Consider the following 72,089-nt stretch of genomic DNA (forward strand, 5'->3'; position numbering starts at 1 on the left):
GAGGATTTTTCTCTTCTTTTCTTCTATTATCTTTTCCTGTTCACTCATCTGTGTCATTTTTTCTCTATAAGTGGTGTTTGTGTAACCCAAGGTGTTTGGGGTTTGTTTTGGCTTATTTGCCATGGTGAGAAAATGTAGTCAAAAACTGAAAAATAAATGAAAAAATTATTTAATAATTTATACAATCTGAATGATGGCAATTGTTCTATCTGTGAACTAAAGAGAATAATGCTATAACTTTTTCTTTTTGGCTTTTTTCTCTATATTTTCCTGTTATCATTAAACTTTCATTGTTCTAAACCTTAAATGATAAAAGGGAAATATATAGAAACAAAGTTACATGACGGATTGTTTTTTGTCCTGAAATGTACTAATGCCGAAATTTACTAATTGAATACTCTTTGGAATTACCAAACGATACTCTAGTACTAGCTTGGAAAATCATTTTATACCCATTTTACGAATAATTGGTCCTCAACTTGTGGACCTAAAATCCTCAATATCATTATCCAGGACCAGATTATAATCCCAGGATTTTTTTCAAATAAAAAAATAAACACAATCAATTGAATCGTATTGACTTATTTAGATTAATATTTAATTCCTGGTGCTCTCAATAAAAAAAAATTAAGCTAACGAAAGTAACAACATTCTAACTGGAGACCTAAAAATGTATAAGCATGATAAGTCGAGTATCAATTTGATATTTGATACTCTGTACTACCAAGAGATACTGGAGTCCTTGTTGTCATCCCTACTATAAAGTCAACTCAGACTGTCTGTAATGAAAACTCAGCCAAAATAAAAAGTTACAGTTTTGAAGAATAAATGATTTAATGAACAAACTAAGTCATTTGTAGGTGCATGATGAGAAGTCTCTATTTAAGTTTTGGCTCAATTTTTAGTAAAGAAATGATGAAAAAGATAACCTGGACCATCAGTGCTCCTTAGATTTATTAATTCTGTGGCATGAAATCTGTATTAATGTTTTTAATGTTTTTAATGTTTTTGGTAGATTTTTTTTTATGATAAATATCATGTATATATTGTATCCATGAATATGTCAAAGTGCTGTACATACGAAGATTTATGTATAATATATAACATGCTACATGAATATCATATAAATAATAAACACTATGCTTATACTTTCATGTATTAAAAACTATAACATGCTTTAATATCAATATACATGGAGCACAACTCACTCTATAAGATATTTGTATTCATTGATCATGTTTTGCAAATTATGCTGAAATGATATTGGTGTGCTACTTAAACAAGATTTTTTATTATCACCTATTTCAGTGATTTTTTATATTCAGTTATCACCTATTTAAGTGATTTTGATGTTTTCTTTGATCTTCAAATGCTAATTTCATTGATTTTCCATATTTTCACAAACTTTTCTTTAATTTTCCTACATAAATCAATTATCCCTTTATCTTTGGATATCAATTTCACCAGTGCGCTTGAACAGTAAGTTAGTGTGCTAAAGCTTTAAAAAGTACCCTTCTGAATTGTTCTGTAATCAAATATTCATTAACTACTCTTACATGTCTTACTATCAGACAAAGGTCAAAAATATAAGGTGACCTGATTGGTTTTCTTTAGAATTAGAATGATTTATTTCAAGGTTATGTCATGATCAACAAATTATTCCAATTTTTGCATAACCAAATAAACTGTAAAAACTGGCAGGCTTCTCAGGCAAATGACAATTTCTGCATGTACATGTACATAGTTGTTTTTTTAATGGAATTCTGGTCTTTTTACCATAAAAAAATCAAGCTTGTGGGGAAAATATCCAAAAAATGTTATAAACACTTATTGAAGTGATTAAATTTTAACTTCTTAAATGACTTGTTTCAGTGATTTTGAAAAGTCTGTGAGAGAATTTAAAATATTTCACAGTCAAAACAACTCAAAGAAGTGATTTTGAAATCACTTGTTTAAGTACCACCCCTGAATGTACATAACTTTTGTTAATTCATCAAGTTCAAATCCTCTGACCTCATATTAAAATGTAATACAGTCTGCACCAAAAACTTTTTATTTGCTAGTCTAAATATCAAAACTTATTCCTAAACATCATGATACATTGCTATATGACTTGTAAATTTTCACAAGTCTGAATCAATATTTATTTGTCTGGGGCGTCAGACTAGTGGCTAACAGTACAGATTGTTATAAGATAGTAGTAGGTCTGAGTCAACATTAGAGATGATCCAAGTTGACTTTAAAGACAGTCATAGCATACTTTTTGATGTTTGAATTGTGTTTATAGACTGAGTCGTCTTCTAAGTCAGTCTGATACACCTTAATTGCCATCTGCGCCAGTTGACCCAAGAATCTGTGCTGCTTGATCTTTTGACTTTATACAACAATCACTTTTCCATTATGGCATCAGATATTTTCTATTGAGGTGTAAAATTTTACAAGAACCTTTGTGATGTCCATTAAGGCCAAAAAAAAAAAAATATGTCTGTTTCCTGCTGCCAATGCAAATAAATCAGGGTCAGTAGGTCAGGATTTTTTTTTATAATTTTTACACTCCCTGTCAGATTTGCAGTCAATTCCATGTCATGTTTGGTTAGGGTCCTGTACCCCAAAATGATTTAATCTCTTTAAAGAAGCTTTTAAAATGGAATAATCCTCCCAGTGCCGACATTTTTTAAAACCTTAATTGTAGCACATTTGTGCTGGGAGAAGGCATTTTGATTGTTTGGGCATAGTATAATATGTATCTGGATTGGACTGGAAATGAATTTTTCCGGTTTGAATAAAAAAAAATCTAGGGTGGGGGGTTTGAGTCAGGGGCGGTCGGGAAACAGGAATATATATTTTTTTGGACTAATGACGGACAAAAAGTGCTAAGATGTATTTGACTTTGTCAGGCTTTTTATCAGGCATAGTTTTCCTGTATTCGTACTAGTCTATGTGCCAGGGATGGGCACGATTACTGACAAATGTAATCAATTAATAATCAATTACATGAAGGATTTTTGTGCAATCGATTAATAATCGATTACTCAAATTTTAGTATGTAATCGATTACAATCGATTACTTTATCAAATGTAATTACATTACTTTTCAATTACTGTCAATTACATACTTCAACATTTAACAAAACATAACATGAGTAAAACACAATTATATTGCTCAACACTTGTATAGTGGAAATTAAGAACTTTAAAAAATGCATCATTTACAGAATTGTTTCTAAATTATAAGTTAATAGCTGTTTTTAGATCAAATCTCTTGATGAAGATAAGAAATATTTTAAAAAATCCTGAAATTTTGACTTTCAATATAAATAAAGATGTCATCGCATTGCAATAATCACTTATTCATAACTAATTGTTTTTCAAAAATTTAGCTTTCTTAATGACTTACGTCAGCTTTTTTGTTTTTACTCTCTAAAAAAAAATTATTTTAGCATAGTTAATTATAATGTTTAAGGAAATATAATAAAAAGGTAGAATAATTAATTAGTTTAGCTAATTTTTAAGATCAACATTTATTTTTATAATGACATGCATGATTTAAACCTTTTGTTTGGATGACCACCCTAATTACAGATTATTTAACTGTCACTGGAGTACAATTTATAACCTGGGGCTAAATATTGTAAATTTCCTTCTTAATCAGACATCAGATAATTGAAATAAAAACAAAGTAATGTTTGTTATTGATTAGAAGACTTTGATCATCTCATTAGTAAAGGCAAGAATGTTGTTAAGATTTGTTAACTTCTTCAATCAAATTTATATACAAAGTATATATTTATAGTGTCAAAGGGATACATGTATCTATTTTAAAAATTGCTATGCATTGCCATTGGTTCATTGTTTTTGTGTTCTTTTTTAATTTAATTTATATACATGTATATCATAACATTTAAGAAATCAACTGTTTATCTACAGAACTTAACGAAAGACAGACACATTTCTTATTAAAGATCTATTTTATTATTTCAAATCTATTTTCTTATTTAAATATTAAAGCTCTTGAATTATTGACATTCATTTGTTTCAAAAGCTAGATATAAAGTAAATTTAGGTAGGGGATTCGGTTACTCATAATGCAGCTTGCAACAATAGATAGAAATAAGGCAGTTGCATAACTCTCAAGTATTGTTGATGCATAATTTTTTATCTGTACTACAAAGTAATAACGTAGGTTATTTTTCATAAAACTATTTTACTAAAGTAATCGAAATGTAATCAAAAAGTAATCGATGTTACATCCAAATTTTTGCTGTAATCGATTAAATTACGATTACATGTAATCGAAAATGTCTTCGATTACAGATTACTGTCGATTACTTGAAAAAATGTAATCAATTACAATCGATTACGATTACAGATTACGAGATGCAAGGATCACTTCTGTGTCAAGTGCCTTAACAAATCAAAAGCAGAATATGACCTCTTAAGCAAATCAGACTCAATGTGGTTCTGCGTCCCATGTAGAAAGATAGTAGAAGAACATATAGTTACTGATCTAAAGATAGAGGCGAGATGCAAGGAGATAATGACAAATTATGAGCAGAGAATACAAGCTATAGAATTAGCTGTTGACACTAAATGTGATGAGACAAGAGTTAGGGAAATAGTAGAAGAATCAATAATTAAAAATAGCTGTGATAAAGATATGATCAGAGAAATAGCTAAAGATGAAGCTACTAAAACAGGGGCTGCTGTACATAAACAAATGGAAGAAGCTGAAAATAAGGGAACAGGGCCACAAAAGAAAGCAACAGTTACAACAGTGATAGAAGAGATGAATGAAAGAAAAGCAAGAGAGAATAACTTAATCATATTTGGCATTACAGAAAATAAATCTGAGGTTAAACAAGAAAGAATAGACCATGATATTCAGAATATAAATGAACTTTTCTATGATGCAAAAATAAACCTGGAGGAAGGAAATATAGTGAAAACCAAAAGGCTAGGGAAGTACGATAGTGAGAAAGATAGGAGACCCTTATTGGTTAATCTTAAAAGTATAGACTCAAAGCTTACCCTATTCAAAAATATGCACTATATCAGAGGTATGCCAAAGTATGAAAAAGTCAACGTTAGTAACGACCTGACACAAAGTGAAAGGGAACAGGAGAAATTACTATGGGCAGAAGCAAAACAGCTACAAGAACAATGCTTATCAGGGGAATACCAATACAAGGTAAGAGGACCACCCTGGGCCCGAAAAGTGATAAAAATAAAGAAGTAGTGAAAAAAAGTTCAAAGGATGTAAATAAAACTGTAAAAAATAGGGAAAAGGTTTTTAACGGCGAAGATGTAAATAGTTTTACAGTTCTACACAAATTGAACTGTTTTTATACAAATGCAGACCAGCTATTCAACAAATTATCCGAATTAATAGTTAGAGCAAGGGATAATAAACCAAATATAATTGGAATAACAGAAGTTAAACCAAAGGTAAATAGGTACAAACCATCCAAGGCAGAATACTCACTACCAGAGGTGGGAAACTATAAAATGTATGAGAAAAATTTAGACACAGATGATGGAAGAGGACTACTATTATATATAGACTCAAATCTTGAATCGACAGAAGTAAATATGGAAGCCCAATTCCAAGAAAACATATTTATTAAGATCAAACTTAACCAAAATGACAAACTATTGATAGGCCTAATATACAGATCACCATCAAACAACAAAAAGGAGTATAATGATAAACTAACGGAATTAATATCAGAAGCAACTCAGAAAGGTTTTTCGCATATACTTATTATGGGAGACTTTAATTACCCAGCAATTGATTGGGAGAGATGGAACACAAAAGGAGAAAATGAAAATAGCATCGAAAACAGATTTTTAGAATCGATACAAGAAAACTTTCTATTCCAACATACAACCAAACCAACAAGATGGAGAGGTACAGATACTCCGCATACCTTAGATTTGATATTGACGAACGAAGAAGAAATGATTAATAATCTAGAATACATGAGCCCACTAGGAAAAAGTGACCACTGTGTACTGTCCTTTGACTTCAACTGTAATATAAACATAAAGAACAAACCAAGAATAGCTAAGCTGTATGACCATGGGAACTACCATGATTTTAAAATAGAATTGGATAAGATAAGTTGGCAGGAAGAATTAAAAGATGACTTATCTGTTGACACAAACTGGAAATACTTTTTAACCACTTTAAACGAATTAGAACAAAGATTCGTACCAACAAAAAAAATGACACAAATAGGAAAGAAGAAAAACGCTTTCCCAGTTGACAAAAAAACAAGAGATTTAATTAAGAGCATGAAGAGGAAAAATATACTGTCAAAGAAAATTGTAACCAATCAAGACCCAGAAATTAGAGCTGAGTATAATAGAGTAAGGAATAAAACAAAATCATCAGTTAATAAACTAAAGAAGAAATTTGAAAAGGGATTATCAGAAAATGCAAAAGCAAACCCAAAAGCAATATGGAGCTACGTAAAATCAAAGTCAAAAACAAGGGAAGGTATAGGCGACCTACACACTGACCCCGACGATACGAAATCTCCAAAAACAGATGACGATAAAGAAAAAGCGGAAATACTTTCAGAATATTTTGCTAGTGTATTTACACAAGAACCAGATGACGAAATCCCTGTACCAAATCCAATAAAAATTGAAAATGAAGTAACTGATCTAATTATCAACAAAGATATGATAATGAAACACTTAAAAAACCTAAAGATTGATAAATCACCAGGTCCTGATAAACTACACCCCAGATTGCTACGAGAAACAATGGAAAGTATAGTTGAACCCTTGAGCTTGATCTTTAACCAATCATTGAAAGAAAAGACAGTACCAAAAGAATGGAAGAATGCACTTGTAAGCGCTATATATATTTAAAAAAGGAAACAAATCGCAAGCAAAAAATTACCGCCCAGTGAGTCTAACATCAGTTGTATGTAAAATATTGGAGAAAATCATAAGAGAGCATATAATAAAGCATATGAAGCTAAACAGGTTATTCTCAAATAAGCAGTATGGGTTTATCTCTGGGAGATCAACCTCATTGCAATTACTAGAGGTAATTGACATATGGACAGAGGCGATAGACGACGGATATGAGGTAGATTGTGTATATACAGACTTCATGAAAGCATTTGATAAAGTTCCACACAAAAGGCTGCTAAAGAAAATCGAAAATTATGGAATAAAAAACCCAATACTAGATTGGATAAGAGATTTTCTTTCAAATAGACAACAAAGAGTCTCAATAAATGGTGAAGCATCGGAATGGAAGGAAGTAACCTCAGGTATACCACAAGGCTCAGTTCTAGGACCACTCTTGTTTGTACTCTACATCAATGACTTACCGGAAGGAGTTAACTCAGATGCTTACTTATTTGCTGATGATACAAAAAATTTTAGAATAATAAAGGAAGACAGAGACCACGAAACATTACAAAAGGATTTAGACAAACTAGAAAAATGGAGTGATACATGGTTACTCAAGTTTCATCCAGAAAAATGTAAACATATAAATATCAGCAAAAAATCAAAACAAGAGATTGAAAAATATAATCTACTAGGAAAAGAAATAAGCAGATGCAAAGAAGAGAAGGATATAGGCACAGTGTACAAGCGGACAGTGACACAAAACGGAAGTTGCTGATCTGTCCGACGGCGATCTTCTTCTTCTGGTATTCTTTTTCCGTCCACGTTGGGACAACCTCAATTGAGTACAGTTTTTTTCTTTAGTAATATCTACAGACAACAGTAATCCCTCATCACAATAATGTCAATAATATCCATCACCGAATTTATATACACTATATATATACAACATATATATACACAATATCAATCACGGTAAAATTAGCACTAAATGTTCCCCGCACACTAACAATATACTTATTTCCTGTTAAAGACGCACAACTATCTCTTCTTAATGTCCAACGTTCTATATCTAGCAACGTGAAGAGCATAAATCAACTGTCTTGATAAATCTTCTATCCTTTGAAGCAATGTATTATCATTTGTATACCGAGAAAGTAACACGGTGCAGTCCAAGATAATTTGAAGTTGGTCATCAGTTGGTATGTCCCTCATTCTAAAGTTCAAGAAATCGGAGATAATTTCATCAATTTGGTTGAGATATCTTTCTCTAATGCATTGGAGTATTTTACACGTAAGCAAGAAATGAGAACGATCTTCGATATCTGTATCACATAATTTACAAGTAGGAGTTTCATTTAGATTATATCTTGATCTATGAGATTGTAAAATGTAGGTATCAGTAATAACCTTTAGTTTCACAGATATTCGGACAGCTTCTCTAGTTGGGTCACTTGTATTTCCAATGGATAATAATGTATGGCATTTTCCCGGTGAAATGTTCAAGGTTCCAAGGTATTTCAGCGATTTATAAGTACAGCTCTTTTGTACTAATACATTTTTCCAGTAATTGTCAATTGCTAAACGAACGGATTTCTTCCAAGAATATTTTGTTGGTGGATCGTTCAGAAGTACGATTGGTGACTGTAGATCGTATTTGAATAGTACTCTCTTGATTGCTATGAACCAGCTATTGCTTTCTTGATTTTTTGCGTTTAATTGCCTCCTTGCTATTTTCTTTTCTAAATGTTCTTCATTTTGGTTACAGATGTTGTTGAATAAATTTAATGATTTTTGATCAATTTGAGCTTCTATAGGTAGAATGCCAGACATGATGTAAATACTTGGATCCGGAGCTGATATAGGTATGGATAAAATTTGTTTTAATATTTTCTTCTGAAATTTTTCCAATTTAAGTAGATTTTTTGAAGTTGGTAGTATGACTTCGAGACCATAAGTTAAGATGGGTTGTACAAAGGTTTTAAAAAGTTGAATAGCAGTACTAGGATCAAGTCCATTTTCTCCATGCATACCGGCTGACATTAAGCTGTACGCAGCTCTTCTTGATTTGGTGATGTTCTGTTCAACAGTAGCATTTTGTGTTTTTTGACTGGTTGTTGATCTTAAAATTCCCAGGTGTGGAGATTTGTCTGAAATTGGCATTGCATTGTTGTTTATAAATATGCTTACTGGATCCTCAGATTTTTTCCGGTTTGAGGGTTGTACTTGTATAACTACGCTTTTTTGTGGTTGTGAGAGATAATGATGGTCTTCACTGTATTGTGCAGCAATATTCACAAGGTATTGTAGTTCATGTGGGTTTTCACTAACAATTGCTACTTCGTCAGCACATGCTACTGCATTAATCAGCGTTTCACCTATCTCACATCCAGATGTTGTATTTTCAAATGTATTTAGAAGATCTTCGATATATATTTTATATAGATCTGCGCTCAATAAACCGCCTTGTTTAACTCCTTGTAAAACTGAAAATTTTTCTGAGATTTCGGTTGACCATTTTATTCGAGATTCAGTGTTCTTGTGGATTTCATCAATCAGTAGCCAGGATGATGGATCAGTGCCTGATATATATACTTTTCTTAACAACATTTTTAGAACAACAACATCAAAAGCTGACTTTGCATCCAATAGCACTATATAGAAAGGTAATTTTTTGTCCATATATTCCCTATACACTTCTTCTAAAATGATAGCAGCATTTAAAGGTGATGTATTTGCTGTGAAACCTTTTTGAAGTATGGACTGTAATTTTAGAGAGCCAGATCTTAGGTCTAAACGTAAAATAAATTCAATGATCTTCAGAAGTATGGGAAGGACTGTTATTCCACGATAATATTTGGCATCGTTTTTGTCTCCCTTGTTCTTAAATACTGGTGATAATAATCCTGTTTTGATGATGTCAGGAAGTACCTTATCTTCGAACATTCGATTAATCAGTTTATGCAAAAATAATTTAAATTGTTGTCCGGCATATAATACATTTTCAATAGATATACCAAATACATCTTCAGCTTTTCCTTTATTGATTGATTTTATAGCTTTCTCAATAGTGTCTAAATCTACATATCTGGTAGCGTAATGTTCACTTATCCTTTTTATAGATATATAATCCATTTCACATAGTGCTAAATGTTGATAGTTAAATTCAGGATGTTCAGAGGGAATTGCCAGTTTACTAAAATGTTGGTTCCAGCCTTTTAATATATCATTTCTCTCAAAAATTTCATTTTCAACGTGTAGATCATTGATGAAAGTGTTCCCATTTTGCCTCTGTTTCCGTATTAATTTAAAAAATTTCTGTTTATTATTGTGTTATACCAAACCAACTACAAAAGGATGGTTATTACATACATAGTGACAATTATAAGGAAACTCTTAATATAGGAAAAACATGTGATCTTTTGGAAACAGCAAGCACTCTTTTTGAAATTGAAAATGATAACTCGCATGAAATTGGAAGCCCAGTTGCAAAAAGACAAAAAATCTCCACATCAACACCCCGCAAATCTGATATTTCTCATATCCTCAAGGAACAGACAGACGAGGAAATGGAAACCGAAGGAGACAAGAATAAATCATTTTTCGATATCGATGCAGATCTGTCGAGAGAACTTTTGGATCTTTCTATATCGGATGACAATTACATTGACTCTGATATTGAAGAAATGCGGCAATTGCTGCCAATACTTTTTGAAAAACTGAAAACAGTAAATCAAAAACATAATTTTTTAAGATTCAGTCGATTAGTTGTAAACGACGACTTTCCTTTGCAAAATATTTGCTTTTTGTTATTTATGGATATAGTTAAAGCAGGAAGTTAAAGTTGGCTATTTTCCAATATCCATATCAGCCCCCGAAAATCCATATCAGCCCCTGAAAATTGATATCAGCCCTTGAAATCGATATCAGCCTTTGAAAATCGATATCAGCCCTTGAGAATCGATATTAGCTTTTGAAAATCCAAATCAGCCCCAGTAAACTTGGAAATATGTGATAAATAGATCATGACATGTCATTTTACATATCGGCCCTGGTTTCAGCCTTCGACCCATATCAAGCCCTCGGGCTAAAGCCAGGGCTGATACCAGGGTCGATATGGAAAATGCCATGTAATAATTTAAAATTATCGTGTCCTTTTCTTCACAGACATTTCAAAAGGAAAATACGCTCTTACTTTGCATCCGTGATCAGACTTTAACATTTCGATCATAATGTATACTATAACATAGATGTAATCGTAGGTACATGGGGACGGGTATTTTTTGCCCCATATTTTCCATATTTGTTAATTTCACTGATATTCGTGTTTTTTAAACTTACAAAAATATAATTCAGGAGCGGATCCAGAAATTGTTAATAGAGAATTCATACCCAGATGAAAGATTAAAAAAAAAGTAACTAGGGTTCCCAACCCCGGACCCCCGACCGCCTGGATCCGCAACTGCCTAAGCGATTACAAATACATGTATTAAGTAACGTGAATGTATTCATATTAATTTATTTGATCGATGATTTGTACATATAAGAATTGAATAATAACTCATACAGAATAAATGCAAGTTAAAATAAAAAATTTAACAAGAAAGGCTTCACCGCATACTTCATGTTAAATGTGTGTATATAAGTATTCTTACCTCTACTAAGGCAATAGGAAAACAAACTCATGGACCATTCAAGTACACCGTAACTTTTCAATTGATTCTTTTTGACTTGAATTCCAAGCCATGAGATTTGTTTGATTATTGGTGAAATAAGACGCAAACTGGGTGTAAAAAACTATTGTTTTGATTTTCTGTGTCAAACGTTTATAAATATAAAAAAGAAGATTTGGTGTAATTGCCAATGAGACAACTCTAAACAAGAGAACAAATTAAATGACACAGAAATGAACAACTATAGGTCACCGTACGGCCTTCAACAATGAGCAAAGCCCATACCGCATAGTCAGCTATAAAAGGCCTAGAAATAACTTTTGTTGCATGGTTGTATTTTTCATGAAAAGTTATTACCCCTATTTATGTTTTTAAGTGATAAAAATAACAATGTTCCACATGAATGTATGAATAAATATACCATAAAAATCACCTACGTGCCCCATTTTCCTAAAACAAACTAGAGAAACGTATATTAAATTTTCATGTGCATGCATTAACAATGCTTTTTATATGTAATAATCAGTAACATTTTATAAATGTTGATATTTCCTAGGAAATCGGTCATGAATGTGGATAAATTGCATGTTTCAATCTTACTTTTGCTTAAGATATCGATCATGAATATGACCAACGAATCGGACAGTATGAAAACATACGGTGGCAACGAGGCGGACAGTACACTTTGAATAGAAAAGATTCAATTGTGACAATATAATAGAAAAAAATGAACCAAACTTTTGTGTGTGTATGCGGAATATGATTATTCAACTATGTATCGATTAAAAATCTTGAAAATGTTTGAATTTTCGGAGTTTTGTTAAGATTTATGACTCGAAAAATCGCAAAATTTTGACCCCTCTTCATGATCAGGAGTTTTTTTAAAAAGACGGTTGATGCTAAAAGCATAAAATAAGCTTTAAATGGTCAAAAATACATCATTGTAGTTATTCACTTACCTTGAGCTGCTGAACAATCCATTATGGGACACTTTGAATTGATATTCTATATTTTTTTGAAAAACAACGAGCCGATCGCCGTCGGACAGATCAGCAACTTCCGTTTTGTGTCACTGTCCGCTTGTACACTGTGATAGGGGTAGTCATTGATGAAGAATTATCCTTTGAAGAGCATATATGTGAGAAAGTAAACAAAGCAAATTCAATCTTTGCGGCATTAAGAAGATCTTTCAAAAATCTAAATGCAGAAATCTTAATTCCATTATATAAAACACTTGTAAGAACACATCTAGATTACGCTAGTTCAGTATGGGCACCTTTTAAGAAAAAATATATCGATAAAATTGAAAGTGTACAAAAGAGAGCTACGAAACAAATACCTGGACTTAAAAACCTAAGCTACGAAGAAAGACTAAAGAAATTAAAATTACCAACACTAGCGTACAGAAAAATAAGAGGGGACATGATTGAGACTTATAAGATTATACACAATAAATATGACCCGGAAACTAGTACTTTCCTTAAATTAATGTCGAGTACAGAGAATAGACACAGTACAAGAACAAACAGTATTAAAATCATGCACCAAAGGTTTAATAGCTTTACGGTGAGAATAGCTAAAACCTGGAACAAACTACCAGAAAAAGTGGTTAAGGCACCGTCTGTTAATGCCTTTAAAAACAGACTAGACAATCATTGGAAAAATGAGGAACTATATTATTCTGATTACCGCGCAGTTATAACCGGAAGCAGCAGTAACAGTAATAATAATGACCTAATATATGAGTCTGGTGAAGAGGAGCCGTGAGGATCCTGTACCGGAAAACATCTTTAAGTATCTTTAAGTAAGTATTACCCCATCCCTGCTATGTGCACCAGTGGCATTGAGTGATTTCTGAGCAAATTAAACTGCTATGACTTAAAAAACTAGAGGCTCTCAAGAGCCTGTATCGCTCACCTGATTCTACTTGGGTTTTTGAAATCATATAAAAAAATATAAAATTTGGCTAAAAGTGACAACACAACCTCATTTATAAGAAAAGGAACATGTTTAATTTCATTCAAAAGTCCCCCACTGGCGGCCATCTTGGATGACGGATCGGCTACAAAGTAACAACACTTGGTCAGCACCTCATAAGGAACATTCATGCCATGTTTGGTTTTATTCCATTCAGTGGTTCTCTAAAAGAAGTCATTTGTATGCATTTCCCATAGGGTCCTATGTTAAACTAAGTTCCCTGCTGGCGGCCATCTTGGATGATGGATCAGCTACAAAGTAACAACACTTGGTCAGCACCTCATAAGGAACATTCATGCAATGTTTGGTTTTATTCCATTCAGTGGTTCTCTAAAAGAAGTCATTTGTATGCATTTCCTTATAGGGTCCTATGTTAAACTAAGTCCCCCGCTGGCGGCAATCTTGGATAATGGATCGGCTACAAAGTAACAACACTTGGTCAGCACCACATTAGGAACATTCATGCCATGTTTGATTTCATTCCATTCAGTGGTTCTCTAAAAGAAGTCATTTGTATGCATTTCCCATAGGGTCCTATGTTAAACTAAGTCCCACGCTGGCGGCCATCTTGGATGATGGATCAGCTACAAAGTAACAACACTTGGTCAGCACCACATAAGGAACATTCATGCCATGTTTGGTTTCATTCCATTCAGTGGTTCACTAGAAGAAGTGATTTGTATGCATTTCCAATAGGGTCCTATGTTAAACTAAGTCCCCCGCTGGCTGCCTTCTTGGATAATGGATCAGCTACAAAGTAACAACACTTGGTCAGCACTCCATAAGGAACATTCATGCTATGTTTGGTTTCATTCCATTTAGTGGTTCTCTAGAAGAAGTCATTTGTATGCATTTCCCATAGGGTCCTATGTTAAACTAAGTCCCCCGCTGGCGGCCATCTTGGATGATGGATCGGCTAAAAAGTAACAACACTTGGTCAGCATCCCATAAGGAACATTCATGCTATGTTTGGTTTTATTCCATTCAGTGGTTCTCTAAAAGAAGTCATTTGTATGCATTTCCCATAGGGTCCTATGTTAAACTAAGTCCCCGGCTGGCGGCTATCTTGGATGATGGATCAGCAACAAAGTAACAACACTTGGTCAGCACCTCATAAGGAACATTCATGCCATGTTTGGTTTCATTCCATTCAGTGGTTCTCTAAAAGAAGTCATTTGTATGCATTTCCCATAGGGTCCTATGTTAAACTAAGTCCCCCGCTGGCGGCCATCTTGGATGATGGATCGGCTACAAAGTAACAACACTTGGTCAGCACCCCATAAGGAACATTCATGCTATGTTTGGTTTTATTCCATTCAGTGGTTCTCTAAAAGAAGTCATTTGTATGCATTTCCCATAGGGTCCTGTGTTAAACTAAGTCCCCTGCTGGCGGCCATCTTTGATGATGGATCGGCTACAAAGTAACAACACTTGGTCAGCACCACATAAGGAACATTCATGCCATGTTTGGTTTCATTCCATTCAGTGGTTCACTAAAAGAAGTCATTTGTATGCATTTCCAATAGGGTGCTATGTTAAACTAAGTCCCCGCTGGTGGCCATCTTGGATAATGGATCGGCTACAAAGTAACAACACTTGGTCAGCACTCCATAAGGAATGAATATTCATGCTATGTTTGGTTTCATTCCATTTAGTGGTTCTCTAGAAGAAGTCATTTGTATGCATTTCCCATAGGGTCCTATGTTAAACTAAGTCCCCCGCTGGCGGCCATCTTGGATGATGGATCGGCTACAAAGTAACAACACTTGGTCAGCACCCCATTAGGATAATTCATGCTATGTTTGGTTTTATTCCATTCAGTGGTTCTCTAAAAGAAGTCATTTGTATGCATTTCCCATAGGGTCCTATGTTAAACTAAGTCCCCGGCTGGCGGCCATCTTGGATGATGGATCGGCAACAAAGTAACAACACTTGGTCAGCACCTCATAAGGAACATTCATGCCATGTTTGGTTTCATTCCATTCAATGGTTCTCTAAAAGAAGTCATTTGTATGCATTTCCCATAGTGTCCTATGTTAAACTAAGTCCCCCGCTGGCGGCCATCTTGGATGATGGATCGGCTACAAAGTAACAACACTTGGTCAGCACCTCATAAGGAACATTCATGCCATGTTTGGTTCCATTCCATTCAGTGGTTCTCTAGAAGAAGTTCAAAATGTAAATTGTTAACGACAACGACGACGGACGACGACGGACGACGACGGACGACGGACGCCAAGTGGTGAGAAAAGCTCACTTGGCCCTTCGGGCCAGGTGAGCTAAAAATACCAAATAAATAAGCACAGGTTCAGCAGTTTAGTCAAATGAAGTATGTATGTAGGTATATACTTGAAATTCAGCCAATTTAGACACACCCTTTGATTGACTGCAAGGGTACAGCGAATCCATGTACACTCCCTAAGGATTAATGGAGATGTCTCCATTACAATATTGTCCCACCACCAGAACAATCCCCAACCAACACCGCCCAAGGGTGTGTGTAGGACACCGGGAAGTCTGTTATTATGGAGGAGGAAGCCGAAGTACTCGGAGAGAACCACCAGGGCACTCGGTGGAAACAGACAAACCAGAGAAATATCAGAAGATTGATCTCCAGGTCAAAGTAGGGGACAACTTTGACCAACCGAGGCCCCCAAAATACCCATTCTAGTTTAGACTTTGGTCTGGGTACCAGAGATGTGTTTGAGAGGGTGAAAATTACCCTTCTGATGTACTGATATTTTTAGCGCCCCGAGTGAGAATCGAACTCGGGACCTTCAGCACTGTAGCCATTGGCCTTAACCACTAGACCACGAACTCACATAAGCATTAGAAAATATATCTGTATCTGTAGTGGGACGTGTAGAATCCGGTTCAGGCTTTTATACACGGTGGAGAAGAACGTCGATGTTATAGGCGGTTTTCCTGTAAAGCGGACTTTAATGCCTCTACAGAACCTGCATGCACATCTGAACTTTATCTGGTAGTTGGTTCCAGTGAATAGTTGTTTCCACAAAAAATGAATGTTTGTACTATGGTTTGTTGCTATTTGGTACTTTAAGTCCTCTGGTGTTATTGATAACTTGACGTTCGATGATATTGTCAGTTTCGCAGTTTGAATAAGTTTTGGCTTTTATTGTTCGTTTCGGTCTTGCTGGTATGACAAAATTGTCATCTGGTAGAGCCGGCACCAGACCCTCAACCACCTTGTAAATCAGGATAAGACGGAGGCTGTGTCTTCTTTCCTCTAGCGTCTACATTTCAAGCTGGCCTCTCATATTATAATTATGGACCATGTTTCTCTACTCCTGTAGTTTTTCTTGATGAATTGTAAGCCTCTGTTTTGGATACATTCTAGTTTGTCAATATCCCCTTTCATATATGGGTTCCAGATTGTTGCGCCATATTCCATTGTTGATCTTACAAGGGATATATATGCTACTTTCCTACATGCTTCTGGTTATTGCTGAGGTTATTTATGTGGAAGCTCCATTTCAGATCGTTTGAGATTTGGAGTCCTAAGTAGGGATTCACTTGTACTTCTTGTAGGATGTGTTTATTAAGCGTGTAGAATTTGTCTGCTTTTTTGTTTATGGATATAGAACATAGCATATAATTATTTACAGTCGTCAGCAATATCGATTTTGGCAAATAATACTACAGTTCATTTACACTGTAGAATCATATTGCAACTTTAACCTGGGAACAATTCTGAACATTGTTACACAGTAGTTTGTAGTATTCATTACTTACAATATATTTTTTTTTTTTTTTTAGATTTTCTGTAACCGGAAATATACACTTTTTCTACTTTCCAACAAAAGAGCAAAACACGTGCTTCGTTTAAATAAAACGTTCTTTCATTGGTCGAGATATTAAGATTCACCAATTAAATTTGTGGTTTTATCTACCGTTTCGGTTTCCTTCCAAACATGGCCTCAGTAGCTGGAACTGTACTCTTTCAACGGGGCCAGGTGATATTTTGATTTAATTAAGGAAATGATAACTCTTCTGAATTCAGAAAACACATTAGCATCTTCATCAAAGCGTACTTTTTTTTTCATAATTAACTAGATGACCCTGATTTAGTGAAAACATAACGGGAGAGACGTTGTTACTGTGAGTACATTTGTACGTTCCTCTGGCATGCTGGGCCTTAGCATAAAAAGTCAACATATGATATGCAATATGGATAGTTCTCAAGATGATTTATCTCTAATGAAATTAACAATTTATACCTTAGCACTTTTTGTGAAAGATTTTTCCCACAAGCACTCGTCTCTGAAAAAAAATTCTGATATATAACTTCAGGCAGTAACAACATTCTGTTTTATTCCGCTTTCTAGTTTATCAAACCCATTAAACATTGTTACATCGTCATTCTTTATTGATTTATCTTTACAATGGTGTATAATATGCCTCCATTTGTTGTCAGAATCATCCAAAGCAATCCTACCAAAGTATTTCAATCTTAATAATTTTGCTAACCACAAAAGAATTGGCAATAAACGTGTCACGTCTCCTTATATATCTCCGTTTCTTATTGGTCAATTTTATGGGAAAGTCTAAATGATAATCGGAGTTATCTGATGGTAACAAGACAAATCGGCACCCAGACAAATCAGCACCCAAGTCCGAAGACATTTCGGCATCCATTTTGGACATTCGGTATCCGCACAAATCGGCACCCAGACAATCCGGCACCTCGTTTTTAAAAATAAATTTATTATCAAAATTTAAAGAGTTGTTGCATAGATATTATAATTTGTATATAAAATATGAATTACAAAAAGAATAATCATCATTTAATTAAGCTCTTAAAGATTATGTACGAATAAACATAATTTAATTAAATCATAATTGATTGTTAGATATGTTGTTGATAGTTATTGTTTGAATAAACATTATTAAATTAAATCATAATTAATTGTAGTTAAGCATCAATCAGTATTTTATGTTTAAATCTAACAATTCCTCAATAGAGATCAAAAGTGTATAGCTTGTGTTGTCAACGTATATTTGTTCCACCTATAACTAAAAGGAATTTACCCCTTAATAAGATACATATTCAAAGATTTGTCTTGGTGCCAAATAAACAACTAAAAGGAATAAACCCCTTAATAAGATACATATTCAAAGAAACAATGTACAATATTGACAATAATGTTATAAATAGTGCAGGAGACAAATAAATGCCCTCATACATAAACAGTGCCAGGAAATTTAATTTTGGTTCACTATATATAGATCAAAGCAAGGATTTGTATATATAATCCTTGATCAAAGATATATAATTTATAAGGTGCCGATTTGTCTATGTTAGGTGCCGATTTGTCTAGGTGCCGATTTGTCTGGATGCCATTTGTCTTTCACGGGTGCCGATTTGTCCGGGTACCGATTTGTCTGGGTGCCGAACTGTCTAGAATTCTTATCTGATCTTGTTTCATTTTCATACTAAAGTCAGGAGAGAGTATGAATGACATTGACGTCATGGGAAAATTTGTATCTAAAAAAGAAAACTCGTAACTTATTAGACATGACACAAATAACACTTGTGAGGTTTTTTTTCAATGTATCTTACACAATTTTACTACCTGGGGGATAGTTCTATTCAGACAAAAACTTACAGTTTTCTCTGCAACAGTTTTATAATTAATCATTTACTGCGAGACTTTTATTGCCAATGTTGTGTAGGTAGACGAAAAAATAACGATTGACATACTTCAGTTTGTACATTGGTAGGACTGTTACAGATGATTCCAACAACAAAAGTCGGCGTGTTATACACCATTGTTAAGATAAATCAATTCAGATTTATGACAAAACAAGTTTTAGTGGGGTTGGCAGTGGAGAAATCGGCATATAACGGAATTTTGTCACTCCCAGACATTTTTCTAAATCATGCGTTAAGGACCTTGTGTTATATAAAGGTATATAGGAAATATTTTTTCTAAGACAAGTGCCTGTGGTTTTTCCTGATGAACAGGGAACAAGCCCAATTAGCACCTGGTCATTTTGGCACCTATATTACACAGATGTACACTGGAGTACCCGGTGTCCGTGCAGCCGGTGATACTGCGCATTAGCTGATTTCTTTAAATTCAAAGTTGACAAAAAAGTGGTCAATACTAGTATATGCCAGTGGTAAATACAGGTAATAACAGAGAAATACTGGCAAATACTGGGAAATACCAGCAAATACTGGTCGATTGAAATTTTGAGTGGTCATTACTATATAAACCATTCTTACCTGGTCCAATTGCCTGGGCCCTTCTCCTAAGCACTAGAAAAATCACCATAGGTTATATGTTTTTATTTTTTTTTCTAGTTTATGCTTTGTACATGTTGTAAAGTAGTTGAATAGAGTTTAGATGAATTGGTAATAAGCTTTGTGTATTTGTACTATACTTGATATTACATTTATAATATCAGTTTGTTTCCTACAAATTATTTCCTTCTTTTGTGTTTCAGGCTGCAGAGAGTGACAGTGATCTGTGGGACGATACAGCATTGATTAAAGCTTATGACAATGCTGTGAACCTAGTTAAAGTAAGCCTCTTTACAATCTCTTTCTTTATTACATTATTTTATTGACAACAATATGTGAACAAAACTATCAGACATAATAGGTAAACATGTCAAAAATAGAGGTTTAGCAGTCTACTTTGTGTTATAATCTTAATCACTCTAAAAGCAAACAAATATGTCAACAACAAACAAAAAAAGGCATATAGACATAGCAGACAAGCAAAAACGCAAGACAAAAATACAAAAATTGACCATAGCACAATAACACAATGACAGAATGAACATAAACCTTGATTAAATGAACTCAGTGGTATTCAATTTTATAAGTGACTGTATGTACCATTGTATTGGAAGGATTGAATTTTCATGGTTGAAGGAACACTTAAATTTCATTACAGAAATTAGGATATAAATTTTGAATGATCTGTTATTTAATGTGTGCCATTTATCATGTTTATTAAAATGTTTCCTTTATAGGCCAAAGTAAATGGTTCTGTTGTGAATGGTAATGATAATGAATCACAGACATCAAACAAACAAGATATAAATAAGAAAAGGAAAAGGAAGAGGAAAAAGAAACATAAAAACAAGAAAAAGGTATTTTGAAAATTGGTTTACTTTATCCTGTGTATGGTTGTAGTTGATGGAAAAAGCAGAAGATTTGACAAGTTTGTTTTTTTGTTCCCTTGAAATTTCTAAATACAATTTTTTTGATCTATCAAATACATTGTTCCATCATTTAGACGTTCAAAAGATAATGTTCTATCAGATACAGTATATGGGTGGGGGTTGGAAGGCCCTTAAATTATTTTTGTATGGATTGGGAGAGTTCACTCAGTAAAAAAATAAAGGGCCCTCCAAACCCACACACAATATTGGTTTTTTTTCTGGAATAGCCCTGAGTATTTATTTTTTTATGGTACGTCAATTCACAAAGATTTGAATCCCTTTATTACCTCAGAAAATACAGTTGTTTTATAGTTTTCAGTTCTATTCAGATATTTGATGGATCTTCCATATTTGGTTAAAATAATTACTACAGGATGTACTTGTCTGTCTGACAAAGTCATCTGAGCTTAATCTGATTTTCATGGCTTGTTTAACATCATCAAGTTTTCATGATACACATAGTAAGACGGTGACCATCACTAAGACCTTTATCCCAAATATGCTTACTGTATATTATTTAATAATTATCAAGTAAGCAGGTTAGATTTTCAGCATATGCACTCTTGATACTGTAAACCAATTTATTTTTCTTTCTATTATGTCTATCTGAGTTTGCTGCAATATGATTTTTTTATTTTCATTCTTAATTGAAGTATATTCTGATGAGGAAAGGTTAAGTTTTACATAATTGTGATGATTTTTATTCACATTATTTATCTTCTCGCTAAAGTTGTGAAAAAATTTGTTTTGTTTACAGAATATATAGATTACTGCAAGTTCAGAGATTATTGCAGGGTTTTTCGTAGCGCAAATAATGAGAATGTTTGAGTTTCACAATAATAAGAACTTGCATTCTGATATTTGATACATAATTATATCTGAATGCAGACTTCCTTGAAATAATGAAACCTCATCTTGCATTTTTGTCTTCTTTCAAGTTTAAATTGAACTTACAGAAATTATTGGTTTCCTAAATATCTTTCAATATTTGTAGTGTCCTTGGAAAGTAGGTGATCAGTGTAGAGCAGTGTTCACAGAAGATGATCTGACATATGATGCCGAGATAATAGACATAGACGAGGAAGCAGAGACATGTATGATACGATACAGAGGATATGGTAATGAGGAAGAGAAAGAATTCACAGAACTACTCCAGCCAACCAGAAAACAGAAGCAAAGACAGAAGTCAGAGGTAAATAAAGATTAAATTCATATACAAAAGCAGTGATCTGGAAGGTTTTTTTTTCACTATGGGACCAGGGCCCTTCAAAAATAAATTCAATGAGCCATTTTTAAAAATAATGGGCCATGTTGTCAAATGAGTGCACAATTTGAATTGACTTCTATAAAAAAAATTAAAAAAAGTATCAGTATATTTTGGCAAAGAGGTGTTGGTACTTACCTTTATGATTTTAAATAATATCATGGATATTGTTCCTGTGATTTTGTAATTTCAATTTCAATGAATATACAATAACTTCTTCCAAACTGAACAATATTTAAGGTAACCTTTATTTACAATGTTTAAACTGGTACTGTTGCCTTGTTTATGTTCATGTTCATGGTTTTTAAGTACATAAAATTTGGGTCTTGGTCGATACCATACTTATTCCAGACGTACCATATCAAAGGACATTTCTGACATTTCCTCTGCACTTTTTGTATTATTATCACTTCATCACGGTGATAAGAATAACAGCAGAGAGTACCATTAATTCATAAAACAAAATAACAATTTGCTGAAGTCACGTTTACAAAATGTCAAAATGAGCCAAAGACAAAAAAATGACAAGGACAGTTAAGCGTCTTTTATGGAGACAAAAAATATATTCATTATAAGGCTTTGGGGTTTTTCAATCAAAATAATAGCAAGCTTAATTAAATGAGATTATTATTAGAGTTTAATCTCGTCTGTACTAGCTAAATTTCACAAATTTAAAGTTGTTTATAAAAAATTATATCATGAATGATGGTTAATTACGGTTTAATTACGTTTTTTGGGTTATCAGTTAGACCACATGGTTCTATTATTATTATTATAGGAAAACACCTGAGACGTCCAAAAAATATATAGGTGTTCCTATTATTGGAGGAACATTACACAGATGTGTACAGACACATGGCAGCACGGAACACAATTAGAAATCCATTTGACGATATCTAAACGTTTCAAAACTAAGTGAAAAATATTGTGCGTCACTTGGGAGATTACATTTGTCACTGTTTGCGAAATTTCTTGTCAATATGCGCTATAGGCACAGGGTGCATATCCTTCCTAATCACTGCAAAAGCCTTATATTGTAATATAATATAACAAGTTTAAAAAGCTATCATTCAGATTAAGGTTAAAAAATGGTCTACTTAAATTTAAATTATTCATAAACTGTAATTACAAATTTAAATATACATATTCTGTTGATAAATCACTATTGATAGGTATTAAAGTATATGTTGAAATTGTCTACTTAACTTTATTTTAAAAATGCATGATTTATATTTATATAGTCAGATAGTATGGATTGGAGTGCAAGACAAAGTCCAGCACCTGATAGAAAGAAGAAACATTCAGCCAGCAGTAGTGCAAATCCTCCTTTTATGCCAGGAATGCCATTTATGCCTCCATTTCCTGGTGTTTCAATGGTAAATATTGTTGAACTTTAATTTAATTCTGACAATTGAAATACACAAATATTTACAAAAATCATGCCATGTGCAATTCAATGGCAAGGACACCAACCTTAAAATAAGCTTTGTATAAGACTGATACACAGCATGTTTATTTTTAACAAATAAACCTAAATGTCAGCACACAAGCACATTATTTTGATTTTTAATTACATCAGTCTTAACACTGGAATATTACCGAAATGCTGTCTTCTTGAAGGTGAAGCATCTATTATCAATTTTATATTTAGGATTGATCAGGTAATTTATCTTTTTAAGCTCATGACCTAATGCACTTGATGAAGTGAATTATTAAAGACTACTTACAAAAAATATGCAATAACAGAATAATAATATACCTTATTTATGTCATTACTATTTATACTAATTACTTACAATAACTGATTGTAAAAATTTTTTAGTCATGTTTTTATTACAGCCACAGTTTCCATCATTTCCATCTTTCCCCCAAGGATTTATGGGACCACCATCAGGGGTAAGTAGATGAGGATTTTTCAGTAGTTATCACAATATTATATTTGATATAGCAGCTTAGTTAAATTAAATTTATTACTATGTGAAATACATGCTATATAATGGGAGATAACCTTGGTCATATTTTACATCATCATTGATTTTGCAGTTATCTCCCTTGTATACTATTAATTGAAAAATAATTTTGAACTTGTTCAAATAAAAAAGTGTACAGAAACTCTTTCATTATAAAACTAACAAATAGTTAAATAAAACAGAAAGTCAGAAACCTGTATTAGATTTACAGCAGATTTCAGTCAATATGTAGCTAATTGTAATATCTTTGGTTAGCTTGCTTGTTCATGTGTTGTTAGCTGAACCCTGAAGTCATTGTAAGGTAAGGTATACTACCCTCCTTTTAAAGTAGCTTAGTCCTACAGAGAGATAGATTAGTTATCTGTTGGGCTAGTCTACTATTAAAGGAGGGTAGTTTACCTAACCTAACAATGACCTATCAAAGAGCAAATAATATATATAGGTCACCGTGCTTGTTTTCGAGATATTAGCCATTAAAATTTTGGCTGGAAAATATTCTCTCTTGACTTTTCATAGCTTTATCATTGACAGGTTGAAGTGTTCAAAAACTTAAAAAGTAATTAAAATTTTATAAGACTTTTACAGATGGCTTATCATTATACATGTAAAAGATTTACAAAAAGAAAAACGGGGGTCACTGGACAAATTTTTTCAAGGGATGCAAATGGGTAAAACCAGAGGATTCCAAAAATCTTACAAAAAATCCAAAACATGACAAGCCAGCTTCCTTAATTGTATGTGGTGTTTAACATGTATATGTCCCTTATCAGGGACAGTGGTGCAGCAGTACGATTAAAAAAAAAAGTGTTTAAATAGCGGAAGCATGTGTCCAGAAACTGTATCATAGTAATTGTAATAGATTAAAACTACATCTGTATATGATTGTTTAATTATTTATTTTTAAGGGCCTCCCATTTGTGCCTCCACCACCACCACCAATCAATGACGAGTTAATGAACGGTGATAATGAAGCCTTATGTAGTATGTTGATGTCATGGTATATGAGTGGCTATCACACAGGATTTTACCAGGTATGATGAAAAGTCTGTAGATGTGAAGGATCAGGCATTTTTGTCGAGTCTGCAACTTTTGTTGCACAAAGCTCGACATAGGGATAGTGATGCGGCGGCGGCGTTAGCTAACTTCTTAAAAGCTTTATATTTTAGAAGGTAGAAGACCTGGATGCTTCATACTTTGTATATAGATGCCTCATGTTATGAACTTTCCGTCAGTCACATGTCCAATGTCCTTGACCTCATGTTCATGGTTAAGTAACTACTTGAAAAGATTTTTTGTAATGTCAAATTCTCTCTTATTATAAGTTATGTCCTTGACCTCATGTTCATGGTTAAGTAACTACTTGAAAAGATTTTTTGTAATGTCAAATTCTCTCTTTTTATAAGTAATTGGATAACTATACTTGGTATGTGCGTACCTTGCAAGGTCCTCATGCCCGTCAGACAGTTTTCACTTGTCCTTGACCTCATTTCATGGATCAGTGAACAAGGTTAAGTTTTGGTGGTCAAGTCCATATCTGAGATACTAGCAATAGGTCTAGTATATTCGGTATATGGAAGGACTGTAAGGTGTACATGTCCAACTGGCAGGTGTCATCTGACCTTGACCTTATTTTCATGGTTCAGTGGTTAAAGTTCAAGTTTTTGTGTTTTGGTCTGTTTTTGTTATACTATATGCAATAGGTCTACTATATTTGGTGTATGGAATGATTGTAAGGTGTACATGTCTAGCTGACAGGTGTCATCTGACCTTGACCTCCTTTTCATGGTTCAGTGGTCAAATTTAAGTTTTTGAGTTTTGGTCTATTTTTCTAATACTTTTTGCATTAGTCAACTATATTTAGTGTGGAAATATTTTATGATCTATATATCTGTTATGCAGGTTTTATTTGACCTTGACCTCATTTTCATGGTCCATTGCTAAGTGTTAAGTGCTTGTGTTTTGGTCTGTTTTTCCTTAATTTATAAGCAATAAGTCAACTATATTTGTTGTATTGAAGAATTGTTAGCTGTACATGTCTGCCTGGCATGGTTCATCTGACCTTGACCTCATTTCATGGTTCATTGATCAATGTTTTGTTTTCTTTGGTTAATGTTGAGTTTATGTGACTGTTGTAATAAAGCTTTATATTTAGGTCTATCAACATAATATCAATGAATAGTAAAGAAGGCGAGACATTTCAGCGTGTGCACTCTTGTTTACATAATTTATGTCATTTTTGAAGTTATTTTTCAAACTGTAAAGTTTATAAAAATTTATTAATAAGATTAAGGTGGTACCCAACACCTTGACTGAAACTAATATGGCTCATTTAATTTTCATAAAATTTTGACAAAATATTTACTTTGACCCTTGGTAAAAAATAAAAAAATTTCAACAAACTTGTTCCCTTATCACTTTCTCTGAAAAAAAAATCATTGAATATATTGCAGTTTGACACACAGATCATTGAAAAGCTTTACATGTCTATAGCAATACAAAGTGATTAAAACGTTAAGCTGATTTTACAGAGTTATCTCCCTGTAGTGTTAGGTACCACCTTAAATTAAGAATAAAATTTAATGTTCCCATGAACTCTTTGTCTTGCCTGCAATAACTGCTGTCAGTGTTAAAGAGAAATGTTGATTGACAATATAGAATTAACAACTACTATTTTTCTGCTGCCCTTCATTGATCTAGGATTAGACAATTGTTTTAGTATGGCACATGTTAAATATCATAAACCATATTTAATATAACTGTTTCCCTATTTATTTCAGGGCCAGAATCAAAGAAAACGTCAGCGGTATACCTCTACAGAACAAGACTCAGCAAGATAACATATGGGGACTTACTTAACAACATCTCATATTGTTCATCATTACTTATTTTGTCGTATCTGTTATTTTGTTTGTACAAACCAGCATGAACTGCACAGACAGGGATGTCAATAATCAAACAAACAATTGTATGTACCAGTGACCTTGAGCTATGTAGGAATGTCATGAATGGAGGAATGATTCAATGTATTTGTATCTGATATCATTGCGAAATCATCAGTCAACAATTCAGTTAATTTTTTTACAACATATTGAACAACAGAATATTTCAGTAGAACAGTATAAAATGAATTTATCTTGATAATTTATTTGTAAAAATCAATTCTTTTTATTTTCTGTAGGAATTTTAAAAATTTGTATTTTATCAAATGAAATATATACATGTAATGTTAATAAATTGAATGTTTGTTTTTTTTTAAGTTTGCCTCTTGTTTAAAGTAATAGTTATTTGTTTATAAAGGTACCATTTTATTTGTCTTTACAGTATTGTAAAGATACGGCTATTCTATTGATTTAGTATATTAAGTTCTCTTTCTATAACTCTTATGTGATAAATGTCGATTGATTTATCTGAAGCTACATGTCATTTTATCAACTGAATGAGAATAAAGTTTCAAAGATGCAATATGGCTGATTTTGTAAGTTGTGTAAGGCTACTTTTGCCCACACATATGTTCCAACTGAACCCATGGAAATAATTTGATGTTTGTTTTGTGCTGCTATGTTTAGGCTGTCAGGTTCATCTGCAATAATAAAGGAATGCAATAATTTCTTAACTTTCAGTAATTTGGTTAAGAAAAAGCAGGCTAAATAATTATCTTTTATGATTTTTCTGCAATTCCAGAATCGAGTTAAACTCATTGTTTGGGTTTTCACTGGTGGTTGCCATTTTTGCATTTTGCTAAAAAAAAAAAAATATTATGAGGATTGATATTCATTATAAGTGAAAGACTTTGAGGAAAGAAATTTAGAACTTTGTCTAGTTCTTGTATTTTGTCCATTTTCAGGTTTATATGTCAAATTTTTCCTTGTTCAGATATAAATACTGGGATTTCACAGTGATCTTGTCTCGCTCTATGGACTTTGATAGAAAATCAATTACAATTTCATTTTATAGCTTTTGGTGAAAATGGACATATGTTTAATGAAATGTGTGGTTAAATTGAGTCGCAGGTCACCTACAGAATTTTGTTTACAACATTGATAGAAATAACTTTGAAGTGACTACATCAATTCTTTTTTAACACTTAAACAGAATTGTCAAATTATAATAGTAGTTCCAAACCATGTTAGCTTCAGTTTGATTGATCTTTCCATGAATAGTATGTTGTCAATTTACCTTTTTTCTAAAGGTCATTTTATTGCATTTTTGGACTGAAATGATTGCAAATTGTCTAACATACAAATTTGTTGGTACAGCAATGAAATAGCAGGTGCCCTACATCGTAGAAAATTTGTAGATTCGGTTTGATTGCTAATGTAATGACTATCCACCAGAGTGCAATTTAATATTCTGCCTGAATTTTAGAGTTCTTGTTCTAACTGCTGTATTTGTGTGCTTGTACTTGGACTTTAAATGTTTCAACTGACAACATATTTATTAATCAGGGGATCCTTGGTAATGTCTTAAGGTGGTACCTAGCACTACAGGGAGATAACTCTGTAAAATCAACAGAATGTTTTAATGACGTTGTGTTCATAAGGGAATATTAAGCTTCTCAATGATCAAAATAAGTGTTTGTCAATTAAGAATTGAATGGCTTCTTTTTGTAAATTTATTGGGGTGAAAAAGCGTTGACCGAAGTAAATTTTGTATTCTAAAATTGTACGCACGGTCAACGCTTTTACAACCCTATAAAGTTACAAAAAGAAGCATTCAATACTTATAATTACATTTTTTAGCTAGGATTATAAAAAAACAATTTTCATGAAGTTAAATTTTTAAATTCACCTGTGCACTTTATTGTGGGACCTCGTGTCATCATGAATGAAATGTTATTGTCTCATGCAACTGCTTACGGAATAACATGTGATGTGCAATTAGCCAATCAGAATAACGTATTATAATGAAACATACATCTAATGTAATTATACTTCTATATAACCAGTGTAATTTTTCTGTTTAAACGGTTGGTTCAAATTTTTTGAAATTTTTATATTTTTGTCAAAGGGTCAAAGTTAATTCTCTGTCAAAATTTTAAGAAAATTAAACGAGCCAAATTAATTTTAGTTTAAGTGTTAGGTACCACCTTAAAGGCAATTGGAGGCTAACATTATTCAGTATATTCATAAATAGGAGAAGCTAGATAAGATGTATAATGAATCAATGAAGATTATTCCTTGCTCCATATATTTTTTCTGTGGATTATTTCTCAGATAACAATGATCTTTAGACTAAAATACAAGATATTATTTCACTAGTTGAAAGCAGGATTCATAAAATATTAAAATTTTTAAAATGGTATTAGAAAATTAACTGGCAGATTGATTCTTTGCCTCATGGTGTTCATGGGTTGCACAGGCTCATTGACAAAAACCCTTTATCTTCTTTTAATAAAATAAAAGAAAGAGAATATATAAAATCGTTCAAACATTATAAACTTATGATGATCAACCAAGTTATTTTGAATAAAAAGCCTTACAAATTTTAAATATAGAATGTGATGGTAAAACACATGTATTTCAATATTTATTTATTTAAAAGAATACATTGTATATCATGTAAATGTATATAACAACCTATTTTAATACACAATTTAATAGCAGTAATTTCAACCACTACATAACAAATATAACAAAATGCATTCAAGAATATATAACAAAGTAATGAACAACTTCTGTGATACTGTCTTATAATATCTTCTGATTTTAATAGTGAAAATCATAAAAATATATGTATATTAAATGCAAGTGTCAAATGAAATTCTCAATGAATTTAGTAACAATTTTATATTTTTGAGGTAAATATTTTATGAGAATTGAAAAAAAAATATCTCAATTAAAGCACCATTATATGTTTGTCCTTCAAATATAACGAGTCTTACATTATTCATTTACATATAACATGTTGAGGATACATAACATTTCCTAGAAAAAATATATTGTTGAAAAAATTTGTTTTAGCACCTGATCATGAATAGCACCTACATTTATAAAATGAACCTTCATTTTATGTTTTCCAATTTGATATCTGTTTAAGGTTAAAACTATAAAATTTATATAGTATAAGTAAAATAAAATGGTAAACCTGTACAATTTGCGACTAGATTATTTATAAATTTGTAAAGATAAATTCTTCAAGCTAAAAAAAACATTATTTCGAGTATCACAGTAAATAATTGTTTTTTTTTTCAAACACCAGTTAGTAAATAAAATGAACATTGGTTTCCTTCAATGAATATAAAATAGTACCTTCATCTTAAATATTGAGGAAAACAAAATCACAAAACTGGATGTCATACATTAAAGACAAAACATGCAATTTTTTACATGGTTTAAGGCAATCTAACATTTTAATGAAATTATGAAACTGAAAAGATCATAAAAATATAGGAGGTATAAGAAGACCTTAAGGCCCCTTAAATTGAATTTCCCTTTAATCTTAAATAATTTAAAAGTACCAAATAAAATCCCTCAGAATTAAAGACATTTCGTTGTCAGTTATAAGTATTTATATTTTAAATTCTCCATTTTACTTATTTTATCAAGTTGTACGAAAATACATTGATATAGTACTTTATAGCCATGCAAGTGCAAAAGGTTCCTTCAATTTATGTATTGGCTATTTCAGAATGGTCACATTTTTTTTTTATTTGACTAACATCTTTCTCATCATATAAAACAAACTTAAAATATATTTCAATAAGTAAATGTTACATTTGATTTCCATTATAGAAGCATTACCCATTATAAATTCTATAACAGTTATAGGAAATAATATTCTTATTGAGTCAAGCTGTTTTCTCTTTCTTTCCACCATATATGACCTTGACAACAGCCTTACCCAAGTTTGTAGCTACTCCAACTATGTTTGGTGCCTGCAATAATAACATGAGGATATAAAATGGTGTATCTCTAATTTATATGTTTATGTATTTCTGGTTGAAAGGGAAGTATTTTTATACGACTGCAAAAATTTTAAAATGTTTGGTCGTATATTGGTATCACGTCGTCATCGTCGTCCGAAGATGGATTGTTCCAGATAATAACTATTGAATGAGAAAAAACTCCAACAAAGAAATCATTAAAAGGAAGCTTGGGATTGATTTTGGGGGTTATGGTCCCAAAGGTTTAGGAATTAGGGACCCAAAGGTGCCAAAAACAGCATTATTATTAGGTATAAAAAAATGTCATGTTTTGGACAAAAAAAGGGGTGTGTAGTAGTTGTTTTCATTTTTAGCTCACCTGGCCCGAAGGGCCAAGTGAGCTTTTCTCATCACTTGTCGTCCGTCGTCCGTCGTCGTTAACTTTTACAAAAATCTTCTCCTCTGAAACTACTGGGCCAAATCAAACCAAACTTGGCCACAATCATCATTGGGGTATCTAGTTTAAAAAATGTGTGGTGTGACCCGGTCATCCAACCAAGATGCTGCCACGTCTAAAAATAGAACATAGGGGTAAAATGCAGTTTTTGGCTTATAACTCAAAAACCAAAGCATTTAGAGGAAATCTGACATGGGGTAAAAATGTTTATCAGGTCAAGATCTATCTGCCCTGAAATTTTCAGATGAATCAGTTAACCTGTTGTTGGGTTGCTGCCCCTGAATTGGTAATTTTGAGGAAATTTTGCAGTTTTTGGTTATTATCTTGAATATTATTATAGATAGAGATAAACTGTAAACAGTAATAAAGTTCAGCAAAGTTAGAATAACAAATAAGTCAACACGACCGAAATGGTCAGTTGACCCCTTTAGGAGTTATTGCCCTTTATAGTCAATTTTTAACCATTTTTCATAAATCTAAGTAATCTTTTACAAAAATCTTCTCCTCTGAAACTACTGAGCCAAATTAATCCAAACTTGGCCACAATCATCTTTGGGGTATCTAGTTTAAAAAATGTGTGGCGTGACCCGGTCAACCAACCAAGATGGCCGCCACGGCTTAAAATAGAACATAGGGGTAAAATGCAGTTTTTGGCTTATAACTCAAAAACCAAAGCATTTTGAGGAACTTTGACATGGGATAAAAATGTTTATCAGGTCAATATCTATCTGCCCTGAAATTTTCAGATGAATTGGACAATTGGTTGTTGGCTTGCTGCCCTCCAATTGGTAATTTTTAAAGAAATTTTGCTGTTTTTGGTTATTATCTTGAATACTATTATAGATAGAGATAAACTGTAAACAGCAATAATGTTCAGCAAAGTAAGATCTACAAATAAGTCAACATGACCTAAATGGTCAATTGACCCCTTAAGGAGTTATTGCCCTTTATAGTCAATTTTTAACAATTTTCATTAATTCGGTAAATTTATGTAAATTTTTACCAAATATTTTTCTCTGTTACTAATGGGCAAGGTTCATTATAGATATAATTGTAAGAAGCAAGAACGTTCAGTAAAGTAAGAACTTCAAACACATCACCATCACCAAAATACAATTTTGTCATGAATCCATTTGTGTCCTTTGTTTAATATGCACATAGACCAAGGTGAGCGACACAGGCTCTTTAGAGCCTCTAGTTTTCTAAAGTCATCATAAACTATGGTGACTGGTGAAAAATAATGTTATTCCAATTATTGAACTAATGCATACAAACATAATTAAAGTTCATGTTTTGAAGCCGAATTAAGTTTAAAGATTGCCACCTGTTTGTCAACAAACATTAAATAGGCATGGATATTGAACATGTGTTTAACATGTACAATTAGATAATAGTTTATTTTAAGGACATTCATGGGTATTGGGATACCAGATTTTTACAAGATGGGTCACACTGAGGTCACATTGCATACAGAAAATAGAGTAAACTTTTTCTAAATATTAACAAACTAAAGAATTTTCTTCAGAAAAAAGTATATGTACATAAGTTTTGTAATGATAACTATCCATTGAGTTATAAAAAACATATGCACTATATTTTTTTTAATTTGAGGTTTCTTATGACTTTTAAATTCGAAATTTTTGAAAAGTTAAAAGAAGAAATCTTTAATTGCACAATATTGCGCAATAGATTCGTAAGATCTCAACATTTGTTTTTGTGTCAGAAACTCATAACATGTCAAAATTTTTATTGCAATCCAAATTCAGAGCTGTATCAAGCTTGAATGTTGTGTCCATACTTGTCCCAACTGTTCAGGTTTCGACTTCTGAGGAGCACCTGGTTAAATCATGATTTTTTAATGATATATAACATGTGACTTACATAGACAAAGAAATCTTTGAGCAGAATTCCATAAAACAACCAGGCAAAAGAACAACTGAGGTTTCCAACAATCATAGCTATAGACATACCCTCTGCACTTTTATCTTTCATGCATTCTATCTGTAAGTATAAAAGTCTGTTTACAATTCTTACTAAAAATAACATTCTTAAGAGTCAAATTTTTATCCAATTTATATCAAAGGTTTAAATATCATCAATGTCCAACATCGAGTTTTAATATGAGTACTAATCAATTATTTTTACTAGAGTTATAAATTTTAATTCTGTAGAATATTACACTGTGACTGTAAGCACTCAATATTGTAAAATTCTTGCTTGGTATTTATGAAACTTTTATGTATCAGCAATTTTTTTAGACAATGTTTCAGATCTGATCAATTTGTTTTTACACATGTTACTGGAGTTATGTCTCTTGAAATGAAATTAATATTGAATGTTGCATGTTACACTAACACTTTCATTTCTAGTTCAATTTTTACGAAGATTATATCAAAAGCTGATATTTACAAGGTCTTGAAAGAATGAGAACGACTTTTTACAGGAGTTTTAAATTCACAAAAAGACTGGTTACAATGAGGAAGATTTAATTGAGAAAATTTAACAGACAGTTTATAAAGGAAACTTTTAAGTCATACCACTTCTAAAGCAGGTGATGCTAAGAGTACTAAACTTATGAAGAACATCATCAGGCCATACTGTTCTGTAACTTGTGCTTCATGTACCACAATACTGACACAATACCAGTGGTTTAGTAATAAAAATATTGATCCAAATAACACCTGAAGCAATGGTTTACTCTGAAAAAGTAATTGGACATAAATTTAACTCAAAAAGTTCTGAAAATTAAAAAAAAAAACGTGATTGGTAAGTAAATTCTGATATGTTTATCTTACTAGAAAAGCTATTTCTTTATTTAACATTGAATGATTCTGACAGACAAAATATAATCTAAGGGGTCATCTGAATAACATAATATGAATAGCAAACTAACAAATCATCTATTTTTTTCGAAATTCGTTCTTATAACATGTATAAGATTGATTGAACTATTAGGTTGCAAAAATTTAATTTTTTAAATATGAATTGAAAAAATCAACATTTAACATTTTAAACAATACTACAATTTATGTTGCACAAAATTACCATCTCTGTCATGTCTGTAGTAAACAAGCTCAGAAATTCCAAAAGTAAATTACATGTATAAAATATATGAATAAAACTGAGAAATGGGGGATGTGTCAAAGAGGCAGCAAGTTGCAACCCGACCAAATAGTAGATAAAAAGTCTAATTAATTAATACCTTTGATTTTGTCATGGTAATGTATGAGACCACACCTACAGCACTCATGATCATGGCTAAAAGGTTGATGTACAGTAAGGTAGCATTAGATATCATTAATCCATAAATTGTTCCTACCACACCACTGTAAAAAAATCAATCAGTTGATATGAAGTGTATTGTACAATAAGGTTTTTTTGGATATCATTAAACCATAAATTGTTCCCACCATACCACTGTAAATAAAATCAATAAGTTGACGTTAAATGGTACAGTGAAATTGGATATCATTACCCATCATGCCCTTAAATTGTTCCCATATTGGTTTTCACAATCGAATAAAATTTCCATGAAAATAAATGAATCATCAGTAAGCTTTTAGATTATTGAATTGTCTGAGTGCTACTTCTCATAGTAGCTTGCAAGTGGCAACTAGTTCCATTCCATTCTGGGTTAAATAAAACATTTTTTTTTCTCATTTCCTGCTTCTCTGTGAAGTACTAACATCTTATTAACTTAAAATAATTCTGAAAATTCAAGCAACATTTCCCCCCACACATATCATATACTTACAATAGCTTGAAATATTCTAATTATGTGAAAAAAATTATGAAATAAATTTTATGGGGTTCCAGAAGATAATTGTTTATTTAAAAGACAGAGTTATCTCCCATGTGATTTACAAGGAAATATATGGTAACATTTTCTTGGCTAAATCAACACACTGAATGACTGTAATTATGTATGTATGTCATTTGCTTACCACAAAGAATTTCATGATTTCATAACCATGATTACTTTTCTTTTTTTCTGTGTTTTTGTTAGGGTTTAATTGTGCTTTGCATGCTTTGGTTAAAGACCTTTTTGACTGATTTTTACAGATTTTCTTTATGTCATACTGTTACACCACTGTCCCAGGGAAGGGGGAGAGTTTGGCACCAGCAAACTTGTTTAACCTTGTCACTTTTTGTAAGAACCTGTCTCAAGTCAGGAGCCTGTATTATGATCAGTGGATGTCATTTGTTACAGTGTGTCATGTATTTCATATTTGTTTGTTTGTTCTTTGCTATGAAGTTGTCCATAAATAAGGCTGTGAGTTTTATCATTTGAATTGTTTTACATTTGTCATTCCAGGAACTTTTACAGATTATTATTGGGTATGGGTTTTGCTCATTGTTGAAGGCTAAAGGTGACCTCTAGATATTATATTTGACAGATTGTAAAATTTTGAATTAAAACACGTCAATTTAGGACCAGGATACACAAAACTGTTACCAATAGAAACAATTTAACACTCACATTAAAAAACATAAGCAAAATTTAAGTTTAACACTGAAAAATACAGCAAGAGGAAAATGACCCCCTTGTAAAAAATACTGCACTTAATTATTTACCAAGTTAATATAATACATGATAATAACTCCAAGATAAGGGTTTTCTCATTTTGAAGGCAATAGTCAATGATGAGTCAATGATAGTGTTTCTGAATTTTTCCACAAACAATCAATCCTATGGTGGATATATAGTTATCTCCTTTGCAATCATACATGATATCTCCTTACTTTTATTGTGTTTATATTTATACTTACTTCATCATTCCAAGAAAGAAGAAAATAAAAGGAACATTTTTGGTGATGCCAGTCTTTATCATGTGAATACATGGTGGTCTGAAATTAAAAATAAAAAAGGTCTCCATCTTCAGTTGTATACATTAATGACTAATCATTTGAAGAGAGATTTTTGGAAGTCTCTGGTAAGTCTATTATATTATTTTATGTCTCTTTAAGTAGTTTTGAGTTTGATTTTTTTTCATAAAATAATGAAATATGCAGGTTAGCCTCTGTAATTGTAACAAGGGGTTTATATCATTGCTTTTTACCATGTTTACAGAAACTCATTTTCAGAATCATTAAATATTTCTGTAAAATTATAATTTAAAGCAGGTTATTTCCCTTGTCTGGAGTTAAAACCTCTTCACTGCAATCTTGCTCATTATTTAACTTTTACAACTTGCAACCTTATAAGCATGCTTAGTCTCAAAATTTACTTGATCAACTTTTGTTACTCAGAACTCAAATTTTTTAATCACAACTCAAAACGTTTACTTTAGTATGTTAGTAACATAAAGTAAATCTCTACAGTAAGAGGATGTTTTCAAAGGTATATAAGTATATGGAGCATGTAGCTTTTGACTTTATTTCTGAACAAGGACTGCATCTCAATAAATGATAAATCCACACACAAATGTAATCAACTGTATTTGATATTAATACATGTATGCACATTCACAATGACATATTATAACTTTGTCTTTAACTTACATGCCACTTGCTAGTGCAATTACTGTCAGACCTTGTGTTAGTTTCTCAACAATTACAAACGTGTCCATTATGATATCTGACTTACACCAGCTGGTTATAATAATAACTTAATTACATAGTAAACTTTACTTATCAAGATTACCTTAAATGTGCTAATAAGAAACTTTTAAAAGTTTAATAAGTTTTCAAAAGTTTTCTTTGTCTAACTAACCACTTTTAAAATGTGAATGATATACACGTTTATTTTTATGGTTATAAAACTTGCAACAATTTTTCATCTTAAAGTAGGAAGAGCTAAAAAAAAATGTAAAGTTTAGTTATTTTAGTAAAATACGGTATGCGTTCCGGAAATGAATTTCATACCCGTCATTGACATAAGTTTACTTTATACCCATTTAATCAAGTCTGCGTTTATAAATAGCCAAATACACGTTAAAAATTAAGAAGTATTAGGATAAATTCAAACAGTAGGACGCGGTCAGAAATTCATATCGTATGATAACATCGCCTCATATGAAGATAAAACAGAAGTCACAATGGCATTAACAAGATTTCAGGTGTCAGTCCTTTCAGCATGTTTAGCATTTCCCATTCTACTGTTGATGAAAGTGATTGGTGGAGTAGACAATGCAGCAGCAATACTTGTAGTAGGCATCGTGTCCCTGCTTGTCGTTTTCCTGGTACCTCGGTTATACTTCAGTGACGGTCCACCAAAACATGACCCTTTTTACAATGGTAAATATTCCTTATCTCATAATGAGATTTTTCATTTCATTGTTTCATGTCGTTGCGCCACATCATTTCATTGTTTCATGTCGTTGCGCCACAGCCACAGGGGTTTGTTACAATTTGTCAATTCAATCTTTGTCGTGTTTTTAAACAGGGTAATCTCTCTTGTAAAAATCCATACGAACTCTGAAAAAATCTAATTGCGTTAAAATTTTCCTAAAATCACTGTATCGATAAATTTTTACACCTTATGGCTATTTTTCTGCCATTACTGGATATCACAGGTTCCTGAAAAATTTTGACCTCACAACACAAAATATCTAAAGCCACAATGGAAAAGTGATTGTTGTTTGTGTCAAAAGTTCAAGCAGCTGGGTAAGCTGGGATAAATGATAAGGTGTATAAATTTATTTGAGACCAAGCTGTCAAATCATGATAAGGATATTTTGAAGAAACACGTTAAAATTTTAACAGATTTGATTTTAATGGTAAACAAAAATTACTGTTTAAAGCCTGACTTTAAAGGGCATAACTACTACCCTCTTCCAATTAGAATTGGCTCACCTGTGCAATTATAGGGTGAGTCTGCCCATGCCTAGTAAACGTGTATGAAGGGCAGTTTTATCACCTTTTATCCAAATAGAAAATCCGTGGCTTAGCTAGATTTATAACTATCTGTAAGCAGAAGTAGCTGAGTACAGCGAGGCAAAATTTTTTGGACCCTGTTTTGCAGAAAATGAATCTTTTTCGATCTAAGATCATGAAGATGGTTAAATTTGAAGTGAAGTATGCCATTTTAGTGTTAAGCTATATACATTTCAATAACATATTTTAAAGCACACGGGTGCAATCAAGATCATTTAAATGTTCAAAGGTAATAAATCTGGCTAATCCGGTGATGTTGTCACACATCATTAATTTTCAGTACATCCTATGGGCAATAAACCAATTAACAGCCACACGGTGTTGGGAGAGAGTTTTTTTTTTGGAAATTGGTGGTATAATCCGTGATTGGCATTGTCACACCGCTACACTCGGAAATCCTTGATTAGAGTTTGTGATTGTGATTACAAACTCTCTGTGCGTACTGTATCAAAGACCTTAAACTAAAAACTTTGCAATGTCGACAATTTACTTTGCTTCAGAGAAAGAAACGACTAGAAAACTGGATCATCTCATGACATATAAATTAACATATGAAAACAAAGCAGTTCAAACAATCAATTTTTAATTTGGTGATATTTGAATATGACGTTCATATGTAGCACTGATTGAAGTTTACAACCGAGGTCCTTTAGGAGGAAGATACCAATTTCATTTGAGCTGCAACTTATCTGAATGATAACAGAAAGTCGGAAATAAATGCAGTGTTTTGTATTGATTTCACAGGCATCTTTAACAAGTTCTTGTATTTTTATTAGTATATAAAGATACAGGAACTTTAAGAGAATAAAAATGTTTATTATTTTGGCTTTCTATAGTTTAAAAAATTGCATTGTCTCCCTTTCATTAAAATATGTCATATGCAAATGGATTTCTTCTAAGTAAAAGTCGTGTACAGCAGACAAAATATTTTTCGGAAAAGAAGAACAAAGAGGTTAAGGGTTCAGTTAACGAACAGGCGGATAACCAGACATGACTATTTTTACAAGTACTTTATTTTTGCCATTTCTTGAATAGTTTTCAAAATGACGAAAGTATTTCAAATCAGTTTCGTCATTTACATTTGATATTAATCACTTTTTCAGGTCACAGAATTTTTAATTATTATATCTTATAATTATTTGAATTTTGAAAATGGAAGCTCCATGGAATTATGGCTATGCTTAAAAGTTGTCAATAATTACATTTGTACTTTCTTTGTTGGTACATGGACATGAAGAACAATACAGCTCATGTTTGTTTATTTATTCATTTCAGTTTGGAGTATTTTCCTTTTTGCTTCTTTAGTGGATACCACTATTGCATTAGAGAATGATGGCTACATTGGGAAATACATGCATTTCTACCTCCTGCAGGGAGAACCTTATCTGAAAACTCCTTTTGGAACTATGATCAACTACTGGGATGGTACCATACACTTTGCTTTGGTTTTATTTATTCTGTCAAGGAAAAGTTATGAGTAAGTCTAAGCTTGGCCTATCATCAAGTGTCACTTCATCATGTCTGCATCAACTCAGTTTAGTAAGAGTTATGTATTTGTTATTTCTTTCAGCAATATCTTGGAAGTAAATATTCTTTAATTCATCGAATAGAAGATTATACATTAACCCTCTAAAAATGTAATACATGTACATTGTACATGATTTCAGTTCATTACAATAATCAATAAACAATAAAGTCAAGCAAAGGGTGATTCAGATCTTGACAATTATCTGTCTAATACCAAATGTTGTCTTGTAAATGTTTTTGCTGTGTTACTGCATATAATTGTCTCTTAAACATATCCAACATTCCACCTAATTCATCATGGTCATAGTGATTATTGCAATATGAGATCAATATGCAATAACACTGTAAACATAGAATTTCATTCATATGACAGGTCTCACTGTACTCCATATATATGTTGTGTTTGCATGCATCACCATATACTTAACCTTTGATGTGGTTTACTTATCCTTCTCAATATCACAGATTGTATCTGCTTGTAACGTTACATTGTATTTTGTTTGTTGCCTACCTGTACCTGCATGTCTAATTATTCCATATCTTTTCTCCAACTTCTCATCATGGTCATATATTTCTGATTATCAAATATGTTTCCTTTACCATATGTAAGGATGTTTACTGGCTACTGTTCGATTTGGAAATTATTTTGTATAGTTGAGATCGGAGTTCTTTAGTTACCATGGTCACTTACAATAAACTCCTCGTTTCCATTGTTAAGTACCTCTACACTATAACTTTGCCTAAAAGTTGTCTATCAAATGTTTTTAATTAAAATTTGATGAACTGTGAACAATGAGTACACATGTATGCAACTGCATTTCAGTTTTAAGTTGTATGTCCAACTCAAAATAAGCATTAACCTTCACATTGAAACAACAGGATGCACTCTGTGCATGTACATGTACATTGGAACTCACATCAGCTGTTTCTATGTTTACATGATCAAAATGTAAATTATGCATGAAAATTAGGTTTAACAGTCAGTGGCGGATCCAGAACTTTTCCTAAAGGGGGGGGCCGGGGCCCGCTCCAGTCATGCTTCAATGGTGATGATTCCCTATATAATCAACCAAATCAACCCACCTGGATCCGCCTATGACAGTTTTATATTAAAGTTAAAGATACATTTATTGCATGTGCATTTTTACTTCTGGTTGTTCCAGGAACAGATTTGGTAAAATGAAAAACTCCTTCACTTCTGTTTTTTTCATGTATGATCTCAGTCCATATGGTTTATACCATCACAGTATGTTTACTTTTTACATATTTGGCTTAAAAGGAATAGGCTTGTGTCTGAGTGGAATTATATATGAGATTGAACATATTAAATCCAAACTCAATATATTTTGTAGCATGGAGCATTCTTTTGTTTTCCTCCATGGTTGATGTAGTTATTGCCCTTGAGAATGATGGCTATCTAGGTCGATATTTGCATTTCTACCTGTTGCAAGGGGAACCTTACCTGAAAACTCCACATGGGACCTCCATTTGTTATTGGGATGGTTCAGTACATTTTGCATTGTACATGTTTATCATGTCTAGAAGTAGTTATAAGTAAGTATATTATATATACTGTATATATATTAAAGAGTAACACATACAAAACCAGATGTACCTTTTATGAGAGGAATTATTTCATGAAATCTAAAGATCTTTTATCATTGATATTTCTGTTGGTCTGCTTTTATAGGGGGGGGGGGGGGGGTAGAATTTTTATCGGGACTTCGGGATCAGTGTTTTTTTTGGCTCAGGATTTCGGGATTGGTCCTTTCGGGATCTGGGAATTCTTTTTTTAGAATTTCGGAATGTCGGGATTTAAATTTCTTTAAGTTTTGGACCTTGGGATTTCATGTTTTTCAGGATTAGGACCCCTCTTTTTTACCTCATTATTACAGATTTAATTGGGGTTTCTGCCTTTTTGTGGGTTCATCATGATCATTGGTTGCATATATTTTGACTATTGAATTCATGTTTAAAGTTTTTCAGCAACAGACATTCCCCTCTCACTTCCCATTTCCTAAAACAGTTGTGAATGGGTCTGCCATGTTAATTTTATTTTCTGTATGTGATTAAAATTGGTTTTATTGGTTAAAATACCTTTAACAAAACCAGTTATTGAAGGCTACCTGTATGTATTTGAAACCCCAGTTGAAACTTTTTTGAATTAATTTTTAGGGTCTTTTCAAGATCCTGCTCTGAAAAGCAACATACTCCTTGCAAAATACGACAGAAACACTAATCAGAATTCTAAAAAAATATCAGGTTCATTATTCAGGTGTGTTGGACTCTTTCTTTATAAATGTTAGATCCCTCAGTTTGAAATTCAATGTTGACAAACAAAAAAATTGTTTGTTTGTTACCAAATTCATTGTACCAGTAATCAGGTAAAATATAGGTTCATATAGATTGAACTTCTTTCAAGCAGACATTTTGCATGTTTTTGCATGTTGTAGATATAGTTGTGTGATAAAAAATGTAACACATGGAAAAGGCATATTTATGCATGAAAAAAATGAAATTCAAAATGATTTTAAGATGCACAGGAATTGTTTTAGATTTGAGTGTTTGACTGTGTGCATGAAAAAAAGCTGATTTTAGGCATATATGTACTCATACTAATTATGTTACAGCATGAAAAGATGTTGAATGAAACTGACAAGCATTGATGTTCTGTAAATTCAGAAATTATTGTGTGCATTTATAATTGCGATTTCGTCATTTAAGACTATTTAAAAATGTGATTTCAATTTTTGCAATATTGTGAAAAATCCTTATAAATCATATAAAAAAAATTAAAATGCAAGTTTAAATTATTGCGATTACAAAATAACAATGTATAACCCTGTCACTTTTTTGCAATAATAAAAACATTGCAATAATTTCTGAATTTACATGTACAGTGAATGAAAATATAGTTGAAATGTCTTGGTAGTAAAATTGCTTGAACTGAACATTGCAACACAACTATCATGACTATTCATACATGTCATACATTTCCTTACTAATAATACATGTATTTTTTCATGCTGTTTTTTTTTTTCTACGGTCGGGTTGTTGTCTCTTTGACACATTCCCCATTTCCATTCTCAATTTTATGTAATATGAATATTTTAATTTACTGATCATAATGAAGTTTTTTTTTTATCAAATAGAATCAGTTTCATATATAGCAGTGTGGACAACCGCAATACTTTAATATGTTGGTAATGATACTGAATCATTTAACTTTAATAAAGTCATTGACTATTTATAATAGACAAAACAGTGATTTTACCCTCACTCAGTCTATCAGAGGCCTTCCAGTGGGGATTCGAATAAATAAAAGAGTAAAGTACATGCAGGTGGCATGAAGATAAATAGAAAGTATAAGTTTTCAAAATTTAAATCAACACTCAAGGTACCAGTTTAGTTCTCTGGTAGTAATTCATATTATTTGATAAAGGCGTTTAGATCCTTTGGCGTCACCCTACAGTTTAAATGTCTATAAAACATGCAATATGACTAGGTGGGTGCTCACCTTATCTGACGTCACATAGAGTGGGGGCTCATATTCGCCTCAGACACAATTTCGCAGTTATATGATTTTGAGGAAATTGAGGTGTAAAAACTTCAAAGGATGGTTGAAATGAAAGAAATATGCCGTTAAATTATATTTTTATAACAAATATGATTATTTTTGAAAATGAGACTAAATTTCGGCACTTACGGCAAAGGACCGAAAAATGGACAACGATTTTCAGCCAATTTCATGAATGACAAAAACGATTTCAAAGAAACATTCCTTAGTAATTCTTTGACTGATTGCCCTAAATTTTAGTTTTTTTACACCTTTCAAATGTCTGTTATTCGTCTATAATGAAATTTTTTTGATAACTATTGTTTTAAAAAGCTGCAGTTATTTGGTTTTAAAAAGATATGTAAAAACGGCGAATATGTGTCCCCCCTTGACAAAAAAATCGGAAATTTCAAACACCCTTTAATCCAACTTTTTAGATGATTTTACTCAAAACAAACACGTTTTTAAGCTAAGAATATTTTGCATTTGAAGTTATCTTCATATAGAAATATCAGTATACTTCAAAAACATCAAGACCTGAACATAAGCTGAAGAAAACATGGAAAGATATGGCGAAATATGAGCACCCCACTCTACCACATCTTATATCTATAAGAATGAAGCAACTATAATTTGATAGATTACCTACGTTATTACATTGCTGTCTTCATCTTCATCAAAGACATGAAAGATGACAAATGAATTCTACATTCCAATGACATTGATAATACCGGTATTCTGTAAATTTTTGTAAAAAATGTAGAATGACTTAACTATCATGACTATTTATTTTAATTTCAGTGAAGAATATAGACTTGCTTGTTTGTACTGGTGTGGTTCTATAATAAACAGTGTAGCTGTACTGGTACCTGGAGGAGCTATAGGTATTTCGAAATTATATACATATTTCAATTAAAAAAAATAATGTTTTTCTGGTGTTTTTCTTTAAAATGCTTTAAAATATTAGCGATAAATTAAATGGAGGTTAACTTTTGATTATTAAAGGTTGGGGACCTAGATACCATAATTGGGAATTTTAAATTTAAAGAAAAGGTTGACATAGTTGGCTTGCTATAGATAGCTCTGAAATAAAAAAACAAATGGTGTGATTAATTACATGAATTATGTACCAAACATTAAGTGAAAAACAACTAAGATATACAGCAACAAATGACAACCAAATGAATGGTCTTTTGTCTAACATTCCTTTAGTTGAGTATTCAGGTATTGTATTTAGTGTCATGTTTAAACTTCACTTTGTGTAAAGTCTGTATTTAAAACTTTCAGTTATAATATAATTGTTTTGAATGAAATCATTGCTGTTTCTTCTAGTACAAAAAAAAATCACAAACCATTATTATGATGGTACTTTTCTTCAGTGTTGATTTAACACAGTTAATGTTCTAAAAGTTTACTATAAACATGATAAAGTGAAATTGAAACAGTTTCTACATTTGTGTATGTTGTGTAAGACAACTGAATACTGAATGTTGACCTCTAGTTGTCTAACTTTTTGTCATTGTCTAATTGGGCTTGATTTGAAAACACGTTTTATAGAACTTGTTGGAATCGCCCAAGATTCTTAATTACATACTTTATTTTTATTTTTACAGGGAAATATGGTCCAAAATGGTCTATTCTCCTAAATGTGCCTTATATAGTTATACCATTATACATCCTATTCAAAGTATTGAGTTCTCATTCGGTAAGTTTACTGTGTAAATAAAAAAAATCTATGGAAAATGGCAATGGAAGCAATTCTAAATCTATATTTCTCGTCAGATTTTAACAAATGTTAATCAAAGGTGTATGTCAGGAATTTAATGTCTTGGTCAATGTTTTATAACCAGCTTTGCAGCTACTTTCAACTACTCTTACCAGAGTTTTGCACCTTGGGTATATAGGAATATTATGAAAAATCGCATTGTAAGCTAAATCATGCTTTCATTCATTATGGTCTATTAAATGAAAGGTTTTTATAATTAAGTGAAAGTGTATAGACATATGTATATGTAAAGAATAATGGCAGTTTTGTATTGATACTGGGGTACTAAGTTTATAAGCCAGAACAACAAGCAAGCCAGTTAATGTTAGCTGAAATTCAAGCTGAAGAAGCCAATATGAAGAAAGAAAATATCATTTATCTTGTTATCTTTGATTTGTCTTACCAATATGTTTTTCATGCAGAAAATATGGAATTAAATTTAAATAATTAAAATTATTTTTACAAGAAAAAAACATTGTGGTAATTTTTTGGTTGTATGAATTGAGTAGCATGCATTTCATTGATAATTTGATGCAGTTTGACATTAAAAAGAGTTGTTGTTGCACTGATATGTGACGTCATTGCCTAATATATCTGAGTCGATGATCTTTAAAGTATTAGGAAGTAAGATCAAAATGGAAATTTACAAATTGCAGACTAATACATTTGTATATAAGTTACAGTTATTGCCCTTGGACAGATGAAATACGTATATGGTTGCTGGACATTGGAAAGCTGTTCTTTTATTTTGAAATTAAAGATTTGTTCACAATTTACCTTGGATAATGATTTTTGTCAAACCTGTGACATTTTGTTGAGGAAGGGAATCATGGAAATCCTTCATTACAGCAGCAGCAGACAACATTACACTTAAAAGTTATAATCAGATAGCATCATTACAATTTTATTCTGAAAAGCTGAATAGCATCATTACAATTTTATTCTGAAAAGCTGAATAGCATCATTACAATTTTATTCTGAAAAGCTGAAAATGTTTAAAACTTATCTATCATAATAATGCATAAATTATTTTTATGACGAAAAGTCTACAAATAAGACTAATCATTGATTTGCCACTAGTTTATAGATTTCATGGGGAAGTGAATATCTTCATTTAACACATAAATGATTGTCACTAATATCATGAATATCCAGCATAAGTTTTGAAAAAAAGGCATGCAAATGTATAATATTCGACATGTTGAAATAAATTACAATTTTTTTTTAGGCGAGCAGGAGAAATTTATTAACATCAATAGGGACCAGAGTGAAAAAGGGACCAGTAGAAATGCTATTTATTCTTTTCTTTGCAACTTGCATTGTGGTTAATGCATTCAGAGCTGCTGTAAGTTATTGTAGTAAGGAATTTTATTCCCAAAATGTTAAAAGAAATTATATTGTTTGTATTGTTTTGGTTTATAGCCTAATGGGATGCATTATAATGACCAAAATGATATTCCTGTCTGCTTACTTTAAACCTCCTAATATGGATAATGTGTATATGAAAAAGATATGAACTTCTTACAATTTGTTGGGGTTTGAGAGAAACACATAGAATTTAATGAATCTATGATATTTTACTATTTAAATAGAATTATTTAAATTCTTTTCTGTTTTATCTACAGGTAACCTTAGGCTGTAAACATGATATGACAAAGAACTACCTCAAAGACTTTGAACCCTTCTTAGCTGAAGATACATCTTTTCCTAAGATGCAGGTAATAAAATAGTTAATAATCATGATAATTGTACTACATTTTGTATATATCAAGTTTCTTTACCTTAACTTAAATAGTGTTTTCAGTATGAATTGGCATTGTCAGTTATCCTATCAAAGGTCAAAGGATTTCTCTAGGCACTCTGGCTTCTGCCACCAAATAAAAATTGACCACTACGAAATAGTCCCAAAATGGCATTAAAACACCAACGATCAATCAGTTAGTATGAATTGACGCTCTTTTGAAATTTAAAACTGACACCTCACAATTTAGATCTACTGAAATGATTCTTCATCCTTGTTAATAACTATAATACCATCAATTTTATGACATGAAGGAGGAATAAGGGAATAGAGGGTTCTTGAAAGTGATAGATTTTGGTATTGACTTAGCTGATACTTTGATAGTTAGTTTATCCTGCTGCTGATGATGTTTAGGTGTTGGTGCTGTATTGAAAAATATGGTTGTATTATTATTATTCTGACAAAACATTAGGTACCATAAAAGATAGAATTCGTTGGTGCTCTGCTTTTGCACCAGTAAGTAGGTAGACAGCAAAAATAAGAGATAAATTGAAAAGAGACTCTAGAAAAAACTTTTGTTTGCTTAATAAAACATTAATCAGACGTCAGGGTCATCATATACTTGGGTAAAATTAAAAATCTGTTCTGACACATATCTTGTAAGCATTGATCTGGATGTACTCATAACAGGAGTTTTCTTTCACCATTTAGGTGGCTTTTATATTCCTCAGAAATATCTGTAGGAGAAAATCTAAGATTTTGAAAAGGGAGCATAATTCTGGATAAGAAGGGAGGCAAAAAACTTTCTAACTGCATTTACAGTAAATTAACTATACAATATTTCTAATTCAACTGAAAGATAGTGTCTTGAATTGTATAACAAAAAGATAATAATTTGTATCAGTGGATATCCAGTATAAGAACTTAAAATGAAATGTTATTTTCGTATCTGTATGCAGATGCTAAATGATATTCTTAATTTTCTTGATAGATAGGTTTATCTATTCATCAAACCAGAGACAGTCACCAACATTTACTTTTTAACTGGATTTTTGTGACAAAAATGTCGGTTATTGATTTGGGGATGCTCAGCGGGCGGGCTGGCTGGCATGCGGCAATCAAATGTTGTCCGTGCATTAACTTATGAACCGTTCAACCAAAGCTTTTAAAATTTTAATATGTTGTTACTGACAACTAAATGAAGGTCAAGTTCACTAATGGCGATTTTGACTTATACCGTTCAGGAGTTATGGGTCTTGAAAGATTGAAAAATGGCGTTTCCAGTCGTGTCCGTGCATTTACGCATGAACTGTTCTACCAAAGATTCCCAAATTTTATTATGTTGTTACTGGTGACAAAATGGAGGTCAAGTTTAATAATGACGATTTTGACTTTTCCCGTTCAGGAGTTATGGTTCTTGAAAGATTGAAGAATGGTGTTTCCAGTCGTGTTCATGCATTTTCTCATGAACAATTCAAGCAAAGATTTTCAAATTTTAATATCTTGTTACTGATGACAAAATAGAGGTCAAGTTCAATAATGACGATTTTGACTTTTACCGTTCAGGAGTTATGGTTCTTGAAAGATCGTAAAATGGTGTTTCCATTCACGTTGTTGCATTTACTCACAAACCATTCAATCTAAGCTTTTCAAATTTTAATATGTTAATACTGATGACAAACTAGAGGTCAAATTTGATATTGACTATTTTCACTTTTACCAATCATCAGTAATGGTTCTTGTGATATTGCCAGGACACAAATAAATGCTAATAAATCCGGTTTGCTGTCGTTGTGTCAGCCTCTTGTATTTGATTAACTCTTTTTTTTCCCTTGGTCAATTATATTTTTTACTTTCCCTCTTTACTTCCTTAAAGATATTAAGATCCATTGTTTTAAGTATCACTCCCTAAAAAAGCATGTAAAAGGAAGAATTTTGCACCAGTAAGTAGGTAGACAGCAAAAATAAGAGATAAATTGAAAAGAGACTCTAGAAAAAACTTTTGTTTGCTTAATAAAACATTAATCAGACGTCAGGGTCATCATATACTTGGGTAAAATTAAAAATCTGTTCTGACACATATCTTGTAAGCATTGATCTGGATGTACTCATAACAGGAGTTTTCTTTCACCATTTAGGTGGCTTTTATATTCCTCAGAAATATCTGTAGGAGAAAATCTAAGATTTTGAAAAGGGAGCATAATTCTGGATAAGAAGGGAGGCAAAAAACTTTCTAACTGCATTTACAGTAAATTAACTATACAATATTTCTAATTCAACTGAAAGATAGTGTCTTGAATTGTATAACAAAAAGATAATAATTTGTATCAGTGGATATCCAGTATAAGAACTTAAAATGAAATGTTATTTTCGTATCTGTATGCAGATGCTAAATGATATTCTTAATTTTCTTGATAGATAGGTTTATCTATTCATCAAACCAGAGACAGTCACCAACATTTACTTTTTAACTGGATTTTTGTGACAAAAATGTCGGTTATTGATTTGGGGATGCTCAGCGGGCGGGCGGGCTGGCATGCGGCAATCAAATGTTGTCCGTGCATTAACTTATGAACCGTTCAACCAAAGCTTTTAAAATTTTAATATGTTGTTACTGACAACTAAATGAAGGTCAAGTTCACTAATGGCGATTTTGACTTATACCGTTCAGGAGTTATGGGTCTTGAAAGATTGAAAAATGGCGTTTCCAGTCGTGTCCGTGCATTTACGCATGAACTGTTCTACCAAAGATTCCCAAATTTTATTATGTTGTTACTGGTGACAAAATGGAGGTCAAGTTTAATAATGAAGATTTTGACTTTTCCCGTTCAGGAGTTATGGTTCTTGAAAGATTGAAGAATGGTGTTTCCAGTCGTGTTCATGCATTTTCTCATGAACAATTCAAGCAAAGATTTTCAAATTTTAATATCTTGTTACTGATGACAAAATAGAGGTCAAGTTCAATAATGACGATTTTGACTTTTACCGTTCAGGAGTTATGGTTCTTGAAAGATCGTAAAATGGTGTTTCCATTCACGTTGTTGCATTTACTCACAAACCATTCAATCTAAGCTTTTCAAATTTTAATATGTTAATACTGATGACAAACTAGAGGTCAAATTTGATATTGACTATTTTCACTTTTACCAATCATCAGTAATGGTTCTTGTGATATTGCCAGGACACAAATAAATGCTAATAAATCCGGTTTGCTGTCGTTGTGTCAGCCTCTTGTATTTGATTAACTCTTTTTTTTCCCTTGGTCAATTATATTTTTTACTTTCCCTCTTTACTTCCTTAAAGATATTAAGATCCATTGTTTTAAGTATCACTCCCTAAAAAAGCATGTAAAAGGAAGAATTAGTAAAAACCAAATTGTTTCTTTTCCTTGAGTACTTGCTTATATATTAAGATCCATTGTTTTAAGTATCACACCCAAAAAAGGAAATATAAAAGGAAGAATAAGTAAATACAAATTGTTTCTTTTCCTTAAGTTCTCCTGCTCTATAAAGATCAATTGTTTTAGTTTACACTCCTTAAAAAAATGTAAAAGGAAGAACTATTTAAAAATAATTATTTTATTTTTTCCCCCTTGTTTTGTATAAATGTTAAAAGTGACATTAGTAAACAATCTGTAAAACATAATTGATATTCATAACATTTAGTTATCATTTAAACATATTTTTATATATATATGATAGTCAGCATTGACTGTGATTGTTTGTTTTTGGGGATACCCTATTTGGTTCCACAACTCCTTTTTCAACACTTTATTCCAATTGTATTAAATTATGAACTTTGCCACAGCTTTATTAAGGGGGACTCATCTATATAAGGGTGCAACATGTGGAGCAGGATCTGCTTACCTTTTCGCAGCACCTGAGATCACCCCCGGTGTTTAGTGGGGTTCGTGTTGCTTAGTCTTTAGTTTTCTATGTTGTGTCTTGTGTACTGTTATTTGTCTGTTTGTCTTTTTTTATCAGAATAATATTACAGTTTCCTTTAGATATCTGCCATTTCAAATCTAAAGGATTGTGAGTAATATCTTTGTTCATACCCCAACATCAAAATAATGTCATGTCATTGATTGAATTTCCATTGTTTGAAATGTTATTAGCCAATCAAAACGTTTCCATGTTAACTTTGAAAATTATCAACAGAATTCAAGCTGTGAATTCATGTGCCCACTACAGAATACATTCATATTGTGTTCTCCTAAATCAGAAATGCCTTATCAGAACTAAACAAATATCCAATAAAATATTCGCCATATAGTGCCATAGTGTATTATCTATATTGATCTCAATCATTTTTGGGGAGCTTCCTCTAGCATGTCGAGTTTGATTTTCCAAGGGCTGGGATGCTCATATTTCATCTGGTTTTTATAAAGCTTTCAGTACTGAATTTTCTTTGTTTGGAAAGAGAAGATATTTATTTTTTTAACCAAAAAGACAGTTTTCACATTGACACTTGCTTAGTAACTTGAGTGTGACATTATCACATTTACACCATGATGACTTTAATGTAATTAGTTAATCCTCATTCTTTATGGTTTACAATGAAATAAGGTTAAATTGCAGAATAATCCTCTCCTAAATGATCCAAAGCATTCATATAGCATTAGCTTTAATATCATGGTTTGAATTTAAGTCACCCAATTATATATATTGGAGGACGTATTTAAGTGTTTAGATGGATGAAGAGTTTTGTATTTTATTTCAGATGTTGGTTTACCTATTTTACTTCTTGCCTTATTATGTGTATGCCATCTATAGACTATTGTATCCAGGACCAACTAATGGTTTGATGAAAGATTTGGCTGTATTTCATGCTGGGGCTGCTGCACAGGTGAGATGAGACATTTTTATTATGTCCACAATGGGCCCCTTATTGGATTTATGAATATATTCTAGTATGTTTAAGTTTGTTTCTGAGAAAAAGATAACTATTGAATGATTGGTATTTCCATTTTAACTAAATATGACCTTTTTATCATAGTTTTACATTCATGAATGAAATTTCAAGGCTAATAGTCACTTTACAAATATCAATTGAAACAGTTCTGGATCAATATAGATTCAACATCCTTTATGACTAACAGGAAATGTTTTAAATTCCTATTGCTTATTTCCTTTTTTGATCGCAATAATTGGTTGGCTCCTTCCTATTGCGTCTACATTTTTTCAGTTGGCCAGTGTTGAAAGGTTTTGCAATGATCATGATGATATATAAAATTAATGCACTTGATTTTTCAATACTTAGAAATCGTAAAGCAAACATGTATTTACTTTATACATTGTGTTTTTATTTTTGCACATCAGATGCTGTTGCATTTTACTCATTTATAAAAACATTACATTAATTTCTTAATTTCTAGTATTTATATATTACGATAAGGCAAAACATTCTAAAGGCTGTTCCGGAAAATACCTGTTTAGGAAAATACTTTGTCCCCCAAGGGACAGCACTTTTTTTTTAACTCCTTCCACCCACAGAAATATAAATAGATTAGAACAACACTCCCTTTATTTTTTGCATTTCAAATACAACCACCCACAAAATGTTTTAACAAATTGTGTTCCCTGCTTGCTGGCCAAATTTTATCAGAAAAAAATGAAACAAAAGCTAATTAACAATATTACAGATTTGATGACCACCTATAATTAAACATTATTTTGATGATTGAATGTTTATTGATGTTTGTGCAAATCAGTAATGATAAATGAATAAAATTTACAAAAATACATGAACCATTAGAACTATTATTTGTTCTAAATCTTTGATATTTTTTAAGAAATGTCAACAAAACTTTCTGATATTAAAATTCAAGCATCACTGATGTGTCTTTATGTAGAAAAAATGGGCATTTGTCATACATGTATTGTAAATCCAGGTATCTATGATAAGTTTATGATAAAAAATAAAAGAAAAACTTGTTTTTTGTAGGCCCAATTTGTGTACCTGACAACAGCACACCATAGTAGGACAGCAGCTAATTATCGTATCCCATCTACACCAGCAGCCCAGTATTGTTTCTTGATTATCAACATTGCTTTACTTGTTGTACCACAACTGTTTGCCTACAGATGTATAGCAGGACCTAAGAGAACAGAGAAAATTACAGATGAATCAGTCAAGGAAGATAACTCTTCAAGTCAATCATCATACAATCTTAGAAATAGAAAAAAGTGAACACAAATGAATTATATCATATATAGAAATAAAATATGTTCTGTTCTGCTCTGTTCTATATTGTAAAATTTTTTAACCAGGTTTTATAGTGTTAATTTTTATCAGATATTTTACCAGATTTTGTTATAATAGCATAACAAGTGTTTTGACTTTGAATTCTTTTTATATAATAGTTAGTTGTTTTCTTTAGTTGTGGTAATTTGTAGCATGGGACTGGTCTATACTTATGAAGTAAGAGTTTTTGTTTTTTTATTTTAAATTAGTTAACATAAATTTAATATAAGAAAGCTGTGACTTCAAAAAATATAAGTGACTGATACATTTCTTTTTTTTTTAAATAAATGTAGGTGATAAATGATGTTTTGTATTTTGTATTTTTTTTAAAGTCATAAGAAATGAGTGAGTGGTGAAAAATAATGTTTATCCAATTCTTGAACCAATGCATGTATATCATATACTAAGTCCTCTGTGCATGATTTTATCATTTTTTACGCAAATATATTGTATAATCGTCAATTTTTTTTCTCTCTGTCTGTTATGAATTAACAAATATGGCTGCTCATTAAATGCTGTGTTTTGAAGCCGAAGTTTACTGATTGTTACCTTATAGTAAACAAATAACAAAAAGCATGAGTATTGAGCATGCGTTTAACATGTATAATCAGATAATTGTTTATTTAAATGACAGATCCATGCGTATTGCGATCACCAGATTTTTACGAGGAGGGTCACACTCAGGTCACCATGCATACCAACAATATGTCGGCAAATTGCTTCTTGGAAGCAAGCAATTGAAAATAAGTATATATCTTCTAAATGTGAACAAATTAAAGAATTTTCCTCAGAAAAAAGTATACGTACATAATTTGTATAATGAAAACTATCCATTTAGTTATAAAAAAACATATGCATATATTTTTTTTAATTTGAGGTTTCTTATGACAAAGTTTTCTGATAAAAACAAACAAAAATAATAAACTTTTACAATTTCCTCATTTTATTAAGCATATGACAATAAGGAATTCGAAATGAAAGAAAAAAAAGCAATGTTAAATCTATTTATGGCAAAGAAGAAAAAAAGATGTGTCAAAATATTCCTATATTTATATAGTTTATTACTTGAAGTTGTGTAAATGTGATTTGTCCAGGTCTGTTTGATTTCATGTCATGGATTTTTAAAAAGTAAATCATGGTTTGACATGGATATAAATGTTTTGTTTGATTAAATTGGTCAAAGAAATGTCAGTGTTTTATTTTTTGATCACTGAATACACATAGGGCATGTGTAACCCATCTTCTTCTAAATGTCAATTTGGTATAACATGAATATGGTTTCAACTTGCAACAAGTCAATTATACATTTTGAAGGTGTTTTATCTTATTTTGACCAATAGAATCAAAAATATTGTATTTCAATTTTTTGTCTTAATGTTAGCCTATTTAAAATTGTGTATTTTGATGATGGAGACAATCACAATATATTCGATATACATTAATGGTCTAGATTATTGCTCAATTATAGAATGCAAGACACATCCCTATGCAATCAAAAGGAGTAAAATGGGTTTATTATGTACATTATTTTTTTTAGCAATATATGCCAAATACATATTTTAGGACCATTTAATTCATAAAAATATCAGTAGTTGATCATACATTTGCATAATATTGAAAATTTTGAAAGCTTTAATCCATTCATTGCATTTTATACGACTGCAAATTTTGAAAAAAATTTCGTCGTATATTGCTATCACGTTGGCGTCGTCGTCTGCGTCGTCGTCGTCGTCGTCCGAATACTTTTAGTTTTCGCACTCTAACTTTAGTAAAAGAAAATAGAAATCTATGAAATTTTAACACAAGGTTTATGACCATAAAAGGAAGGTTGGTATTGATTTTGGGAGTTTAGGTCCCAACAGTTTAGGAATTAGGGGCCAAAAAGGGACCCAAATAAGCATTTTTCTTGGTTTTCGCACCATAACGTTAGTATAAGTAAATAGAAATCTATGAAATTTAAACACAAGGTTAATGACCATAAAAGGAAAGTTGGTATTGATTTTGGGAGTTTTGGTCCCTACAGTTTAGGAAAAAGGGGCCCAAAGGGTCCAAAATTAAACTTTGTTTGATTTCATCAAAATTGAATAATTGGGGTTCTTTGATATGCCGAATCTAACTGTGTATGTAGATTCTTAACTTTTGGTCCCGTTTTCAAATTGGTCTACATTAAGGTCCAAAGGGTCCAAAATTAAACTTAGTTTGATTTTAACAAAAATTGAATCCTTGGGGTTCTTTGATATGCTGAATCTAAAAATGAACTTAGATTTTTTATTATTGGCCCAGTTTTCAAGTTGGCCCAAATCGGGGTCCAAAATTAAACTTTTTTGATTTCATAAAAAATTGAATAAATGGGGTTCTTTGATATGCCAAATCTAACTGTGTATGTAGATTCTTCATTTTTGGTCCCGTTTTCAAATTGGCCTACATTAAGGTCCAAAGAGTCCAAAATTAAACTAAGTTTGATTTTAACAAAAATTAAATTCTTGGGCCTCTTTGATATGCTGAATCTAAACATGTACTTAGATTTTTGATTATGGGCCCAGTTTTCAAGTTGGTCCAAATCAGGATCTAAAATTATTATATTAAGTATTGTGGAATAGCAAGTCTTTTCAATTGCGCAGTATTGTGCAATGGCAAGAAATATATAATTTCACAATATTGTGAAATAGCAAATTTTTTTTTAATTAGAGTTATCTTTCTTTGTCCAAAATAGTAAGCAAGAAATATCTTATTGCCAGATTTTTTTTTAATTGGAGTTATCTTTCTGTGTCCAGAATCAACTTAAATCTTTGTTATATACAATATACAATGTATATTCACTTTTTACTACCAACTGATAAATTTAAATAATCTTTACCATTCAGTGATAACAAGCAGTTTTTTTTACATTTTATTTACAGTTTATTTTATGATGTATTTAAATGAGTGGTTATTGTTGCAAACTCCATTAGAATATTTTAATTGAGATTAGTTTTGGAATAAGGGAAAGGGGGATGTGATTAAAAAATTGGGTTCAATTTTTCTCATTTGAAATTTCATAAATAAAAAGAAAATTTCTTCAAACATTATTTTGAGAGGATTAATATTGAACAGCATAGTGAATTGCTCTAAGAGAAAACAAAAATTTTAAGTTCATTAGAACACATTCATTCTGTGTCAGAAACCTATGCTGTGTCAACTATTTAATCACAATCCAAATTTAGAGCTGAATCCAGCTTGAATGTTGTGTCCATACTTGCCCCAACTGTTCAGGGTTCAACCTCTGCGGTCGTATAAAGCTACGCCCTGCGAAACATCTGGTTTTATATGGTTATCCTTTTCAATGTTTTCATTGTGAATCAAATATCTTTTTATAAATCCATGACTAAACCAATAAAGTTGACTACAAGAATGTACTTTATTAAGTTGTTATTCATTGTTGTGTTTATAGATATTATTATTCTTAAAAGTACAGAAAGTTATTAGTATGTGTTAACTAAAGGTTTAGAAATCCTTCTTAATATCTGCAGGTATTGTTGAAAATATGTGTCATGTGATGTCAATTGGACCAAATATATGAAAGTTTACTTTATCTTAAAAACAAACATAAATTTTATCAACCAAACCTTTAAATTTATAATTATTTCTATGACTCCCTGATAAGTTTGATTACCTGAAAAAGAATTCTAACCAACATAACACAAAAATCTCAATAGAAAGGGAATCAGTCGATTAAATAGAGAAATTTTAGCTTGATAAGATTATTGGGGGAGGGGTTTAGTGTACTCATCATAGATACCTAGATTAAATATTTGCACACCATGCATCTGTTTTGTCAACAATAGAATAATCAGTGATGCTCAGATAAAACAAGTGATGAAGGCAAACTAAGGTACCAAGTTCAAGAGCATTGATAACCCAGAATTGGGAAAAGGTTTTCCAATTACAGGTAAGATCTAAAGAGGGGGATGTAGAAATCCTTGGTATTACGAAAAGTTCAAGGTTCTGTTAACAGCTTATTAATAATTATGACCATATCAATGATACTTCATGTCAACACATTTGTGATTATAAGACAAACTGACCTTTGATGGGATATTTCTTCCCTTCTTTGTGTTTTGTGTGTATTTATCTGTCTGAGCTAGATATGCATCCAATCAAAAAACTTGGTATTATGATATGATTGGTCCTTGTTCGATTTTCTTCTGTGTCAATATTATGAAAAAAAACATGCTTGTGTGAAGCTGACATACTAGTTTTGGAAGCATACTTCGTATCAATTTAACTATGCTATATAAGGTGCTAACAGTCACTAACATGTTTCTTATTGAGTGCATGACAAGATTCAAGCTTGGATTTTGTTTGGCCTTGTAAATGTATTGTATTGATTCGACCATAATTTGTCTTTAGAAATACAATAGAACTTAGAATGACAAGTAGAACATCGAGACAAAACAAAATACAGTAGTCATGTAGTTTACAAAATTCATATTTTTGTGATCATACAACCTTAGATGGTTTTAATCAGGGTCAGAAAATGAATTATTCAATCACAGGGTTTCATTAACCCTTATGATTTAGTTAAAATAAAAAAAGTTACGAAATGTTAAAATTCAATTCAACATATAATGTTTTACATTTCAATCTGATACAAGAAAACAATTTTTATACCAGTATTGCGATCACCAACTCATAATCCCAATAATGTTCGTGGTTGTTTCAGCTCGAAAAACACGACAATTAATCTGAATAATGGACAAAGCATTCATAATCTCGGGCTTCTTGAGAGATCCATCTTTTCATTAGTTCATCCCAGCAACGATTTAAATACACAAATCCTTAATAGCAGCAGGAACACTTAATGAAATTGTGTTAAATGTCCCTGATCGCAGTTTATGAGAACAAAATCAACGATTATCCCAGACTTTTAATTAGGTAGTTTGAGACTCATCAGTGGAGCGAGAATTAATATAATACAAACTTTAAGAGAATTGAAAACCTAACCATTCCAGATAGTTCTACCAAAAATGGTAGATGCCTGTGGTTGAAAATAAAACTTTTTACTGTTTCGAAAAAAATCAAATTTTATAAGCAATATATGTACAAGAAAAAGTCATAATAATGATAGAAATGCTTGTTACTGAGCTTCACGGTGAAACGATTCCATCGCATCGAGGACGACAATACTACAAGTAGTTGCATTGACTCTGTGGATGTAAAAACTCACTCAAGACTGATGAACGACAAATTGCCCCATTTGAATAAGAATGGTCTATATTTTTTCCAGGCTTAGCACCAGATTTAACGTGTGCTGATTTCTTAGAACCCTGTGGAGAAACGAATTCCCATTTCGATATAAAGGATATGATACAAGTTTAGATAAAATAAGAATTGTATGTATATATATGAAGTTAAGAATTTGAACATTCGAAAATATGTTAATTAATATGTGTTTTAATATAGCTCAAGAGTTCAGTCTCACATCTGTTAAACATTTTATGTTTTGAACTTTAGATAACTGTTTTGCACTTAACTTTTCCGGTCTCTTTTCTATAACAGAAAAACAAGATCGGAACATCTTTCGAATAAAAGTTTGATTTCAATTTCCTTGTAACAGGATATTTTGCTCTTGAAATATATATCTTAGTATAGGCGTATCCTTGCTCCACATAATAGAATGGCTGACAATTCAACTCTACTTGAATTTGTCAGTCCTGCACAATATAGTGATAAAAGAAGAGGTCAAATAATTATCTGGCACATAGTTGAAAAATACGAAAATCTGACCATTTTCTTTTACTAAATCAAGTTTGTGATAAATGTTAAACCCATAGCAAAGCATTTTAACTTTGGTTTTTAAGTCTTTTAATGATTAATATTATTTACTAGCAATGCTTTTATTCACTGATATTATAAGATCCAATGATGCATTGAATTAAATTTTGAATATATCATACCTAGGGGATTTGTTACTTATTTTTCCAATTGACCACACTAACTCCAAAAACACTGATTTGTTTTCCGTTTATTCATTCAATGCATACTGGGACTTGTGTGTAAGTGTTATTCTCCACCTGTTGCAGTTATTAAAAATTCTGGTCTAATTGCAACTTGTTTGATCAAACAAAACTGTTAAGCTGGTAGGACTTTTAATAAACTAGTGAAGAAATACTAATTCAAGGTGATAAAATGAAATATACATATAACATATTAATTCCACCTTAATGATATTATGAAAACTCAGTCTAACAATTTCGATGAAAATATTGTACTTTTGAAATTGCTAAAATAAATAATGTCCAAATTCAGGTTTTTAAAATTATTTCTAATAAAATGGTGTTTTTCCATATAAAAAATCCACAAAAGACCTTACGATAACACATTTCGTAGAGAAGTGTTATTAACAATGTTAAGGTCACCGGTAATAACGTGGCCAGCAGGATTATATGCGAATTGGGAACTAGCACAAGTGCAATCAGGAGGTTTAGACTTGAAGTCGTCAATATTGAGATCCTGCAAAACACGTTTGTAATTGAAAATTTTGGTTGCAATAGGTTTGGTATAGGTATAAGAAATTATTGGTACAGACTGGTCTTTGAAATAAGGAGGTATTTTCGATTGAACTAAGTAGCAACATTCCAGCGGCACCTGCATACGGGGTATATATATCCCAATTGATACGGATATTCCAGTGCTTGCATTTCCTATCATGATTTTCTTGATAGAGGGTTGCTGCTTACAAGAAAGCTATTAAACCAAGAGTACCAAAATGGTGAAGTTGAAATCATCCCTTCGTACAAAATTTTACGGACGCCACCACGAGTTGGTTGACCGTTATGGAATAACCGTTTCACAAATGATATCGGATATGTTCCTTACGTCGTAACTACAATCCCCTTCCCTTGCATGAATGTGACCTACCGAATTAGACTATTTACCGGATTTGTAATCACATAAGCAACACGACGGGTGCCACATGTGGAGCAGGATCTGCTTACCCTTCCGGAGCACCTGAGATCACCCCTAGTTTTTGATGGGGTTCGTGTTGTTTATTCTTTAGTTTTCTATGTTGTGTCATGTGTACTATTGTTTTTCTGTTTGTCTTTTTTATTTTTAGCCATGGCTTTGTCAGCTTGTTTTAGATTTATGAGTTTGACTATCCCTTTGGTATCTTTAGTCCCTCTTTTAGTAAACATGTTCCGTATGATATGATATGATCTTTCTAAATTTATTCACGGTCCACTAAACAGAGAAAATGATAGTGTACTTAGGGCGCATTCTTGTTCAATCTTATTAAGGTCACAACTTAAGACTACTGGACGCCTCTCTTTTGTTGTAACATTGTTATTAACATTATATAAACGTCCGACCTTTGTTACAAGGATATTCATTTGATGGTTATAGGAAATATCAATTAAAGTGGAGATCCGGTGAAATATATTACAGTTTTACTTAAACCATAATTACTTGTTCCTATGCAACTTCCTTGTTGAACCTTAAAACAAATAAAATGATAAAGTTTCCCATCACACATCATCTTACTCTTGAATAACCATCATCAAATACATCCATAACTCAAATTTTGGAAATCCAAATCTATAAATCGTGTTAGATTAAAACAGATAAAACAGACAAATCGATGAAGTTCAATTTTTTCAATCTTAGTTTTTACACAGTAAAATTATTTTGATAAATAGATATCATAAACGTAGATGATGTCCCTTTTACAATTCAACATATATGATCATTTGAATTATGGTTTTGTATTGTGTCCAAACGCTGTAATAAAAACATTGAGAACTGTTACCGCAATGACACAAAATGTTGCTGCAATGTCAGTTTTATATACTCTCCAACAATGACAGCATGTGATATCTGCAAAACATTTTGTACATACTGCAGATTGTTTTCTGTCCTTAGATGATGGTTGCTTCACGGTTGGTTCTAATTTGGAATTGCTCTCATTTGCTTGCTGTTTGTTCTTAGCTTGCTTCTCTTTAATGAATAGAACGTAGAATAAAACAGCACTTATCATGTGTAACGATATAGATGCAATCAGGAGCCCAATAAGGACCATTTTGTATTTATTATCTGTAGAATCTATGGCTGATCTCAATTGAGATGCATTTGCCATCAGTAAAGCAACATCGTATAATCCTTTTGTAATTTCACTTCGAGATTGGAATATGTTTACAGCACCAGACTTAGAACTACTGTCAGTTTCATCATCCTAAATAAAAAGAAAATACTATTACTGTTACGGAAAAGTATTACAGCGGTATACTACTGTTGCCTTTTTTCAAACGTATGTTAAGATGAATCATAGTCATTTATTACCATAACAAAAATCATTTCGTACTATATGGAAGATTGTAATGTATACCTTTTCGTACCATGCGAAATATTATAATGTTTACCATTTGTACCATATGGGAGATTATAATGTCACTCATTTCGTACCATTGTATGCCATTTTTTTAAGGTTTGGAAATGAAACATCTTGTATTGTGATTAACAAAACAAAGCTTCTGCCAGCTCCAGACCTTAATTAAACTGATTGCATCGTGTATGCATGGTACGAAATGACTAGATACCGGCCTTAATTAATTTGACTCACACATATATATATAAGCGACGTCATAATGTATGAACCGACATAGATAAGTTTTACCCGGACTTACCAAGTCATCTTCCAGGCTGCTGGTGAAACCAAGGAAAAACTTGTTTCTATCATGTAAAATATACAAATCAACTCGATAAGTTGACTATTTGGTTCTTTGGTGTATGATACCAATATATATTTTCATATCGTAGGCTACATATCAGAAGAAATAGCAAAGAAAAAAACAAATCAGAATCTTTGGACTGACATGTTGCATAGGTAGACGATATAGCATATAGCATAATAGCATATATCATTTAATCAATCATACGTTTTAAGAACCGAAACTTACATTGATACTGAGAGTTCTTCTGCCCTCTACTTCGTCAGTGCCTTCAGGGGGTGGATCCTAAAATTATATAAGAGTATATAAAAACATAGCACTTTGGTGCAGCAGAGTTTGGAAATATCATCCTTACAAACTAAGAGACCTTATGCCACTTTACTTCACGATACATTTATAATTCAAAAGAGATAAAGGATTCTTAAGTTTCATTTTTGAAAAATAGTTTTAACATATTGGAATAAAAGAGTTATATGCATAACAAACGATTTGTTTTTAGTGTCACCATCTGTAATATTTGAATATATTCTAAAAAACACTCGATACCAAATGGTTGGAAGACACATAAATCATGTATTTAGGACCATCAAAGTCAAACTTTAAATAACTTTATCTTGTAGTTAATTTCATATCTACCTTATTGATTGTTGCTACAGTTCTATCATTAAAAATGTAGGAAACAAAAATATTTTTAAATTCACAAACTTGTCGGTCTTTTATGCAATAGTTTTTGTTCATATTTTAATCATATCGAGTTAGATATTAACACCATATGCATGTTATTGGAAGTTACCTTATAAAGATCTTTACATTTTCAACAATATTTCGCTTTAATTACTTATTCTCCTTCATTTTCAACATACGAGTAAAATATTCCAAAGTTAGAAACTATCAATATTAAATAGTATAACATAATGTAAGTCTGCGTGAACTAACAGACAGTTAACAACGTATCTTGTACGCTTTAAAAAAAACTGTAACACTATACCATCAGCCATGTACTGATATTGAATTTGAACCGAAAAAAACCCAAAATGTCTCAATTCACCTTACTTCTAACTTTTGATTTTATGGGTATTAATGTATTTTGTTTTTTATTTTGCAAAATTTTGCACAATCAATCAAATATTTATTTGTCTTTCTCTTCTGTCTCTGTCTCTGATTCTAGCCATACGTCGAAGACTCACTAGTGGTTTAGGTTGCTTTCTGCTTTATGTATTCGTCACATTTCCCGATGAATCGGAAAGACGACGGTAAAATGCATCGATATTGATCATACTCGAACTAATAGAATGCTTCAGGTCTGTGATATACATTTTTTGGACTGTACAAAAATTGTTTATTTCACTAAACATCGATTGGATTGAATGAGTCTAGTCAATAAAAGACAAAACTCACCATTTCAACTTTTGTAAAACTGTTATCAATTGACGACTGAAAAATTAAAAGATCTTCTATTGTTGATATATAAAAAAAGGCGAAAAGTAACATAATTGTAAAAAAAATTACATACTTTTGATACTCACGGTTTGTTTCCCTACAAAAATTTCTAATAGACATATAAACAAGATGCGAACATTTTCACAATTTTGATTGATCTTTACCAAGTTCTATTACTTACACGATATAACATAACTCCGTACGTACACTTTACGCAAGGAGTACAATTAAACATTGTTGCTACTCCATGGGTTCACATTGTCCTTCGAGGTTTACATGTATTTCTTCTATATCCAAATTAAGCTTGCATTTATATATCATGTAGTATGTTATTGTTTTCATATCATATAACCAAGTTTAAATTGTAAATTTACTTGTCATGTTAGTGTTATATTTAACATTGTCATAAAAGCGCGAGGTTTGACTAGCCATAAAAAAGGTTTCAACCTACCGTGGTTTTTATCTTAAAATGGCCTGTACTAATTCAGGAAAATGGCAGTTGTTATCTTATAGTTCGTTTCTGTGTGTGTTGCTTTATCTTTTTTTTTTAGTTACACTTCAGTGTTCCTGTTGTTTCATTGTTGTGTCTTCCTCGATTTGTAACACGGATTTTGTTTCTGTCAAACAATTGATGATTTTCAAACCGCGGTATACTACAACTACCTTTATTTATACCCCTTGCATAGTTGACACTTATCTTCAAATGACCAAAGTTTATGCATATAACAATTAGTATCGTCCTATAAAACTATGGGAATCTTTCGATTAAACAAATATATTAATCAAATATAGGTTCTTTCCCTGTCGCCATAAATATGTAAAAACTTGTTGTTTCAGATTTTCTTAAAATTTCAACTTTGCATACTTCATTTCTAATAACTAGCCGACATTAAATCAAGTATAAAACTTACATTTCGGGAGCGTAAAGTATTATTATCGCTGTCATAACCGCCATCATGTGCATGTTTCTGTAACAAAGAATTGCATCAACTAATAAAAAATATACAAATAACAATTTGGTATGATAAAATTAATGAATGCATGATTTATATTTTTTTTAATTTGAAGCCCTCATACTTGGTGTAATAAAATGCATACAATGATAAAAATTGTTGTTCTCTTCCATATGATATTACTTGTATAGGACATCATTGACATTTGTTCTTCTTTAAACAACCATTGTTTTACGTAAAATTACTGCTTCTGCTAACGTATGATGAAGCCCATATTAACTATTGATTAAAACATACAGACAATCAACATATTTCTTACCAAAGGAACACTTTCAGTTTTAGGAGAAGCCATTCCTTTCAACTAAATGTATAAACTAAAGAATATGTGAGAGCTCATTCGCTTAAATACACTCTAATAATTTCCTATTGTATTATATTTTCCAATTTCCCATTCATAAAAATAAAATTCTACTTGACCCAAATATATTCACTCATTTCCTTAGTACTTGGAAAATTTAATATTTTTAGAGTGCGTGGGTTAATAATTCGTTTTTTTCGAAACTCAAATGATTTTGACTTCTTTATATAAATTTCAGTTGCATTTATTTCAGAGTCACATAACATACTTAATAACGAATTATTTTTTACCTTTAAACATATCTTTACTGATTTTACTTCCAAACATCAACTGTCTATGGGTTTCTTCAAAAGTTATAATTGTCAGTCCTATAGATGCATAAATGTTATTTTTTACTTTATGCCTCCCAGATTAGTATTTTCTTCAATGTTTGTAATTTGTACGAAAGTATCTTTGAATCATGTACCATTCATAATAATTGATTCACAAATTTGTGATGTTACTATTTATTTCCTCTAAAACATTGTGTTTGCTATAGGTCCTGATACTAGTTATGGCACCCTCAACGGAGTTGGGGTGACATATTGTTATTCTACGTTTCTTTTTTTTCTTTTTTTTATTATTATTTTTCTTCCACTATTTTTGTCCGGAGCAGTTCTTGGAATAGAATGGACCAAAATGCTCCAATCTTTCTGAAACTTTACAAAAATGGTAAATGGCATGTGCTGATATGCTCTTTGACTTTGGAATTTCAAAAATGGCTGCCGTTGTCCTGGCAATTGGGGAAGGGTGCCATCCGTTATTTCTGGCAATTACAAATCTAGTTTATATTTGATGTGTTTCCCTCGGTTTTAGTTTGTAACCAAAATTTGTTTTCTTTAAATCGATTAATTACCTTTGAACAGCGGTATACTACTATTGCCTTTATTTACGAATTATCAAATTTACCCCAAAATGAATGCTTTGAAAATTAGAAATATTTTCGACAGGATTACCGACATAACATAATAAAACGGAATTCTGTTTAACGTTTTCATAAAATATATTCTGTTTAAATTCTTTTTCGTGTACGATAGTCGTACTAAAATTACATAAAACTGTATTGTTCATGTACAAGAAGATTATATGAGGTGCCCATATATTGAAGTGTCCAATAGCTGTTCAAATCATCAACGACATGGGTAAACAACAAAGAAATCAAAACATTCTGAAATGATGAAATAGTAAAACAAAAACAAAGTACATTGTATCAATAAGTGACGTTCAATTGGTATATCAATTAAAAAGGATTTTTGTTTATTCATAACGAAGAGTAGTTGGTGTTTACTGGCGATGGCCATAGATGCATCACCACCGAAAAACTCGTCATTACAGAAAGTCAGATCCTATTAGTCAATTACACCATAGTTAACATTAGATCTTAGTCCTTAAATGTTTTCCGAGTCGATTTCTTTTTGTTCTGCGTTATATTCTTTTAACACTTGAACGAACATAAAAATAATCAAAACGATTAAATTTCTTACAAACAATACCTTAGTCTGATGTCTAACCTCCGATTTATCACCACACATTTATATCTTCATCCAAAGACAAATAGATAAAAAATAATTTTCAAAATTCTTTATGCTTTTTCTCCTAAATTCGATTTCATATGTGCATTATGCTTTTATTATGTGTCTCGATAACCGATATTTCACAAAGTGTGTACTGTTCATATATCCAGGTGATTTTCAGATTTATTTTGTTACCGAAAGTAGGAGGTCTGTTTGATAGGCATATTGTGACCTCTTTTCCCGATATATACACACAAGAATGACTTCAAACTAAGATACATGATAAGTTAATACGATACCTTATTGCAGATCCACACTATAGGAAACTTCCCAACTTTACTGTGATCTTTACACTGAATTTGAGTTCTCTGAAAGAAGAATTGAAATCGGCAGGACAGAAGTTATGGTGATCATCACGAATCGGTTGACAGAAAATTGTGTTGATGTGCCAATTTCTTGTGACGTGTGATCTTAGATCTTTAAATTCAAGTAAAGAAGAAAGACAAAAGATACCAGAGGGACAGTCAAGCTCATAATTCGAAAATAAACTGACAATGCCATGGCTAAAAATGGAAAAAAAGACAAACAGAAAAACAATAGTACACGTTACACAACATAGAAAACTAAAGAATAAGCAACATGAACCCCACCAAAAACGAGGGGTGGTCTCAGGTTCTCCGGAAGGGTAAGCAGATGATCCTGATCCACATCTATTCTTTAAGTATAGCTGTCTTCACTCTTATCTTATTATTGTGTCTTATTCCTTATTTCAAGTTTTATATGAGTGTGAATTCCTTAAGGATCATGCAGTTCCTCAGAGTGTTTGTCATTGCCAATCTATAAATTAAAATTTAACATCTGTAAATAAACTCATCAAAGATACCGGGCTTTAAGTTTTGTATTTAACCAGTCGCGCGTTTCGGTCCACAAAGGTAACTACTGTCTCCTAGATTCATATTTTTTTTAATTTTTTTTTCGTTCATTTTGGTGTTCAAGCTACAGTGCATATATACATTTTTACAATGCATAAGTGAATGACATGACATGTATGGCATTGTTATACTATTGACATTATGCAAATAAGACATAGTACAAATTTATTAAGTTAGTGGTGTGAATACTCAGTATATGATACGTCTTTAGAAAAACTTTGGAATACATTATACTGTAACCATATTAAAAAATTAATTAAATTAAATAGCTTTCATAAATCTCCAGACGTCTCTTAAAAAATTTGAGAAAAGCTTGCACAGATATAAACAGTCTTTCTAATTGTGTGTTCTTTACAAAATAAATGTAATATTTTGCCTGTAGAATGCAATAATTTAAAACTAAGTTATCAGAATTCAATACACCAAAAATGACACTGTCTTTATTCAAAAATAGTTTTACTCCAAAAACTGAAAACTACCAATTTGAAAAATCTCTCCAAAATTGTTTTATTTCTGTACATTCAAAAAATGTATGCTCTATAGTTTCTATTTCTTTACAACTGGCACATTCATTGGTTAAGGAAAGTTTATATTTTTCAAGAAGATAATTATGTGAGACTATTCTGTGTAGTAGTTTATATTGAAAAGCTTGTAGTTTGCTTTCTATAGTACATTTAAAAGCTAATGAATAAATATTTTTCCATTGCTCGTCACTAATTTATATATTACAACTTTCTTCCCATCTTTAATGTGAAATAGGAGAAACACTTCCCCGATCGATAAAAAGTGAATAAAAATCTTTAGCAAATAATTTACTTATCGGCATTTTTTTATTCTCATGCTCAAAAACGAATCCAAATGAGTTGCTGTTAGGTGACATGTGTTGTTGTAATAACAAATCTTTTCAGTCACGTGGTATAGCAAGCTTAATAGATAGAACATCTAAAAAAGGGACATCCAGGTTTAATTTTTTGTTAATAGCGTCATGAGACAAAAAATCGCCTTTATCATCTACAATATCATTGATGAACCTTATGCCTTTCATGTACCAAGATCTGTAAAAAATACTCTTTTGATCAACTTTGATAAACGGATTGAACCAAATAAATTCTTTTCTAACATGAAATGCATTTAACGGGATGAAAATACCCTTGAAACGTTTCCAAGCAGATAGCACTTCTATATAAAAAAAAGAGGTGCTTTTAAATTCAAAAACTCAAATTCACATCTGCTCATAAACAAGTCTTTTAAATCAAAAAGGGAGAAAAATGCTTTGGAAACATGTTTCCATATGGAGTCATGTTCTGAAGGAAATCTTTTTACCCACATAATACGAAAGGATAACAGCTGTACTTCAAAATTGGGAGCTTTCAGTCCCCCCTCGCTAGGAGACTTTTGAATAACTTCCTATTTAACTTACGGAGTACTAACATTCCATAAAAAAACTATTAATATCACGTCGTATTTTAATTACATAAGATGTTGGTACATGTGTAGATGAAATGACATAACTAAGCTTCGATATTGCAAGTGATTTAAGAATTACAATTTTACCGATCAAGGAAAGGTTTCTGATCCTCCATAATTTAATTATTGATTCCATTTTTTCTATGCATGTATCTAAATTAGAACAAACCATTTCTTCAAAAGCATTAAATTGTAAACATAAGGTTTTTAAACCATCTGTCCATTTAATAGGGAGGGAACCTTCTTTGTTAAATTTATTTCTTCCTAGATTCATATCATATATATTCTTTTACGGTGAATTTAAAGTACTGAAAATGTATATTACTACAACAGCAAATCCTATATTGAACGACAAAGCAATTTTATCAAAGCTAATGTATCTTGTTTAGTTATGCAGCACTGTGGAATATTAAATGGGAAATATATATAATAAATCAGAAGAACGAATTTGGGTGCCGAGAATATTTTCTGCTAATATACCAATCTAAATTTCACATTTTAGCACAATTCGTCCAATGAACCAATATAGCTTATGATATCATCTGGTGTCTGTTGTTTGTTGTAATCTTAAAATGAAAAAAATAATCCTTAACCACAGGGCCAATTTCAACCAAACAATATTACAGAGAGACAATTTAAAGTCGTTAAAATATAACACAAAACATAACGTAACCTAAAATGTACCTCTGAGAAATTTCGATTAGATAAATAAGATCTTTTTCTTGGTTCAGTTAGATGGTTAATCGCGGTGTATAAGATCTGAAAATCTGTTTTTAATTTAATGGGTCATAAATCTTTCAAAAGAATTGATAGAAAGGTTTATTACTTTCCTATATCATAAACTGTTTGTAATCAATAACCACGTTTAACTTTGTGTCAATTCTATCAAAGTATTTTTCGCGAGGGAAGGGGGACGATGAGCCGTTGAGTTTTTCTTCAAAGTGCACGCGTGTCACTAGTTTTTCGATAATCAATTTGCAATGAGGCACATCAAAACTGGAATTCAACTATTGTCTCAATAACCAATTAAGCCAATATTGGTTACTCGTCCAATTTTGTTAAAATAACAGAGTTATGAACAACAAACACACAAGTAGAAGGAAATGCTAGCTATAAAACCATGTTTAAAACAACAATTTCTTCGGATTTCTTCTTATTTGCTTCATAGATTGATAAAGTAAAATGTTTGATTCTGTCAGGTATTTTAATTAATCTTTTTTTTTCTCAACATGTCCTTTAAACCTTTTACGCCGCGACTTATCCATCTGAAGGACAAAGAGGAATAACTGCATTTTATTATCATAAAATTGTATTGTTTCTAAATTTTCAACAATTGCCATTACATTTCACAAATATTATAAAAACAGAAATGAACGACAAAAAATATCTAGAAAACATAAAACTTTAAAGACGATTATATCGTTCACAAAATTCAGCACATATATGTTGTACAGTAACACTTCTTTTACACAAGCCTGTGATCAACATTGGCTTTCAATTGGGTTTCTTATGAAGTGTTATGTGGAATTGTTAGTCTTCTTGTCGTTTTTCAATTTTGTCACATCTTTGTAAGTTTCTCTTTAACTTCAATATTAGTTTCTAAAACATTTATTTCACACAGTTTAAAGAAGTTGGGGCCATTGCGTATAAGTTTAGAAAACAGCAAGCAAGCCATTATATTCAATAATTCTTTTTGAGCTATTAGATATAAAAGAAAATCATTCAGTGTCGTCAAAGATGGAAGTTACCAAATTATACAAATATATGAAAATTAGCGACTCTGTAATTAGTAACGAACAAGGACTGACGAAATAATAGAACAACGCCAAACCTAACCCTAGTAACCACAACACAGATTAGATCAACATTCACGATGGCAGGTGCATCTGTATAATAAAAGGATACGTCTTTCAATGCAGCTCTAGAAAATCAAAATTAAAAATCCGACAGCAATTGCACAAAAATAAGCGTTTTAGTACGTAGTCTATAAGATGATAACCAAATAAACAATCAGAAAAGTAGGAGGAGAATTGCAGAAACAAATGAAAAGAACACTTTATACATTTTTTGTACGTCCTTGGCGCTACTATTTATGATAAGCATTCTTCAGGAAAACCAAATTGAACTTTAGCAAAGTATGTAATGAATAATGTCAATTCCTATTATCTGTCTACAGAGTTAATGGTTCTCCCTGGGTAATCAAATTAGACTAGAAGCGATAAAGAGCCTGTTCTAGTACTGAAAAGACAAATACTCAAACCGGACGCCATGATAAAAGATTTAAGAAAGAAAAAGAAAAAACACATGTTCTTTTCTCGGTAAACAACTATTTTGGAATTATATTTTTTCTTGCCCTCAATTAAACTACTTTTCTTTTGTTATATTGTGTTAATTAAGTTATCACACTGCTGTAAAATGCTGTAATGAAGATATTGATAACTGTCACTCCAAATACACACAAAGTTGCAATTATGTCAATTTCGTAAATTCGCCAACATCGACAGCACGATGTTACTGCAAAACAGTTTGTACATACTGCAGTTTTTACACTTTCAGTAGCTGATGTTTGTTTCGGGGTTGATTGCTCATTGTCATACTGTTGTTTGTTCTTAGTTTGTTTCTCTATTATGAGCAACACGTAGAGTAAAATGGCACTTATCAGGTGCAGTGATATCGAGATACTAAGCAGACAAACAAGGGTCGTATAGTATGTAGTATCCTTAGTATCTAAGACTGTTTTCAACTGAGATACATTTGCCATCAGTAAAGCAAAGTCGTATAATCCTTTTGTTACCTCACGTCGAGATTGGAATTTGTTTGGAGCACCAGACTTAGAACTACTGTCAGTTTCATCTTCCTGAAATCAGAGAACACATCATTTTTGATATAGAAAAGTTTCAATTTAATGAGATTTGGAGAAAAAAAATAGTCGAAACATCCTAATTTTGATAGTTGCTTTTCTATCATCAAAGGGGAAATTATAAGTTTGATATTAACTACTGATTCGCACCACCATTTTAAACTCCCTATTTGTATTTTCATTTATATTATTTTCTTCGAAAATGACATTATAATTTTTATGAACTTTGTCGTTGACTATTATAAACCTGTACTTTTGTGTCCAGTTTTAGTAATTACGTTTGTTGTGGCTTAGTATTTATACATACAGCCAATGTTTTATTGTGCTATGTTTATATTTTGTACATTTTTTTTTTTTTCTTCACTATTTTGTCTATATAGTGTATACATGCTATTTTTTTTTTATATCTGTTGAAAAGATATTAGTTTTTATAGTGAATAACTTTATTACACAATGCTGACTGCTGTACTCCAAATTTTTGAGAATTTTACCTAAATATAAAAAGAATACCGCATAGTCAGATATAAAAGGCTCCGATAAGACAATGTAAAACAATTCAAACGAGAAAACTAACGGCCTCATTTATGTAAAAAAATGAAGTCAATTTGTTTTGATATCACACATTTGTTGTCAATATCATGGAATTCTATGCAACTGTCATACAAGGTTACGCTAGCTATAAAACCAGGTATTAGCAACCATTTTCTACATACAGAAATGTTTTCATTATGACAGAATAGTGTAGGTCATGTTCGATATCCAAATTATTCTTTAGCACTCCTGCGCTGATATGACTTATTTTGTTGCACTTTTAATCTTTTGTATGACTGTTTTTGAACT

General features: G+C 31.6%; 5 protein-coding genes across 11 annotated transcripts in view; 2 read left to right on the forward strand and 3 right to left on the reverse strand.

Moving 5' to 3' along the window:
- Positions 1 to 7,911: 7,911 nt before the first annotated feature.
- On the reverse strand, positions 7,912 to 10,005 carry LOC134716564 (uncharacterized). The gene has a single exon (XM_063579576.1). The coding sequence runs from the start codon at positions 10,003 to 10,005 to the stop codon at positions 7,912 to 7,914; it is 2,094 nt and encodes a 697-aa protein (XP_063435646.1).
- Positions 10,006 to 17,377: 7,372 nt separating this feature from the next.
- LOC134715161 (survival motor neuron protein-like) lies at positions 17,378 to 27,557 on the forward strand. Its single transcript, XM_063577130.1, has 8 exons — positions 17,378 to 17,494; positions 19,992 to 20,069; positions 20,526 to 20,645; positions 21,712 to 21,909; positions 23,223 to 23,357; positions 23,821 to 23,877; positions 24,857 to 24,982; positions 26,729 to 27,557. The coding sequence occupies exons 1-8, from the start codon at positions 17,453 to 17,455 to the stop codon at positions 26,786 to 26,788; spliced, it is 816 nt and encodes a 271-aa protein (XP_063433200.1). The 5' UTR covers positions 17,378 to 17,452; the 3' UTR covers positions 26,789 to 27,557.
- Positions 27,558 to 29,779: 2,222 nt separating this feature from the next.
- On the reverse strand, positions 29,780 to 36,928 carry LOC134715163 (sugar transporter SWEET1-like). Its single transcript, XM_063577132.1, has 6 exons — positions 36,773 to 36,928; positions 36,041 to 36,118; positions 34,473 to 34,596; positions 33,808 to 33,969; positions 33,152 to 33,271; positions 29,780 to 30,825 (listed from the first exon to the last, which is right to left on the reverse strand). Exons 1-6 carry the CDS (start codon positions 36,838 to 36,840, stop codon positions 30,739 to 30,741), a joined length of 639 nt encoding a protein of 212 aa, XP_063433202.1. The 5' UTR covers positions 36,841 to 36,928; the 3' UTR covers positions 29,780 to 30,738.
- A 279-nt stretch (positions 36,929 to 37,207) lies between these two features.
- On the forward strand, positions 37,208 to 52,955 carry LOC134715162 (transmembrane 6 superfamily member 1-like). Its single transcript, XM_063577131.1, has 8 exons — positions 37,208 to 37,507; positions 39,422 to 39,623; positions 44,031 to 44,113; positions 44,843 to 44,934; positions 46,223 to 46,339; positions 46,620 to 46,712; positions 51,458 to 51,583; positions 52,682 to 52,955. The coding sequence occupies exons 1-8, from the start codon at positions 37,309 to 37,311 to the stop codon at positions 52,925 to 52,927; spliced, it is 1,158 nt and encodes a 385-aa protein (XP_063433201.1). The 5' UTR covers positions 37,208 to 37,308; the 3' UTR covers positions 52,928 to 52,955.
- A 7,645-nt stretch (positions 52,956 to 60,600) lies between these two features.
- LOC134715164 (uncharacterized) overlaps positions 60,601 to 72,089 on the reverse strand; it is a 16,253-nt gene continuing 4,764 nt past the window's right edge. For 4 of the 7 annotated variants that reach the window (XM_063577139.1, XM_063577137.1, XM_063577136.1 and 1 more), the window contains one exon: positions 70,754 to 71,246. In XM_063577139.1, coding sequence (XP_063433209.1) covers positions 70,782 to 71,246 — 465 coding nt within the window. In that variant the 3' untranslated portion in view covers positions 70,754 to 70,781. Of the gene's footprint in view, positions 61,191 to 61,914; positions 61,972 to 63,084; positions 63,121 to 64,037; positions 64,095 to 64,398; positions 64,520 to 70,753; positions 71,247 to 72,089 lie in introns of those variants that run through there. The other 3 variants (XM_063577134.1, XM_063577133.1, XM_063577138.1) reach the window with 2 other exon arrangements.

The sequence above is a fragment of the Mytilus trossulus genome, chromosome 4, assembly GCF_036588685.1.
Source record: "Mytilus trossulus isolate FHL-02 chromosome 4, PNRI_Mtr1.1.1.hap1, whole genome shotgun sequence".
NCBI classification, from domain to species: domain Eukaryota; kingdom Metazoa; phylum Mollusca; class Bivalvia; order Mytilida; family Mytilidae; genus Mytilus; species Mytilus trossulus.

What these genes read in the sequence shown, in the direction of transcription:
- LOC134715161 (XM_063577130.1), top strand. Translation starts at nt 17,453, where the DNA reads ATGGCCTCAGTAGCTGGAACTGTACTCTTTCAACGGGGCCAG. An exon ending in AACATAAAAACAAGAAAAAG is followed by an intron (nt 20,646 to 21,711) that starts GTATTTTGAAAA and finishes CAATATTTGTAG; the next exon opens with TGTCCTTGGAAAGTAGGTGA. An exon ending in TTATGGGACCACCATCAGGG is followed by an intron (nt 23,878 to 24,856) that starts GTAAGTAGATGA and finishes TTTATTTTTAAG; the next exon opens with GGCCTCCCATTTGTGCCTCC.
- LOC134715162 (XM_063577131.1), top strand. Translation starts at nt 37,309, where the DNA reads ATGGCATTAACAAGATTTCAGGTGTCAGTCCTTTCAGCATGTTTAGCA. An exon ending in AAGTATTGAGTTCTCATTCG is followed by an intron (nt 44,935 to 46,222) that starts GTAAGTTTACTG and finishes ATTTTTTTTTAG; the next exon opens with GCGAGCAGGAGAAATTTATT. An exon ending in ATGCTGGGGCTGCTGCACAG is followed by an intron (nt 51,584 to 52,681) that starts GTGAGATGAGAC and finishes TGTTTTTTGTAG; the next exon opens with GCCCAATTTGTGTACCTGAC.
- LOC134715163 (XM_063577132.1), bottom strand. Translation starts at nt 36,840, where the DNA reads ATGGACACGTTTGTAATTGTTGAGAAACTAACACAAGGTCTGACAGTA. An exon ending in TTCTTTCTTGGAATGATGAA is followed by an intron (nt 34,597 to 36,040) that starts GTAAGTATAAAT and finishes ATTTTTTTACAG; the next exon opens with TGGTGTGGTAGGAACAATTT. An exon ending in TCAAAGATTTCTTTGTCTAT is followed by an intron (nt 30,826 to 33,151) that starts GTAAGTCACATG and finishes TTATTATTGCAG; the next exon opens with GCACCAAACATAGTTGGAGT.
- LOC134716564 (XM_063579576.1), bottom strand. Translation starts at nt 10,005, where the DNA reads ATGGATTATATATCTATAAAAAGGATAAGTGAACATTACGCTACCAGA.